Raw genomic sequence first — 72089 nt, 5'->3', positions numbered from 1 at the left:
GTTGATCCAAGTTCAGTGAAACAAGATTAAACCATTGTGTAGTTTCCCATACTATCTCAAGCATTTATGGTCCTATAGACCCTCTCAACACCTTTGAATAGAGCACTAAATTAAAGGCCTTAATGGTAGTCTCATGTTTTTGTCTATTCCTACTGGGATCTGAAAAAACAGGCAGATATCTCTAATTTAAGCTATAAGATAGTATATTTAGCTGTTAAATTTCTATTTTTTACAAGTTGATTATCACCACAATAACCAGACTCAGAAAAGAATTTAAAAAACAAACACATTTCCCTTCTCCAGATAACAGAAAGAATGAGATAAAGAAGTGTGTGTGTGTGTGTGTGTGTGTCTATGTGTGAGAAATGTAATGAGGGAAAGCCAATTCAATGAGCTGAGTTTTGAATGCTGTGATAGTGAGAGTAATTTTTATTTATTCCTGTGGTAAGTTTCATAAGCTTAGTTCTCTCTGTTAGTGAGATTTCCTCTTCTGGTCACAGTTTTGTGATTCCAGTGGAATGTAGCTGTCAGAGTTTATAGCAAGGAGTATATTTAAAATATATAGGGCTCTGAATATCAGGGAATGAAACAATCTACAACATATATTCACTAGGAGACTGAGTGGAATGCAGAGCAGAGAAATGATGTTTTCAGTTCCTTGCAATTTCTACCACTTTGAACTTTCATCATTATTTGCAGTTTCTTTACAAAGAGTGGATTATAATAAACACATCTGGGGATCAGAAACCATCATTGCAACATCTGTGCTCAGGAGACTGAATTATACATTTCTGGAATAGTATGTCCCAAATAATAGTAGAAATTTTGAAGTCATAATCAGAAATCTGCAGTAATATTAAGGAATCTATGATAGCCATATAATATACCTATAAAATACATACAATATATTTTTTAAGGATTCAATAAAAAAAGAGCAAGGCTGCTGAGGTCACAGACACATAAGGGAGAAAGATTTTTTAAGGCTCTGGTTCATCACCATTCCTCTCATCTCTCCATCTCCACCTGACAGGCAACCTTTCCTTCCTCCTCACAATTGCCTTTCCTTTTGTGCCTTGATTCTAATCTAGAGGACCAGAGGAAGAGTCATTTTCATTCAGCATAGTCCAGATTCAGGGATGCAAAGGAGTGAGGGAGTCTGAGAGACCACAGAAGCTACTGGGTGCCTTCAATGGGAGCAGAAATTGGTTTATGCTCAAAAGGCAAAAAAAACCTCCTCGCCTGAAAACGAGTCACTCCAGCCTCAGTTTCTGCCAAGGTCTGAGCTAACAGATCAAATGATTTCTGTGAAACACATGATTTGTTTTGGTGAAAATTAACTACATTTGGCTTTTAATTCCTACAGATTTTTGTAAACTGTTGTAGCTGAAAGACACTGCTTTTGAGCACTGCTGTTTAAGGCAAAAGTCTAAATGTCCCAAGACCTTTGAAGTTTGAAAGACCCTCCAAAATACAAGTGTGAATTCTAGATTTGCAAGATAGGAGGTACTGTATGGAAGATCACATCACTGTATGGAAAAACCAAAGGGAGTCCTTATCTTCTGGGCTTCTACAGTCACACAACATGCTTTACAGCACAGGAGACCAACTCCTCTGTCCAGGAAAACACAAGATCTACTCAAGGGCGTGTGAAAAGACTCAGCACCTCCAAAAGAGGCTTATACTGGGAGATGCGGAATTCAAGGAAGAGTTAAGACACATCCACAGGACATGTTTTATTGTGATACAATTGTAGTTGCTGGTCTCTAAAAACAACCCCAAAAACCTAAGTATGCCACATTGGCATAATGCTCACTATGACACTCAGGGATACTGTCTTTGGTCAAAATCCCTACAGCTACCAGATCCCCACAGCCAAGAAGAAAATGTCCATATTCAATAAACCTACAAAGTCATGGCTGGAGAAGCTGGAGCTGGAGCAAACTCTTTCTTAGTTTAGTAAATGCCAGGTTCTTCATGGGAATGTCCAGTTCTTTATTTTGGAATGCAATCTTTGAGGGTATTTTTTAATTTTTAATTATGAACTTGGAAATACCCACAGAATAAAATACAAGTTGATGCTGAGGTCTCTATAGCAACAAATCAATCAGGATTCAAACAGAAGAAAATGTGAATGTCTGATCAACTTCCTCTCCTGTAGCTTTTTGTCTATAATATTTCCATTAGCTCTTTTCAGCTGCATCTTCTCTATGAATTAACCTAGCTATGTACTTCAAGCAAAACCTTAGAATTCTTTCATGTCTTTGCTGCTGTTTCTTTCTTTTCCTGCCTGCAGTTTTATATTTTGGTGTTTGGGTTCAGGAGGACTATCTCTTTTCATGCTACTTTTTTTATTTTCATTTTCTTCGTGTTTTTACCCAGCTCTTGCTTAGATTTCCATGTTTTTCTTAAACATGTATTTAATTCCCAAAGAAGTAAAACTAATTGATGGAAGTAGAGTTTAAGGAAGAGTTTCAGGGATTATATCAGGATTAATCACCTTCTAGAGGAACACTAAAGGTAGCTCTAAAATTAAGGCACTGGATGGAAACTTTTTAATCACACATCTGTGGATAAGGCATTTATACATACCATGGCCATTCATCTTCTGTCTAATCATGAGGGTACTTAAACTTCATTGTCTCCACTGCAATTTTCCCAAAATGATTAGAGGTGAAAACTCAGGAATCAACAGAATATTTTAATCTAGACTAGATTCAACAGCTTGACAGGCTTGAAACTATGCTGCTTAATATCGAATACTAAAGCCAAAATCTAAGTAGAGAGAGAGCAGAACCCAAGACTCCTCTCCTTCTGGCAAGTGTCCTGATCACTGAACTACATATTTATGTGTCTCTGCTTGCCAGCTTTCTGTGTAATGGTACAGTCACACCAGGAGAGGGACACTGATGCCTAACTGGTTTGGTAGGCACGTTCCCAAGAGGCAGAAATGCCAAATCAAATGTGCTTCACTAGACAGAAAAAATAGGATTGAAGTACTGGAAATTCTGTGAGGATGATGACTTGACTACAAACCTGCTATAAAGAAGAGCTTTTATGGGTGTTTTAAAAGACAGTAATACCTGAAAGTCAGAGAGTGCAATGCATGCCTTCCAGGGAATTTAGCCTTTTACAGTGCATGCCTCAGTACTCATTGTAAATTGAATAATATCATTCTAGACAAATTTAGAATAAAGTCTAAATATGAGTGTGCTCATACACAAGTAACCTAAAAGATGCTGGCACAGCTTACAGGTGCTTCAAACAAACTTGTGTTGAGATTATGATTTGAATTTCAATTAATAAAATCAACTCAACCGACTTCAGATCTCCATATTAGTTGAAGAACAAGAAACATCAGAATTCAACCATCATTCTGTAAGCTGTCCCTACAGTTGCCTAACTACCAATTAGTTAAACAAATATTCAAATACTCAGTTTTGGCCTCTTCTGTAACTTGCTAGGATTTAAAATTCCAGTCAGCATTTCCAACATTTTCCAAAATTTCCTACATTCCAATGGCTTTGTGAATTTCCATTGGCTTAATAACCTTCTTCTTGGTGAATGTCATCTGTTTGGTAAATATCACCAAATGTCATGTGTTTGGTAAATAACATTAACTGTGTGCCTCAGAAAAATAGAGAGGTCAGACTATTTACATGGGTCTTAAATTGTTTATCACTTGTAGTACTGACAAGCCTGACTGTGCCACAATTAAGGAGGAAACATACAGGGTACATGAGTAACAAACAGTTTTGGCCATGAATTAAAGCATAAAGATTCTATAGGATACTGTCATAAGTCTTAAATATATAAAAAGGCTTCAAAGGTAAGTTTTGGCCAGCAGTTCCTGACTGGGAAGTCCAGGATATTAAAAGACGTTTAAAAGTCACTACTTTTGTAACTACTTTTCTTTACTAAAAGTCAGATAACAGCTGTAGTGAAGACTAATTCTTTTGTTTAAGCTGCTTTTTATTGGTAAAGCCAAGTACTCTGTAGGTGCTCGGCCAACAAAATATAGAAAGATATTCAGGTGTCATTGGATGTAATTTTGAAGTTTACACACTTTTTTAGCCTGGCAAGCAAAAATATTTCACCCAGGATATTATGCATGCACAGGGCTGCCAAAAATATGTTTAAATGTTACAGATCTACAGTGCCATCTGGCTCAGCAGCTTTTCAGACACAGTCTAGAAACATAAGAGAGAGAGAGACACTGCTGGATATCTCATAAGAGATACCTATTATATCTATTTCCAAGGAATCAAAGATCTTACCTAAAATATAACAGGCCACCCTCAACAGTAGCCACCATATTTTCCAGGAGAATTAAGGAAAGAAATCATGAAGAGCCTTCAAAGGCTCAATACAATATATTCACACATGCATTATGGATATATACATCAACATACTGACCCCTACTTGCCTTTGGATTGGTCAGGGCTGACATGGTTCTTTACCATTTACAGGACTAACATTAGAACTAACTGCAGAATGCAAAAGGTGAGAAATAAATAACAGCTATTTCTTAAAGGAAAAGATAAAATAAAGGAAACCCCAAATAAACCAGAAATCTGTTTGCTTAATCTATTTCTGATTGATCCTCCTGATACTCGAGATATTTCTAATTGCTCCACCTGTTTTACAGCTACCAGGTAGCATTTTATCAACTTTATAGCTTTACATTTGAGGTCATTCAGTAATACAGCCTGCCTCTAATTTTCTTCTTTCGACAGCATTCATAACCTTTGCAAAAATAATTTTCTAAAAACAGATAATATGTGTTACAAACAAAGAAAGTTTGAAAGGGACAGCTGGCTACTTCCTAATAAAAGCAAATGCTTCATAACAGCAGAAATTAAAAGTATAACTACTACAAACTCATGAAGATTTCATAGAATCATTTAATATTAGAACAGAGGAGGAGAAAAAGACCACAAAACAACCATAGTCAGCAATATACTCAGAACATATAGAGTCTTCTCCTGATTCCAGAGATTGTCAGCAGACCTTGTTTTCACAAATGCATTCATATTTTGTCAATAAATTTTCTAGTTTCATTGCTTTAAAAATAACTAATTTTACTGAAAGCCTGAATTTTATTAAAAGTCTTAATACTCAGCATGAAAAATTCTGAGCAACTAAGGGTTAAGTAGCATCATGCCAGTCTATAAGCAATTTTTTATAATTTTGAACCTTTTTAAAGAACTGTGATTTTAAGTCTTGGGGAAAGGCAAACCTAAAGGACATTCAGTGCTAAAAAGTACCAGGAATTTTTGAATCATTATAATCTTAGCCATGGAGAGAAAAAAAAAAGTTTATGTCATTTTACAAAAACGAGATAGAATACACTAAAATTGACTGGCTAAGGATAGAATTAGTTTTCAAATTAAAGAATAACAGCACAGAATATTATTTTTGGCAATACAAACAGTCCCTTCCCAGATAACAGTCTCCAAAAAGCCTGAATTTTGGGTAAGAAGCACTAAGAACCTTGTATTTTTGCTACATTAGGAATAACGCAGCTTATTAAAATAAATAAAAACCATCCATGTATTCTAACTGTCTGTCACCAGCACAAGCTGATTGAGTAGGTGGGCTTGTTATAAACCTGGGAGGCAGCTCTCCTCCTGTCTGGCTTGCTTGGCTGTGTCTGTGCCAGGGCACCAAAGAATCTGTCACTGAGCAGAGGAAGCAAAGTCTCTCCTGTGTCACACACCTATAAATAGGCATGTATGTATATGTATGGGCATGCCTCCATGGATTTCATTTTCTAGTGCAAATAAACAAGCACATTCAAAATCCACTCCTGAGCATTTCTAACAATTAATTTTTGGCAATTTTCAAACAAGACAAGGGCAGCAGAATGCACAGCCTGTACTCTGTTTGCAAGAATATAAACTGTGTGCATGCCTGGCTGCTCCTCACTCCCTGCCCAACTTACTCCAACAGAGTGAACGGGTTTCACATTTTCCAGGCTTCCACCTTCACTGGTAGAAGCAAAGAATAAACATGCTCACCACATACATATGAAATTATATCTTTATCTATGGATGTCAGTATTGAGTATAAAGCACTAATCTGACACAATTAACAACAAATATTCAAATAAAAGACACAAAAAACCCCAAACCCATAATAAAGAAAGTTAATGCTCCACAAAGTCACTAACCAAAACAAACCTATAAACCAAACAAAAGAATTCAAAATCACTTCTCAGCTTTCTTTTCCACAGATGCAGTAAAAAGAAAAAAATCAATATTGATCCACAAGCCCTCTCTCCTGGCTCACAGGTGGAAAATTCAGCTGCAACAGCCACTTGGGCCTCTACACTTGATGACTCTTCCTCTTTCCTGTAACTATCTTATTAGAAGAATCTTGCCTGCAGCTTTTTTTCAAGGGGTGAAAAAGAAATTTAATGTGATTATACTGGGGGAAACACAGCTCCTGGAACTCTTGTACATCAGCCAGGAAGCTTTTCTGTTGCTTATGGCAGCCTCTCCCTTACTCTGCCAGCAAGAAACACCCTCTGTCAGGCCCCATCAAGAAACAGTAATCCAAGATAAAAACCTTTTATTTCCTGTCAGGATTAATGAGAAACGAAGCTGAAGTATTGTGCTGACAAGGATGAGAAGGCAATATTTAAATCAGAGCAAAACCTAGTACAGAGTGTATGTAATTTGATTAAACAGGAATCTAAGTGATCAGTGTTAACAAGGGTCTGCTTTGTTTTCTGATAAGCAGAGAAACGCGAAACAAACTCTTCCCAATTAAAAATGGGGCCAGGCCAGCTGCTGCTGCCTTCAGCGGGATGAGGGTGGCCTTCCCAGGGGGGTGGCAGCAGCTGGCAGCCGCCCAGCTGTGCCGAGGACGCGCATCCACCGCGCAGCCCGGGACACCGCGGCTGGGGAGCGCTCGGTGCCCAAATCACAAATGCGCTTGCAGGGACAGAGCCTGCCCAGTGCCAGGAAACAGACACAGCCTAGGCAAAGAGCCGGCCCTCAGAAGGGATAAAGCAGCTCCTAGAGGAGAGACAGTGATTAAATAAAGTCCAGCGAATGATGCCAATAAACAAGTTTTCAATTATCAAAGGACACCCAGGCAGCCAAAAAGAGTCTGCTAAAAGCCGTAATCACACCATTCTACCGTACCCACTTCAAAAAGTAGAGAAGCATATAATATATTTTGGCTGGAAAAGAACACATAGAGCAGACTATTTAAGAAAATTGCAACCTGCTACAAAAACAAGCTTGAGTGCCTTCTATTTAAGAGAGTGGGGCTGCATTTCAGATCCTATTTCTTACCTCAGGTGAATTATATCTCTGAATCACCCAGCAGTTATCAGTCTGACAGTTATCACCCAGCAGTTATCAGTTTGACACCATTATATCCTCCTGTCCTTGACCCCATCTGAGACTAACAAGCTCTGGGGACTGCTAATGGGGCAAATTTTTCCATGAATATGTTTGTATTCATAAATTATTTTTCTTGGGCCACACTAATGTAATTTGTATATTTGCTTTCTGATAAAAATTTTTCATTTGGGTTTTGCTGGCTTGAATGTTTACTAAAGTAAATTCCAAGTATGTAGCCAAAGGTATTAGGATTAGAAAGAGGCTTTTAAAGTGTACTGCAGGGTGTGAGTGCATTTATATTTGCACAAGACAAATGATTCTCACTCAACCAGCCAAGGAAGAGAGAGAAAATTTGGAGATTTCTTGGCCAGCCATAATTAACCAATACAGCATGAAGAATAGGTGCTGAAAGCAGAAAATCTGTTGGTAATGAACAAAACCAGTTTCATGTGTTACCAGGTGGTATTCCAACAGCTTTTTCAGACCGGACAGATTCAAAGATGAGATATGGTCATACTGACTGTGCACAGAGTGGAAGTCTCCTAAGACAGGAGCTCAGAATCTGTAAAGCATTTACTTGTCTTGAAAGACAAATCTATATTTGCACAAACACTGTGCTACAGCAGACTTCCTGAAGCATCACAAACCAGCAAAGTTTTTTGTCTGACCTGTTGTCTCATGGTATTGGGTCCTTGGGAAGACCAAATCTGAATGTGGCTTTGAACACAGAGCATAGGGAACTCTGAGCAACTATTTTTTCCAGCTAAAGTACTGTTCAGTTCTCAAATTATTTTGCTTTTAATTCTATGTTCATGCAACAGCAGACTAAGGGTAAATTATCCTATTTGGTTTGCTCTTTTAGTAATTTGCCATATTGAAAAATAAAACGTGCATATCGACTCAACAAATTAAAATCAATTGTGGTTTAATAATTTTCCCTTTAGCCAGGTCTATTAGCATGGCACAATTAAGTAAATGCTAAAAGCTAGGAGCCTGCAAGGCAGAGCTTCCATTCCTGCTGCTGAACAGCAATGGAGGAATTCCTAGGAAACAATGACACCAGTACCTTGCCCTGACTGATCTGACAGAACAGGAGCTTTCTTCTGATGCTCTCACCCAGCCTGACCATGTCCTGCACAAAGCAAATATCTGTCTAGACTATTTTCTGTTTGCAGTATCACAGAAAATGAAACCAGCCTCTTCCTGCATATTAGTAGCCTTTCCTGGACTCCCATGGAATGAGGCCAGGCATCAAAACCAAAAAGCCTTGCAGAAATCAGAAACAGTGTTTTCAGCCAATTTTTTCCAGCATCATAGCTATTTAAAGCATTGAAAGCTGGTATAAATGTGCTTTTTATTACATGATGCTGATTTGAACCTCTGAAGTCTGAAAATTAGTCTGAATTCTTCCAGATCAAGTTTTATTATTACTGCATATGTGAAGGCAAGATGCACAACACTGCAAATTCTCTTATACATATTTAGTATATTTTCCAGGTCATTTGTGAGGAAATGTGAAATTTGTGAAATTTCTTCAGCTTTGAGGAAAGTCTTCAGTTCTTTCTAGATTATTGAAATTGATTTGCACCTCTCTGCTCTCTTAGAGCTTTAGGGACATTAGCATGAGACTCCACCATCACTCCAGGTATTATATGATCTTGATGTAACATGTTGTGATTCCCATAACTTGTGAATTGTATTTAAGAGGACTACAGTGGATTAAGTGACAGGTTAATTTAAGCAGAGCATGTTCTCATTTGAACTACTGGAGAACTAAAATGTGTGTTTAGGCATGGTTAAACTCAAAGCACATACTGATGCTATATCTGGCAACCAGAATAAGCAACAATTTTCCTTGGCATTTTATTTATCAAACACATCTTTACAAGGATTAAGAAAGATCTCAGCAGGCACAAATAATTCTAATTTTTCATGGGGATTTTTGTGCACATTTGGAAAACAGTGTTTTCTTACATCATTTTGCATAAGAGTCCCTCTAAAAGGAAATGCACTCATGTTAAGAAACTTGGACACGATGAGCAAAACATTTTCTGGTGTATAGGCTAAAAACATTGCTGTGACAGGTTAGTGTTGAGCAACTCCAAACTTAGCTTCACCAATGCTGCAAGGATTTCCTCAGCTGTCACATTCTAGAATCAGATTCCTTTCCATGTATTTTGATGTATTCTGACAAATCGACTCAGCTAAGAACTGTATTTTAAAGAACTATGTTAACTATGTAAAGAATTATGTTTAACTACCTTAAAAGTATTATTTTCCCAAAATATGGCCTTTCATAATGGAGAGAGTCAAGCTTCTACCTCTCACTGTTTCATGTGTGTGCTGGGACAAATATCAGTCATGGGAATATCCTTCTGGGGCAATTCCAATGGGAAAATGCTCTCAGGCATTCAAACAGATTCTGGTCCATATTTCTTTGGTCACAAAAATCTAACAACAGGAAATTGATCTGCATGTATTTTCCCTGAATCCCAGCTCTTCCAGGTTTACTGGAAGAGAACAAAACACAGGCAAACAACACAGTATGGCTAAAAACTCTGCTCAAAAAGCCCAGGGTAAGAACTGTACCAAAGCCCTATGGAAAGCCTGCGATATTCATTCCACTCAGTCAGGGCAGTATTTGCTTCCTTCAGCCTCAATTATCATTTTCCTGGAGGCTGAAGGTAAAAGGCCATTCTTTACTTAGTTTGACCCCTAAGTGTTTGTGTTTCAGTAAGTTTGACATCCTGCATAGGCGTAGCAGAGCACAGTTATCTTTTTCTGGGCTAACCAGTGGAAATTTCTAGATCGCAGATTTATTTATATACTGCCATATGATACTGTAGTCTTTAGGATACATGAACAGATTTGTAAAATACATTAGTTACATGTAAAGGAACAAGTGAAAATTCGGGGCCCAAATATATAGCTCTGCAACAGTTTATACTTAATGTATCAAAGCCTAGGAAATTTGAGTGCTGTGCTCTGTATTAAAAAAAAGAGTTTACTGCAGAATTTATAATTTAACCATGGGGTTTTGGTTTTTTTTGTTTGAGTTTTTTGGTGTGGGTGGAGGTTTTTTGGGTGATTTTGGGTTTTTTTTAGTAGAGCAAAACAGATGTAAATTATGATCTTAGAATTTCGTGAGCTTATTGACACATGAGATACTTTAAATATGTAACCATAAATGCTATAACTCCTGAGGGAAATGTGTTAGTACTAGATGACTTTGAAAATCATCTGTCACCTTTGGGAGTCCTAAAATAGGATCTGAATTCACCTGGAAATCCATTTCAGTTGTGTGTACTGGTTACCTGAAAAACTAGAACGTTATTGAAATTTTCTTCTCATATGCTTCACTGCATGATTCATGCATAGAATTACTGTTCATCAGCATGGGCTGTGTCTGCAATGGGATTTCTGCTTGTTATCCAGCTGTGAGAAATGCACAAGCTGTAAAATAAGTTAGGAAAGGAGTGAGAGACTGAAACCAATGTAAACAAACATACTGAAAAAGGAACAGAAGTGTAATATATTTATAAAAGGAAACAGAAAAAGTTGTGGATAATTTAGGGTTAGGATCTAACAATCATGTTCCCTCCAAATCTCTTGACCTCTTGGTGTAGGAGTCACTTTCTCAGTTCTGAAAATTTGATTCTTTTCCAGGGATACTTCTCTGTGAGAAATCTTGCCTGTGTGTTAATAGACAAGTTCTTCCTTTCAGCTTGGAAATTTTGCCATTTTATTCCTTGTACAGAAATAACCTCAAAATTGATGAAAAAATGTTCCAATTCCAATCTCAGTTTATTACAACACTCCCTGTATCTTATGCCTGATATCTCCTTTGAAGAGGATTTATAGTAAGTGTTTATTTAGTTAATGAAATGAAAGTTAGAAATTTCACAGAGTTAAGGAAATTCCCATAGTTTTCTAAATTCCAGTGTTTGCTAAGAAATTACTGTCCCCAAAAGTATCAAATAATCATAGCTATAAACACCAAACTTATATACTGCCAACTGTACTTACACAGAAGCTAAGATACAGCTTTCTGACTTACTCAATACTTGAAACTTTATTATTTATTTTGAGAGAATGTGTGTATGAGTGCACTCTGCAGACTACTTGACAGTAGTTGTTCCCTCCAAACTATAAACATATTATGAATTGTGAAACAGGAAAAGACTGGCTGCTGGCAAACTACCAACTAGTAACTTCTAAGAGGCCAAGATATGATCTCTTCTTACAGGGTAGCAGCTGTTGTGATCATGATTTTTATTTACAGAGAAGAAATTATTTTAAAGATTTATGCTTTAAAAGAAAACACAAGTATGTAAAACAGTGTTAAGATTTAAAGTAAGGATAACTGTCTATCATTTTGTTACCAAGGTTTTAAATCAGTATTGCCTCTCTTCCTGCAAACCTTTGCTTTTAAGTCTATAAAAAGAATTCTTGAAAATCATTAGAAATATTCTACATTCTCAAATACAGTGAAGAATTTCTGTAACTGAGAAATGTTTCCAGCACATTTTCTTCCTTGGAAATTAAAAAACCCTCAACTTTGCCATGTCTTAAATGTTTTAATGCTTCTTTATGGTGTTGGTTGAAAACATTGGCTGCTCAAAAATGCTATTCAGTGAATTGTGAGATGTCTCTAGCCAATAAATAAAATGCAAACAAAAGGGCTTTTATCAGATCATCTTCATACACAGATAAAATAAACAGCGTTAAAGCATTGTGAATTTCAGTTAATTCTCAATACTTCTGTTGCAAAATTTTTCTTTAAAGTTTTTTCTTTGAAGAGAGTTGACAAGTTTTTAGCTTTAAGGGCTTAATGATAATATATTTCTTCCCAACTATAAGATGATGTATAAGATAACATATCAATTGGTAACCTGCCATTCATTAACAGTTGAATGACATTTCTGTGCCCATATACAAGCTTTAGAAAATCCATATAGAAACCCATACATAAGTTTTAGAAATCTGCATTTTAAAGCAACACACTTTTATCTAGAAACAGTGACCCCATCAGGTATACTCTCTTTTGAAAATTTGAGAAAAAAAATTCCATAAACCAAAGTTGTGTATAAGACATTGTAACCATAGATATCATCGTTGATCTCTTAACAATAAAATGTTTTATTTGTCTTGTATTTCTTCGTCTAGTAATAATTAAATATTCCTGTCTAGCAATTGTAATTATTTTGCTTTTCTTTAAGTATGGGGCTCCCTTAAGGTGCAGTCACAAACCCATATGGCTAAACTACTGAGAACAGTTTCCCCAAATAATCACTGATGAATGATCTGCCAGTCTTTGTGTATGTTTGAAATATTTTTGTTAATTACTTGGAAAGCAATACCTTGAGCACTCTTCCTTACTCTCTCCAGATAATTGTACTGAATAATAAGAACCATCATTACTATAAATAAAAATCCACTTTCCCTTGACACCCTTGAATGTCTACATTTCTTTTGTGCTGAAAACTAGGGCGGTGGTAGGCTATGATATTTTTCTTGTTCCAGATCCGAGTCTTATTTTTAGATACGTTATTACTGCTGAGGAAACAGAGAAGCTCTGCAAAGACTGTTTGTGTACCACAGTTACATATTTTTTCCATCTGGGGAAAAAAAAAAGATTTTCCTCAGCCTCCTTTTAACATATGGAGTTTGTCACATCAATCATTGGTGGAGAACATGTAGTGGCATCCATGTCATATGGGTGACAGGGCTGTTTTACATAGTATCAGTATTTTAGATTCATGCTTTCCCAAGCTTCAAAGCACAGACATTCTACTTAGCAATATCATAGTTCTTGCAAAGAAGAGCTGTCTTTTGTCAAGTATTTTCATCAGAGAGATGTAAAAATGTTACAAACGATCCCTAAGTAATAATCTAGGCATTTCAGCATGCAGTCTTTCTTTAGCTTGTATAATAAATTAGAGCTGGGTGCCTCATACATATGGGGATCACACTAGGGGAACCTTTCCCTTGGTGCCTACAGCCATATAGAAACCATGTCTTGCTTTTACGTGTGGCTGTGTAGAGGCCCAGCCAGTAAGACAATATTTCAGAGATGATCAACAAATTTGAGGTCTGTAGTCAGTAGCATTCCTCAGGGGTCTTTACTGGGTCTAGTCCTACTCAACTGGTTTATCAGCAAGCTGAACAAAGTGATGGAATGCACCCTCAGCAAGTTTGAAGCCCATGAAAGAGGAGGAGTGGCTGACACCCCTGAAGGCTGGGCTGCCATTCAGTGGGACCTGGACAGGCTGGAGGGTTGGGTGAGAGAAAGCTAATGAGAGTCAGCAAAGGCAAATTGGGGTCCTGCACTTGGGGAGGAATAATCCCAAGCAGCAGTAAGGGCTGAGGACTGACCTACTGGAGAGCAGCTGTGCTGAGAAGGGCCTGGGAATCTTCATGGTTGGCATGGATGACAACAGCAGTGTCTTTGTGGCCAAGGGAGCCAGTGGGATCCTGGGGTGCATTGGGAAGAGTGTGGGCAGCAGGTGGAGGGAGGTGGTCTTTTGCCTCTGCTTGGCCATGGTGAGGCACATCTGGAGTACAGTGTTTGATTGTGGTCTCCACAGATCAAGAAAGACAAGGAGTGGAGCCACAGAGTAGATGAGGGGTCTGAAACATCTCTGTTATGTGGAGAGACTGTGGGAGCTCGGCCTGCTTAGTCTAGAGAAGAGAAGGATCGAGGATCAATCATACAGATCCTGAGTGAATACAGATCCTCATCAATACAAACAAATATCTCAAAGGCCAAGACTACAGTGCCAGACTCTTTTCAGTTGTGTGCAGTGACAGAACGAGGAGCCATAAACTAAAACTCAAGATGTTCTACCTCAACATGAGGAAGAACTTCTTTACACTGAGGGTGTCAGAGCACTGGGACAGGCTGCCCAGGGAGGTTGTGGAGTCTCCCTGTCTGGAGATATTCAACACCTATCTGAATGAGTTTCTGGGTAACCTGATTTAGCTAACCCTACCTCAGCAAGGGGAATCAGACTAGATGATCTCCAGACATCCCATTCTACACTATTCTGTCAAAGTTTATAAAAAATCTCGCCCCATTTATTTGTCCTTCAATTTTAAAAAGTGACATCTGCATTATATCTCAAGCCCTAAATGTATCAAAGTAGACCTTTTACAGTCTGCCACTTTTCTGTTACTGCTATCACCATTCTTATGGCTCCTTTCCTATACACAAAGGATGGCAGCCCTGAAGTATCCCTGTTCTCTTGTCTTCAGGCACCATAATATTGTCAGCAATTAAAATTTACCCTGGTAAGGCACTTACTGCCTGTTACTGTTCAGTACATTGGCTTCTTGACCTCTCTGCGAATAGCTAGATAACTAATTTAGGGTATAAATGGCTGTGATAATTATAATTCAATTTAATTTCCTTTCAGTAATTCACACACAGATGTTTTGATAGCACAGAAACTATTAGCTGAAGAGACCACACACTGTACAGTGCCTAAAAATTTAGCTCTGTGTCCTAGAGGACTTAGGGAGGATATGAATGCAAACCTGCAGCTTCTGAAGATTATAATTTCTTAGAGTAGAATCCTAAGAAATTCTCAAACCTCATCCCAACAGGAGACTCAGCCTGGAAAACCTGAATTTTCATGTTTAATTTTTCAAAATTAAACAGTGCAAATATTTATAAGGCATAGCACTGCCTAGCATAACATAGTAGCATAACGGGTAAGCAAACCTGTCTTGTTGCCCTCTTGTGAAAAACCTGCCAGGACAATTTCCTGTCTATGTCAACTCTCTGTCCTATTCTAGTCAATGTTTTCTAGGTCAGAGAGCTTTCAAAATATAACACCACCCATGAAATTAGCAGTGTTCATCACTCCCTAAATGCTTTTTAACTATGAATTCAGTGAATAAACCCTTACATTAGGACAATGGGATTTAATGTCCTCTTCCTTGTGAGAATTCAAAAAAAATTATCCTAAGAAATTCCCTGTTCTCAGTGGGCATCCTCCACTATTGAAGCTGCATCTATGAAACATGGGCTTAAATATTCATTCAGGAAGAGAAAAATCTCCTTGCTTTTTATTATAATACTGACAGTGAGGTGCTCCTGGTTCTTTTGGTGAGATGGTCTCTTTGAAACAGGCCTATGTCTGCAAAGCTCTGATGCCTAAATGCAATGCATTTCACAAAATAAGTTCATTTTTGAACTGGTCTCAAGATGTATCATTGCAAATAAACACCCAGCAACAGCAATCCCTACAATAACAAATTCCCAACCAGTCAGCATGAGCAGCAAATTAAGTTTGTCCCACAGAATTCTAAATTCTAAGGGAAAGCAGAAATATAGTTTATCACTCCCAGAGACACAAGCAAAAATTAAGAAGTCATTGTCATTCGTGTCCCTGTTGGGTCTGATGACAACATTTGACAAAGCACATATGTCATTAATGTCCAGGATAAGGAATGTATTCCTGTCACAGGACTTACTGGCATTAATCCCCCTGTAGGGCTCTGCCTAGAAAAGCAAGTTGTCACTGCTGCCTCTGAGTGTCCCTCTCAGAGGAAATGTATCACTTTGCTTTTAGAATGAGACAAATAAAATAAAGCACCAAGCATGACACAGAGAAAACCAAGGAACCTCTAAAGCATGCAGAGTTTCCTGTTCCTTCCATGGGACTTGTACAAAAAAGGATCAAATGACACAGATGTCTGATAAAAAGCAAGGCAAAGCCACTGTGAAGAGCATGCCTATGGCAACCATGACAGGGGAGCACCTTTTGTTCAGTAGCCTGCAAATTTTGTGAGCACACAAGCACATAAACGTAGAAATTTCAAGTCTGTCTACATAATGCATTTGAGATGGTTTTCCCTGCTTGAGGAAATCGTAAGTAAACTGTCTGTAAAGGTGATTTGTATCCCTGGGTATAACTGTTTCATTGGGCTTCTGGCAGCAAGCAATTGTTTGTCAGATGTGATGCTCATAAGACCTTTCACTATAGTGATACTGGCAATTGCCTCTATAATACTTAACACATAAAACAAATTACAACAATATCCTTAAGATTAGCATATAAGTAATAGTGCTATATAAAAACTCATAAAAGCAAAATGTATGGCTACAATAACCATATTAAAACAACCATAGTTCTGCTTTAAATAACCATATGAGCCATGTTTGTAAGATATTATAGTATTTACTGGTTAAGCATAAGAAAAAGGCTATTGCTGTCATCTTGCAGGAAAGAAATTGATTCCAGTTTCTGTCTTTCCTGTAGGTTTTGGAAGGCTAGCTCATGACAAAAGTCCAACAGAACCATCTAAAGAGCTTCAATAATACTTTGGTAGTTTTAAAATAATTAAAACACATTCTTTTTATGCATTCTTTTTCTTTTTTTGGGTGATTTTTTTGGGGGGGTTTCTTTGTTTTCCAAAAGGGTAAAATCATGTGTTATAGACAACAGAAGAATATGAAATCATTAACTGAACAGTTAATAATCTCAGAGGACAGGACAGCAGGACTTCTGAACCACACTGGTGACTTAAAAACTCAAATTGACACTAATGCTAAGAAGTCAAATTTACACTGATGCTGAACTGGCATAGAAAAATAAATCAGGACAATATATGTCTTTTAAACAGTGACAACATTTAGGGCCTGGGAAAAGTAAAATGCAGAAAGTGTTCCTCTGAATGAGCACTAGACGAGACTAAATACTGAGATTTTTCTGTGTGTGGACATGTGAAGAGAAAACCCTTGCTTTGTCACAGTACTGGTGCTTCCAGTCAGTTTTGCAGTTACATTTTTCACTTGGCAGCTGAAGTGCTGAAATCCAGTGAAAATGAAAACCAACAGAAAGATAATGTTTCTGAGACCAATAAATGCTAAAGGAAAGAAGATGATCCCTGGAGGTGGGAAGCAATTAAAAGGCCTTTTGCACCTCCACTGGGGCGTTCAGGGATAGGGCATAGGTGTGTGGAGGAATTGCACAGAAGACCCTTGGGAGCTGTGTCCTGAGCTCCCCTGCCCTTCCCCTGGCGTGGCAGCTGCCCCAGGGCCAGTGCACTCCCAGCTGGGGAGTCTCAGGATATCCTCGAGTCCTGCCTCAGCACAGTGACCCACTAACAGACAGTCAGGCAGAGCAGAGCCAATGAAAGAAACAAGTCATTTTTCATTTGCCTATGGACAGGCAACTTATGATCATACTCTGATGATTACTTTCTATTGAATTAATCACCTTCTGACCCATTCTGCTCAGTCATTTTCATTGTACACTAAATTCCGTTTGCCATGTCAGACCCTCAATTTTATCAGATCCACTAACACAATTTTCCAGAGCAGCAGCATTAGCTCAGCTTCCTCATTTTGTCTCTAGTGCTTTGTAGTTCAATTTGTAGGCGGAAATAAAGACTTGTTGGAGCTTGTCTCCTGCCCCCGAGGGTAATCTTAATCCAAACCCAAGGGCAGAATCTGGGCCCAACCTCCAGGCTTTTCCTCCCACGAGGTGATATATCAGCCAATGATACATATAAGACATATCACTGTCATTGAATAAAAAGCAATTAGCACTATCAAAAGAAGAATTCCAGCATTGAGAGATTCAGATACCTGAAAAAGCAGCATGCTGTTTTTCTTCCTGATAAAAATGGGAGGAGAAAACACAGTCAAAAAGCCTCAAATGAACAGAAAATTACAAACCAGCAAATGAAAACTGAAATATATTTTCATTAAATAATTTCTGAATTCTCCTGTAGATTCATATTTAGCAGCTATATCCGTCTTACAAAATCACAAAATCAATAGCAAACACTAGAACTTTTTTCACAATAAGAGAATGTTATATGAAAGAAAAAATGTGTCAATTTTGTAGAGAAAAGGGGATGCATACATTTTATTCCTCCTACCTCTGTCCCCCCCCCACCCTTAAGATGAAAGTTTTAGATTTGCTAAACACTAAGTAGCCTGTCCCAGCACTGGCACTACTTTAGTCAGAACACTTGCCTCAGCATTGCCTAAAGCAACTTCATTGAGAATTAACCATTTCCAAGGCCTCAGAAATACTTACAGGACAATTTCAAGAAACTAGGAGCTCAGGTCATGACTGTGTCATCAGAATAAGAATGAACATTGCACTCAGTGCACTGGCTTGTCACTTCATTTGCACAGATCGTAAATAACAATGGTCCAAGCATAGATCCCTGAGGTACTTCTGTAATGACATCCATTAAATCTGACATGATGCTGTTTAATAACACAAGCTGTATGTGCCCTCCTAAGTAGCTAGCACCCAGTTAATTACAGATGATTCCATTCCTAATCCACTCAATTTATCCTATAAAGGAATATAATTTATGAAATAGACAATAAAAAACAAATTTAAATGCACTCCATACAGATTCCCTGGAAACAACTTGCATTTCATCTGCAGCATTTAAAAACATCTGATTTTCTCTTCCTAAATTAACCATAAACATTCAAATGTTATTCTGCTCAAGAGTCCCTTATTTTTGCTGTGGCAAATGAATACAGCGTCCAGTCTTCATGCTGCTGAACAGCAGCAAGGGGTGCTCTGTGGGAGCGTGCCCAAATTAGATCACTGGTGCTCAAACTGTGCCTCTTCAAGGCCTGCAGCACAGATCCTGGGTAATCTGCAAGTCTGAGCAGGGCAAGCCTGGCTTTGGCCGAGTCTCACTGGCTCTGGATGCAGTCTGTGCTGCCACACTCCTCTCCAGGGAACAGTGAAAAATGCTGAACGAACATACTGGTGCTAAGAGGGCATCAATGCTTCTTTTGGAGATGAAGAGAAGAAGCTGACGTGATTCCCAGTGACAGCCAGAAAGTGTGAGAGAGGGAAAAAGGTGAGAAAGAGAGGGAGATCGGAGACACTGCTTTGGCTTGCTCTCTCACTTAAGAATGAAGGGAGAGGAGGATGTCTCCATGGCAACCAGCAAAAAGCGTGGAAAAGCAGAGAGCAACAATGATTATAATAAGATTAGAAGAGGTCACACAGATCATCAAATAGTCCCCCAAAATCTCAAGCAATCATATAAAAATAGCTGCTTAGCCTGGAAGTGCTCCATGGAACAAAAGCTCCACATCCACACACATCATAAAATTCTTCATGATTTAGGACTTATTTCTGTAGGTAAAAATAAAATAAAATAAAATGAAAGATATTATAGTCTGAAGTAAAGGAGATTCAGAGAACAGGTATCCTATATCTTTGTGACAGGCAGGAATTTACTGGATCTAGAGGGTGATTTTAGGACAAGCATCTCACTTCCTGCTGTTGAGCAAGGCTGGCACAACAAACTCCACACATCTGACCAGGAGAATTACTTCATGATACCAAAATTAGGAACCATGTCAACCCTCAGGATATAAGCAAAATGCATCACTGAGATTTCTAACACTAAAGGGAGCACCACATCACCCCTTCTGCATGAATCTTGTCTTTGACACTGCATCAGTGTGGGCTGGTACAGAGCGCACACGTTTCTTAAAGGGGTATCTGTGAAACTGATAACAGGCAATTGGACATCCCACACACCAGAATTTAGTGCAATACTCAATTCACTTCCAGAAAGTGGCCAGAAATCACAATGGGGATTAAAATATAGTGCTCCAAGGAGAAGGAATAATTTAGTTCTCTCACTAGTGGGTGGATGAAATTTTTTTAGAAGACAGAGAAGGAACACATTCACATGCTTCACCATTAGGCCAGAGAACAGGAGATAAATCTAGATGCTACTGTCTAGACAGAATAAAATAAAGATACTCAGTCTGAAACTGAATGATGCTCCACACCTTTAGAAATATGCTGAGTCGTGTCATTTGCCTCTGATATTGGAAGGAAACAAGGGAGACAAAATTGTTTGTACTCCAATGCACTTACACTTGTTAGACATCAGTGACTTTAAATTTCCAAATACAGTTTCACGGTTGTATATTGTTTTCAATATCACACTGATTTAAAATCAGACAATGTCTGATTTTATGTCTCCACCAAACTGACGCTGACCTGAGCTGCAGTTCAGGGTGAAAATCTGTAACTGATGCCTGTATGTTCCATGTGACTGGGAATAGGAAATAAAGACACTTTTCTTATCTATGTTCCTATCCATCACACCTTCATAGAAAGGATACTTCATGTTTCAGAACTGCATGTTTCATGAGATCCTGAAGAATTCCGGTGCCCAAATAAATAAACAGAAAATTCAGGTATATTATATATGCATTTGTAGAATAGATTTTGAATTGGCTCTCTTACATTGCATGATGATTTGTGCTGCATTTTGTTGCTGTTGCAATGTTTTTTCAAGAGTAGGTTACGTCTAATTGGGCAATTTGCATACCCTTTGTGCCTGTCACATTTCTACTTGTGACACTTCCTTCAGGAGTAACTTGAAAGTGCAAATTATACTCACATTGCAATTTCTGACTACAGGACACAGAAAGGCAGCTTAGCTGAAAGTCTCAAACCAGTATGCAGAAGATACAGTTTTCCCACTCTTGTGTGAAGTGCAGCTAAACTTTATGGCTGCTTTACTCCAGAATGAGATAATCCACATGGCAGACTCAATTTCAGCTGATTCGCCTTAACCTTCCTAAGTCCCTCTACAGACATGGACTTAATTTGTGTTTTGCCCTTCCTTCCTCTGCAGGTAACTGTCTCAAGCTTTTTCCTATGTTAACTATGTGAATCTCCATTCCTAAAGCTGTTTTCCTTCTACTGATACTTTCTGCAGCTGTGGCAGATTGCATTGTTTTTCCTTTCCTATTGAAGGGCAGGGGGTGATATCCAACATGTTAGCTTCTTTTCAGCACGCCTGGCAGCAAGGCATATGTGCCTCTGCCTCCCACACTATTTTCTCCATCCCCTGTATTACTGTTTGTAACAGATGTTTTCTCTGGCCTTTGCTTCTTCCTGTCTCAGTGCCCCTTGATTCCACTGGGACATTTGTACCCTGTCATTTTGAAGTCTCTGACAGTTTCTTCTGCCAATACTAATGCCATTATATGTGCTAACAAATAAGTCCTACACACGTACAGGCATCTGTGATACGTGTCCCAGCCACTATCATTGCACCAAAGGCTTATGGCTATCCCTGGGTTAGGGCCAGGGAAGTCCAAGGAGAGCATCTTTATCCCATTCATGCTCTATATGAGCATGAGCATTACCCCTGAATGTTCATCTCACTTGACTTCTTAATCACTCCTACAACATTTATTAAGAAGGAACTTTTTCACCTCTTTTCTAATATTTTTTCAGTAAGAAGGAAATTTTTCCAATTCCTCAGTGGCTAAGCAAGTGATAAGTCCACTAATGAGGGGCAAAAGCAGGACACATAGCACGCCTGGATAACGAGAGAAGTGCTATTGCCTTATCTTTCCCTTACTTTAATAATCTCTCTTTAACAGAAAAGCACATAGTTCAATACACAGCCTTGAGCTTTAAACTTCTGCTTGTCCTACAGGGGATTTCCTGCCCTGTCGGGTGAATTCCACTTAATAATACTGAATTCCTCTAACAGAACAATCCCTTCCTGTGGGAATTTAAAGACTTCAAGACTGTTTATTATATTTTAACTGGTGATTTTCCCTGTAGCTTCAATTGTATTTGGTTTAATTGCACAGAAAATGTTTATTCCCTTCTTATATTTTTCTTTCACAGTCTCAGCTCACTTCTACTTTTCCCACAAAGAGAAGCAAAGTTACTTTTAGGTCGTATTATCTAGCCAATATGCACTTAAGGATGCACTTAAACCCCCCCACAGAGAGGTGTTATTTGCAAAATGTATTACCTTTTCTTTTCTTCAAACACTGTGTGTAATCTCTCCCTTGCTCGAGTCTCTCCAGTGTGACATAGGTAAATTTCACAATAACAAAGCAAGTTCAAACACCACCTCACTGTACATTATACGCCCTCTGGGAGACTTTACCTCATATGTGGTTATTTTGGACCCCTCACAAAAAAAGCACCACAACTCTACAGAAATAAATACGTGTACCAGTTAAATAATATTTTGCTTATACCTAGAATAAGAGATCCAGAGGCATTTTAATATTAAATTATTATTTCCATGCAGCCTAAGCAGCAGACCAGGGTTAGCAAACCCCTGTCTCCTTAGCTGTGCTCAATTTACCAGCAGTTCACACAGTCCTAGCTCTCGGATACCTCAGGTAACCAGCAGCAGATCCCAGGAGCTGCTGGATCATGCAACCTCCCAGGATGGGGAAGAAACAATAGCACAAAGAGGAAGTACAGAACTCAGTGCACCTAATTCACCCTGGGGCCACAGTGGCCACCTAGCCCAGTTCCTGACACAGCCATCCCCATCTCTGGCTGCCAGACCCCAGCAGCTCCAGTTTCATGTGCCACCTGTTTTATGGCTGTTGGTTCTGAGACATTTCCAGCTGCTGGCTTGTGCAAGGAGTGCAGGTACCTGGAAGCCAAAGGTTCTCTTTCTGCTGTACAGATTATGGCACACAGAACCTGGAAGCCAAAGGTTCTCTTTCTGCTGTACAGATTATGGCACACAGAACCTGGAAGCCAAAGGTTCTCTTACTGCTGTACAGATTATGGCACACAGAACCTGGAAGCCAAAGGTTCTCTTTCTGCTGTACAGATTATGGCACACAGAACCTGGAAGCCAAAGGTTCTCTTACTGCTGTACAGATTATGGCACACAGAACCTGGAAGCCAAAGGTTCTCTTTCTGCTGTACAGATTATGGCACACAGAACCTGGGCAGGTATAAATCACCCCTGTGGGATCTCACCCTGCTGAGAATGTTACCTCAGATGCTTCTACAGAAGGTTTTGACCTCAGACCATGGCAGGCAGTCAGCTGAGAGGGGATACCTGACCAGGCCACTGTGGGAAAGAGTAGAGTCATGGGAATTAGTTGCATGCTAACAGAACCATCCTATATTTGGTCAAGTTTCCAGTTCTTGTTTCCATTGGCTCCAAGCCTAGTTCAAATAAGGTCACACCCTGAGTGCACGTTGTGACTGGACCTGTGTGAGCAGGAGAGCAGAGCAGAGCAGAGCATGCATGAGGCAAGACAGGATGGGAGTCTCAGGCTGAGGGAGATGCACTGCTGTGTCCTCTGTATTGGACTAGTCCTTAGGGCTGAGATAGTTTGTGGTAGGACAAAGCATGGCCTCATAAGCAGTTCTTACCACCAGGCTTTTTGGACCTGTTATTAATTTAATTTTGGAAATATTTTGTCTTTATAAAAAAATGTGAGTTCAAGGAAAATATTTACATAACATAAAGTAGTGTATTACAAGTGTAATTTTAGTTAGTAGTAGTGCTGTAATGCAAAGTGAGAAAGGTCCTCATTCTCTTTTCCATTCCACATGTAGAAATCTGATTTAAATGAATTAAGTTAGAGAAGTTTCTTTGGCACTGGTGATATTAAAGAGAAGGATTCAACCATATATGACTTACATACCTCCAGAAATATATATGATAAGCACAAGCGTATCACAGTATTAATTTTTAAATTATATTGCACTTAATATTAGAGTTTTCTATTTAAAATACAGTCAGATGATAAAAAAAATCTAGCAAGAAATAAATACGTAGGTTATCTAATGAAACATATTTGAATTTCTGCTGAGACTCTTTAACTTTTAGTTGAGACCTCAATCAAAGCCAAAGATCTAAAAATCCACACAGTTCAAAAGAGATTACTTTATGATACTGATTCTGTAGCCTGGGACCATCTTTGAGGTATGTAACTGAGTTCTCTGATGATATCTGTAAAAATGCTGTTTGTAGCCAAGCATTTGCACAATGCACATAATGAAATGGATTTTCTTTTTTCTTAAATGCATTTTTAAACCCTGGCAGTTTGTTAAAAAGGAAAGAAAATCAAAAGTAAACCTTACTATACTTGATAAACAAATCACAGCAATCTTATAAAAAGGTTATTTTTTTTAACATATATACAAACAGTTTCTATACAATTTACGTATATAACACGTAAATTGTTATAGTACATTTTTTTCTTTTAATCTCAGTGGTAGTACAGAAATAATATGGACCACCTCATTGTTATATAACAGTACCATTTTAAAAGGGAGATGTGCTTGGTGATATAGTAGTTTTACCATCTGTAACCTCTTTCATTCTAATGAAAGCAATAATTTTAATTAAATGTTACAAGCAATAGCACAGTATAACACCTCAAATTGAAGATATAATTTCCAGCATATGGCATAAGCTTTTGTATTTGGTCCAGACCAAGAAAAAAGAAGTGTTTTATTTAATATTTGAGGTTGTAAGACATTTTTATTACCATGTAAAGTTTCAGAAATATTTCTGAACTATGGAAACCAGTTTCAAGTTAACAACTGAGGTTCTGGATCCACTTCAAAGCTAGCAAAAATAAAATAATACTTGAAGTTTAGACCTCTCTGAAGGCTGTGAAAAACCCTTTGATTTTTTTCACTTTGAAAATAGTTCACTTAAAAATTTTAACTACAATAGAGATAACCATCTGATGGCTGCTCAGTGGATCCTATGAAATAAAATCAGCTTCAGTCTGTAACATTTACGTAGTACTCAGGAGCAACATTTGTTAGCAGAAAAACCACAACACTTTTTCTCACTTATGGAAGTGCTCATCTTGATCCGAATGGCTCAGGTTTTGGAAGAATTTCCTTCCCATATTAGTCATGCCTACATGCTTTCCAAATTATCAGCAGTCTAGACTATGCAAACACAGCTTTGCCTTATTTGCATATCCATCCCAGATATTTTAAGATTGCTCCCTTTGTAACTGTATCCTGATGGAAAATGCAGACTTCCTACTTACAGAACAAATAAGAAAACAACAGAGTAGTTGACATCTGCCTGCATGATATCATACAGACTACAGAAAAAATAAATATCCTTGGCAATGAAAATAACATGAGAAACAATAATATTTCATATTCAAAATATTATTGCAATGTTTTTAGCTATCATAAACACAAGCCCTGTAAATCTTTGCTGAACTGTTGGCATTCATGATTGAGTCTTTGCAACCATAAAGGTTGGGAAAGGTTTGAGGACAGAGAAACCAAGCAAAGGGAAATTACCACACAATTTTCCATTTCCAATAGAAGCTAACTTGATTATTTCACATTATAGAGCTAAAGCTTGATTTACTATTCCCAAGTTTCAGCTAATTTCTCCATTATCAAATCTGATGTGATACTGAATGAGTAAGTGAAGGATTCTCTGAGCCTGACACATCTGACAGATGACACAGATAATAAGTTCAGTTCTCCCATCACAAACCAGCCGCAGTTCTTTGGAGACTACACTCACTCTAAATGATCCTGAGTTTAAAAGTCACAAACATTAGGTTTCTAGAAGAAGTCAAGTGAGAGAAAGAAGCAGGGTAAACTTAACAAGAGTTACTTTTCATGCTGAAGATACACTTGTGCATCAGCATGAAAGAAAAGACAGACAAGAGAAGTTGGCAGTAACACCAACTTGTTTTCAAAAAATATATTTTTATCTTTGCCTCTGCAGGAGAAACCTTTTCATCATTCATGTGTTAAGCTTCATTTAGAGTCTAGATGGTTGTGTCCATGTACACTTGCAAATAAAATGTTATTTATGGGCTGATCTAACAAATATTTACTACTGAACATATGGGTGAATGTTCAGCTGGTGTAAATCAGCAGAACCACCAATCTCATTTACATTAGCTGAGGCTACAACATGTTATGTTTATTACATTAGGGAGCCATTCATATGGATAGGATTTACCCTGGTAACCATCTATAGGTTCCTTGATCCAATCTACATATTGATGATGATGGCAGAATCCCTTCCCTACTTATGCTTTATGCAATGCAGAGCCTTAAACCATTGCTTAATGAATATTTTGTTATATATCATACACAAATTAAAGATCAGTGTTGTGTGCCCGATATTTTCATAGAAACCAACTGAAAAGTTACAATATTCATCTGTAAACCCTTATTATAATTTTACAGTCATATGAAGGACACAGCAATGCACACCCCAGACCAAAAAGGTGTGAGCCATAGCATAACCCTGAGCACTTCCTGCAAAGGGCAGGAATACTTTGGCTGCTGTTCAGGACACTCAACACCTCATAGGATTTACTCAGCAAGCCTCAGTGTGGAATCAACAACTTGTCAGAATATTATACCAAAATCAAGTAGGGTTCTGGAGTAAGAGAGACTGAAAGCACTTTTTCCTTACACATCCTCTTTATCAAAAGAGGGAAGTGTTTATGTGAAGAGCTTCTACTGCAACATTCACCGTGATCCATCCCCATATGTCAGTTAGCTTTAGATCATTATTTAAAAAAACCAAACCCACAGGTAATCAGTAATTTAATTTCCCTTTTAGCTCTGGTTGAAAGGCAATGGTAAATCTAAAAATTACTAATGCAATTTGGTACAGAAGTTATGCTACAATAGAAATTTCATATACTTTTGTCACATGTTATATAACCACAGTTAGCAAGTTAGATTTGCCTATCTACTAAACAAAGAGGATAACTACATAGCAGGATAACTGGAGGTAAAACTGAGTTTTCTTCTTTCCACTCCAGCCTCTCTTTTCTCATTTTCTCTTAATTACCATATTTTCCGTATTACTTCCTAAAGCATTTATGGCTTTCATTTTGAACCAAGGATCAAATATTTAAAAAACATATTTCCCTCCTGGTTCTAAACTGCTTTACTCATTCTTTCTTTTTCCAGACAACTATTCAAAGTTGTTGTTCAAGTAAGTAGTAATAAAAGGTAGCAGACAATTGACCTCTGTATTTCTGGAAAAGAAATTAGTGAAACTCTCTGGAGACCCAGAGACATGGGTGATATATTACCACCTGTAAGGGGTTTATAAAGGCATTTTTTACAACACCCACACAGTTATAATCAACTTACATATTTTAATGTAGAAGCATTACAACCAAAATAGAGAGAAATCTGTTTTTTAAGCAACTTATTTCAGTTTCTTTGGACTGATACTCTCTCCTTTAAAACATCTATTATTATAGAACTGATATCACAAAGACAACTGATAGTGGAGGCAGACATAATCAACTAAAGTTTTCAACATTCCTTAGCTCATCCAACAACCAATAACCATCTCCCTGCTAGGGTTTTGCAATAGAAGAAACAATGTAAACTAGGCACTCTCATTTTTCATCCTCTCCTTAGGGGATTTTTGCTTGTCATCATCCCTGCATGCATTTACCCCTTTATAAGTGAGACCTAGAATCTGTCTTCAATAAAACATTTCAGGTAAACAGTTGAAAAGTGTGATTGCCAGCCAGTGATCTCAACTAAGACATCTTATTTCCTCTTTTGAGACTAGAACTAAATCTTAAGTATCATTGAAAACACATTCCTTTCAGTAGTTATACATTTCTAGGACTTCATAATTTACTATTTTCCCCTTTAAAAGGAAAAGATGAGTTTTCATCTCAATGGTCTCATTTTCCATGCTTGAAGTGCTAGATATAGCAGTGCTACATATTACACTTCTAGTGAAATCCTTCCAAAAGACTACAAAAACCAAAATGCCAGAAGGAAATAAATCTACCACACATTACTTTTGCCCACTCAAATGATTTAGTTGGTCATCTGAAAAAAAAAGTAAATAAAGCATGTGCTGATTTTGATTCGGAGAGAATTCATTTTGTTCACAGTAGTTAGTATCAGACTGTGCTTAGATTTGTGATGAAAATTGTTGATAATTTAGGGATGTTTGCATGAATGCACTTCTTTATAGGTACATCCTTTGTAGTGCTCCTGTCAGAGTCTCTGCAGGGGAAAAGAGTGGTTGCATTCTTGCTCCCTTGGTCTATTCCAAGAATGTCTCAAAATGAGAGGTTGCAATTGCCAAACCTTTCTAGTTTCCTGTGTCTGGTGCTAGACATGCTGGTGCATTAACAGGAACATCATGATGCAAACTTCACAGTATTGCTCACTTCCTAGTTTAAGGGCTAGACAGTGTAAGAGGGGAGATGGAGATGCCTGGCATATGTCAAACAAGATTTCATTCAGTGTGTTGTGCTGCTCTCACAGATCCCTGGATCTACACTCAGTGTACTTTTCTAGTGATATACTGCAACAGAACAACTTTTACGAATTTTTGTCTTTATTTTAATCAGAAATGGAGGAAGGAATGCAAGGAAAAAAAAGCACCAGCAATTCAAAGTTCAGTTCCAAAGAAGTAAAAATCAATTTCTGATTGCATGAACACAGGACAAAGCTTGGGAATTGTTCTTGATTAATAATGTTCATGTTATGAATAGACTTACCGGAAGGAGGAATGCAAATCAAAGATTCCATAATGATTTCTAGTAGAAGCCTTCATGACTAGAATCCAGACTGAGATGATTTAGAATTCATACAAAGGTATTGGTCTACTATTTTGAATCTGTGAGGGCTATGGGTTTGCTGGCATCAATTTTTTTTTTTTAATTGAGAACTAAACATGACATTTCCAGAAGCAATATAGCAAGGAAGATTTCTTCATACTGGTGAGAATGTCTGTTTCGAACAAGTTTGAAGTGACATAAGCCAATTTCTGATTCAAAAGGCTTTATAACAAACACAGTACAGTTGAGCTGTTTTATTACATTTCCCAGAATGAAGTGTTAAAAGAGCTATAGAGGTTTGGGATTGGGGCTGACTAGAGCCTTATCACAGAAAAATAAGTCATCTCTAAGGCAAAGGAGCCTTCACTTATTTATGTTTGTCTACTTGACATAGGTAAAAAAAAGCTAAAGTTGGGTTGTAAAAATAGAAATCAAAACCAGATCAGGTGTCAGTGAAATCAAGCTGTTTTCATCAAGATATTAAGCTGGTTAAATGACTGATCATTTGTTTGGTTTTGTATATTTTTTTTTGTTTGGTTTGAGTGGGTTTTTTTGTTTCGTTTAGGTGTTTTTTTTATGTTCTGATTTTTGATGGTGTGGTTTTTTATGGTGTTGAGGTCTTGTTGTTTGTGGTTTTGGAGTTTTTTATGCATGTGATTGCAATTAAATTTGAGTGTGATGATGTTTATAATGATATAGCCTGTTGCGAACTGAAGACCCTCAATAGGACTCTGTGCCTCAGATGTTGCATTTTCTGATTTAGTTGCCTTATAGAGCCATAGAATCATCAAGGTTGGAAGAGACTATCAAGATCATCAACCCAGCACTGCCACTGTAACCCCTAAACCACTCAACAGTGTCACTCAGTGCTAGACCCAGACACTGCTTGAACCCCTCCAGGGATGGTGACTTCACCACCTCTCCCAATTCATGGTAAAATACAACAGAAAAAAGGGGGGAGTTGCCTATGAATCTTCATCCATTTTTAAAGAATAACAAAATTAATTCCCCACTGAGAAATACATTTTATAGAAAGATAGAGTGACCTGATAAGAGAATAGAGCATGTCTGTAGGCAACACAAAAATAAAATCTGGGTCTTTCAGTTCTTAGAGCATGGGTACCCTGTGACTGTATATTTTAAGCATCAGCATAGCCCAGAACCCAGCAAAAGATAAAAGATTCAAGTTAGTTAAGCTTTCACAGTAGAAATTTGATGAGCTTGCAAGCCTGCAATTACAAAGGCACTTTGAGCCCTGTCTCAGTGCATCAATGTCTCTTCATCTGCTTTGTATGCTTCCTAACCTTTCACATCCATAACCCCAATACTCAAAAGTAAGAGTTCAATGACACAGCTGAAAATTTAAAACTCACTTTACATGTGTACATGAATTTCCCACCATGGGCTGATGTTCTCACAACAATTTTGTGCAAATCTATGTTGGAAAACTTGTTATGTAAGATGGTCTCCCCTCAAGTGAGCATGCATCATGCATGCTTTCGCAGGAAGCAGGGCACAAATACATGTATGGAGATATTTTTCACTTCACAAATATTCCCATGTAAAAATGACTCCTTTCTACCAGTGAAAACTGCTCTGAGTTCTTTTTACAAGAACAAAGTGAGAAGAAAAATGTTTTGCTTTTTCATGAAACTAAGAAAATAGGATTTCCCTGTATATCTGAGAAAACATTTCTGTTCAGCTGTCACACTGCTCAACTGAATAACTATAAGCCAAATGAATATTTGGATTGTACATAACTCTTGCTAGTTTTAAATTGGAGACATCTAGGCATAGAATTTGACCTAGTTTTTTTTCCTCAAGAATAGGAAAAGAAACAGAAAGAAGTGGTGAGATCAATTCACAGCTGATTCAAATTTCTGTGGACCACTAAATCTAGAACATGGTCTCATAAACAGTGTCTTGACAATCTCTAGCAAAACAAGCTATCAGAAATGCCAACTATTGTTAGCTAATTCTGGAACTGTAACAGAGTTTTGCTTTGGTTCTATATCTCATAATTTATCATGGATTTGTATATTATTTGCCTAAATAGAATTCCTCCATAATTTTGTCAAACACTGCTAGAAGGAACTGTATGTTACAGTCATTCAAATCAATAGACATATTCAAAGAGCTGAGCATAAAACTAACTTGACTGAATGTGAATTTTGACTCTGGCTGCAGTCAAAAGTTTGGAGCTCTTGTTCTAATTTTTACCAGAGACAGAGCTCAACAGACCCATCTCATCACTCACAGAACAGAACTGCACTGAACCATGTGGTATAAAAGAGATCCGCATTCACTGGCACAGAATAATCTTCTCCATTCACACACACACAGTTTAAGGACTAGCACAAAGTCTGTAGCACTCTTTGATCTTCTAGAGCAAACTACTGCTTGCTGTATCACAGTTTGGTTGAAGCTGCTCTTTTCATTCCACCCATTCTCATGATGGGGCATGCCCTGGGGAGAACATGGAAATGTACCCTGTACCCATTCATGCAGCAGTAAACTGCTGAGGAGAGACTTCAGGATTCAGTTTTTTATTTTATTTGACTGTATTACATTGTTCTTGAACCTCCCACTAGAAGAGCAGAGGAAAACAGAGTAGTAACAAACCTAACTATGGTTTTGAGAGCCCAACTTTATCCTGCACTGCTAAATAGATTGTGAGGCAATTCCTATCAATGTTTCTAATAACAGCTACATTCTTACTGAACAAAAATTTCCTGCTCATCAGGAAATCATTCTTTTTCTCTTACACATGTAGGGGAATTATTTTCACACCTTCTAGCTCTTCACTGCTAACCTGTCTGAAGCTAGCTCTCAAAAAGGCTCAGCAAAGACCCGACTCTTTCCCTATCTCTCTACATCCAAACTCTGGGATCTAATGCATTTAATGCTGGTGTTCTGTCAAAGTTAATAGTCATAATTGTCTAATTATCAGCTTTAGTATGATGGTAAAACCTTTTAACATTTCATTTTTCTCTGAGGAATGTGTATTGCAGTTTCTGGAATGCTGCCTTACCCTTCTTTTGGGAATACTTAGGCAAAGAATTCATTTTGCTCTCAGCTAAATGAACCTTATGCTCTCCCTCTGTAGCCATACTGTCTCTTTGCAGAGCTGTTTTACATGAAGTGCATACATCTACATTGAGATATACAGTAAATTCACCAGCATGTTCTGTTGCCAAATTCCCATCTCAGTTACAGAGATGCAAATCACATTCTGAGTAATTTTGTTGAGCTTATCAGAATTAGCTTAGCCATGCAAAGTCATGATATTTTAAATTCCCTCTGATTTAGTCACTATACGTGCTGAGGTGTTCAAGGTACTGAAGTTAAAGGAGTCCTGTGATGGCTCTAAACTACACCAGAACACACCTTCTAGTCAAAGTGTACTCTGTAGGTAACTGAGTACAGTTCCAAAACATCCAGGCTGGATTCTCCATCAACTTATTCATCCAAAGTACATCAAATCACAGTGAGAGACACCAGGTATAAATAAATGCTGAGAAGAATAACATAGCAATAATTTTTCTTTATGGCAAATGGAAACATATAAAGAGATTCAAGTTAAGGGCATTGGCTACTCTGATGTTCTAATAATAAACCTGAAGTTAGAAGTACATTCAATGAGGATTACATTTTGTAAACCACGGCTTCCTTCCTTACAACTTAATTTTTCATCTTATTGTTTGAAAAGTAGGGACACATTTACAATAAAATCCATAAGAGGCAGCTTTAAATGGCAGAGGGAACAGGATAGCTGGAGCTGCACAGAGCCCTGCACAAAGGAACTTCTTGTTTTATTGATCATCTCATGAGTAACCTGTCTAATGTTGTTTTGCTTGCAATGTTTAAGTCACTTCTAAAGTAGCTCAGATGCTATGGGGTTTGGGCACACAGATATACTGATAATGAGATTCTTTTCCTTCTGTGCCCTAATTGTAAATTTTATTAATAAAATAGTATATTTCTCTTATTGGACGAGTTTCATGCTGTGTCCCCATAATTGTAGAATTCTGCTTCTGCTCCTCCATAATACTTGAAAACTCCACTGCCACTTAACCAGGAAGATGTATAAATTCATTCCCTAGAAGCAGGATATCTGCACTGCACAGTTTAGAGACTTGTCTTACTACCCACATCTTGGAAAAACTGCCTGTCCCAGAAAAGGGCTCCATAAGAAAGAAAAGTGCAGCAAGTGATCACACAAGGATCCCTTTTATTAGGCTAGTAGAAAAATGACCTTGCAGGAGGACATCCTTTCAAAAGTAGCTAAATCTGCTGATGACACAGAGCTGAGAAGTAGTAAATGCAGTGGAACAGAGCAAACAAAGTCATAATGATTTGGATAGAATTAGGCTTATGAGATGCTAAGTAGTTTATGCAGTTCCATGTAAAGAAGTAAAAGGTGATGAGGCTAGGGACCAAAAATAATCACAGAGTCCAAAATCTAAATTAAAGCACAACAGAGAATAGAGACCAGGAAAAAAAAAGTGAGAATGAGATAGTTCAAAGTGTTTTCCACAATCATACATAATATATTGGAGCAATATTTTGCAGTGATTAAAAGGCACACAAAAGTTCAGAGCAAAAAATTGTAAGGTAGAGGGGAAAGAATAAAAAGGGAATTTTTTTTTTCAAAGGAAGACATTCTGGTACCACATGAAAGACTACTGAGGCCACATGTTGAATATTGTGTGCAATTCTGATCACCACATTACACTGCAGAAATGGCAACACTAGGATGAAATAAAGCACTAGACGGACATCAACACATCTTACAGCTTGGGAGGATAGGTTATTCACTGTGAAGAATGATTAGACAGCTTCAGATTAGTCAGCTGTAGATTTTTGAAATGATTTACAAATAATCATAGTGTTATGTCTCATCTTTAGAGGAAGGGCATGGATTGATGACAGTCTGATAGCAAATTCATGCAAAATGTTAAATTAGGTATTAGAAAGCACAAACAGTAATTCAGCTAGACATTGAAATACTTTGCCAAGGCACACTGTAGCAGTTCTGTTTATTTTAGGTTCTCAAAAGCAGGCTGGATTAATTCAGTCTGATTCTGCAATTTTTAACAGGCAAACACCCTATTAACTTAGCAAGAGTTTTGTATGCAAAATACATAGCATTGAGCTCATAATTCATTAGACTTTGAAGGAGTTGAAAAAATTTAGAGATACAGTTCATACTGACATCAAGGACAACTGTGTTGCTAAAATTCCTGCACAAATTATTAGAAATGCTGTTTTGAAAGGCATAACTCTGAGTGAATTATGTAAGTACATGCTTAATTTGATAGCCAGAAGACTTCTGAGACAGTCAGTGAAACCACTAATTTAATTAAAGGTAAGATCCTGTTTAGGTCATGGGTAAACTGTGGGTAAATTCATGAGAGATTTGCAAGAAGGTTTTTTTAGCATGCAGTCTACATTCTTCTCATGTATTCTAAAACCTGTGTAGGCTCACATGCAAAAAGGCAAAATATAAATACCTTAATGTTCTTACATGAAGCTAATTCCAAAGCTGAAATTGAAAGTGGGCCAAAATTTGTGTGACAACTTGACTAGGTCTTTGAAGACTGACTTTTAAGAATTCAAAATATTAATCTAGCACCTACCAAGGATCAAGCATAGAAATTAAAGGTTGTTTAAATACCTAACTAACATTTCAAGAAAAAAAGTAATCATTATTAAAAAAAACCACTTAACTTTAAAAAATGTACCTAATTTCATTTACTTCATGTTATTAGGTATCTTTTAACCTTTGGACACTACAAACTAAAATATTTCAAAAAAAATCTGAAAACACATCTTGATGGTGACATGCTACATATTATATCATTACAAGATACTACATAAAACATTCTGTCTTGCAATATTAATTCCAAATAACTACATACAGAACTTGCTAAAGCAACTTAGATCACACCTTAAATAGATATGAATTAATTTATTTTCAGGGCTTTTAACTAGTTTCCACTCCGGGAATACCAAAATTTGTTGTCAATAATGTCTGGATTAAAAAACTAGCACTGGTTGGGCACTTTGACTGGCAGAAATTCTGTGAGAACAGCAAGACAGAGACATCATAAAAATGCAGGGAAAAAAAATAACCCTCCAAAGCTCATAAAATCAATTAAAAGAAAAAAACCCACCAACCAACAAACCCCTCTAAAAAATAAAGCTGAACTGGAACTGAAATGTATGTAGGACACACAAAGGAACAGAGAATCAAATAAAAGGGATGGCAATGAAAGGGAACAGAATTTTCTAGAGAGATGAAAAGTAGCCTGGGGGAAGCCTCCAGAAAAAGAATTGCATGAAAGTGTTACAAAACAAGAGGAAAGGTGGAAGAAGAAACCAGTGAGTAATGAGAAAGTAGGAATTTCACAAAAGCACAAAAGATGAAAAATAAAAGCACAAAGAGGAAGAAAAGTGCTAAAAACTGTTGAAAACCTCAATTTTTCTTCTCCTTCCATATATATTTGCCCTTTAGGAATCCTTCTTTCATTTATTTTTATTTCTTCAGAAATTGCAAGATAGGACTGCAGTGGAAACAAGGTTAAAATCTGTTTCATTTTCACCCATGTAAAAATTAAAAACCCAAATAGGAGAGATGACTCTGACAAGCTATGAGGCTTTACTTGAATGCTTGAAGCCATAACATCCAAAACTTCCAGTGGGGAATTATACAGGTGTGCAAAGCCCCTGAAAAATCAGCTTCTACATGACAAGACATGTATTTAAAGCTTTTCATTCACACGCACTTCCATCCCTTTGCCTCCCTTTCAGAATTTCCTGCACATGACAGACAGAGCTACATGTAGCACAATCTGCAGAAAGACTTATCACTACTGTTGTAACACCTGATCAAAGCAAAATGAAAGAGAAGTCCTTGATACGGAGGAGACAGTATTGCAAGTGTGAAGAACATGATCTCACCTTTCTGAAATACCTGTTTTCAGAAATGAAGTTGTTTCTCCTCTCTCCCACTCAGAAAGGCCCACTCTACTGATTGCTCTTTCACTTTGGACTTTCAAGTTCTGTAAGACCTATATGTGTATGTAGCAACAGACAGAGTATGATGTTCAAAGTGAGGAGTCCAAGCTGGAGAGAGCAATTTCTGTATTTAAAAGACTTTTTGGAAAGGATTCTAGAGGCACAAAGATTAGTTTTAAGTACTTCTCATTAGAATTTAGGAGGAATATGGTTTTCTTCCACCCTAAAGATTTCCCAAAGCTGTCTATTAAAAATCGAGGGAAATCTCTAATGGAGAATAACACAGCATTTTGGATACTCTTGTGTTCTGTTTCTGACAGAAAACTCTCATCCAATTACCTACATCCCAAAAAAACATATTAACTAGCAAACTGCTATGTAGTCTGGCATGCTGTTTTCCTTTTGGCCATTCGCTAAAAGTCTCCAAGAAAACTTCAGCCAAGCAAATGAATGTAAAGACCTACTAGACACAGTAGGCAATATTTTCTCATGAGAAAATATTGTAGCTATAAAAACCCAAATCAGTAGTCCTTGATGATGTTGTGAGGTTCTCTCATTTCTGTCAGTTTTTGGAAAGTGAATCACTAGCAAAGCTCCTTCTAGGTACTAGCAAAAGATAGACATGAAAAAAGACAGAGATTAGAACAACCACATTAACTTTAAAGAAATGATAGTTCAGTTCAATGTACTTGTTTTGAAAGAAAAAAGTGGAAGTGGTGATACTATACTGAGAAGAATGACAACACGCCCAAAACAGCCCCTTACATTTCCCAGGTATTTTCTCTTAAGGTATTACAGTGTGCTGCTTGGCTTCTAGAAAACTAAGGAATGAATAAATTTGTTTTATTGTTATTGGTGTGTATTGTGCCATCTTGATTGACTTCACAAATATTTATTTCTCCCGTAGAAGGAGAGCCATTTCCTGGAACAGTGTCACAACTAAGTTGTCTAATGCAAGCCAAACGGAGCCACAGTGTTTTCATGGAAGGAAGAAAACTGTCAGAGGGACCAGACTATCCAAGATTTTGCCTAGATTAAGAGTTACTTAGATAGCTAAATTTTAAAAAATAACCAACAAAAAAAACAAAAAACGGCAGGCTGTAAAATTTAAGAACACAAACTAGCTATTTAGACCTGGAGCTCAGGAATTCAGTAAATTTAGTAGAGCTGATGAGGATTTAAATAGTTTCTCTCAATCAGAGTAACAATGTATTCAGTGCCTATATTAAAATAAAATTAAATAGTATGAAGATCACATACTTTTCTTCAGTTTACTTTTCTTCTAGTTTTTCTGAAGACAAAATGGTTTTGTTTGCTGATCTACTCCTGGGAGAAAAATGCACCAAAACTAACAGCACAAAATAGGACTCCATTTCAGCTGCACATTCATCATCTGTATGTGATGTATTCATTAAAGCTGTTCATCACATTGATCTGAATCTCCATGGTTCCAGACATTTTCAGTAAGTCCTATATTGCAGAATGAATATTCAGTATGCTTCCTTCTAAAACTCTAAATTCCAGAGTTTATTTTTATGAGATTTGCAAGCCTGTGACAGGAAAATTGTATTTTGAACACACTTTTAAGATCCCAAGGTTTCTTTAAAAGTGAATGGTCAGTGTCCCAGAAGGATAAAAGAGAACATTTGATGGTGGATGTTCTGTTTATTGTATGAAAAATCTACTCCTCCTTTGAGACTTCACAAGCTGGAAATACATTTTCTCTGCTGTCTGTTACACTTGGGTACTTCTGCTTAAATTATCCATTCCATAGATTCCTTCTTGTCTTAACTTCAGGCTTGTCACATTAAGACATGACGGAACACTAATGCAAGCAGCTTTTATCTAACAGATACAAATGGTATTGACTGCTATCTCCCTAAACTTCTTTTTCTAGTGGCTTAATGCAAACATTTCTAGTTAAAGCATCTAGGAAGTCAAGACATTAAAATACATTTCTAAAGTTAATACACAGGCCATTTTCATTCCCGTATATTAAAAAGAAAAAGGATACTGTAATCTCACAATATTAATGTCTACATAAAATAGGTCTCAGAAATTAATGCAAAAAAGTTTTCATTGGGAGTGTGTGTAGCTCACTTGACTCTTGTTCCCAAATCGGGAATGGGGACCATTAAAGAGATAATGCTAGACAGCAGAGATTGTCAGTAAACAGAAGTAGATCAGCTGCTAAAAATTCATTCAGGTTAGTAAACCAAGCCAGAAATTCCACATTGTTAAAAGCTTTGTCACAGTATAGGACAGCAGCTATGATTAAAAACCCCATGGATGGGAATAAAGACAGATTTTCCTCTTCCAGCTATCATAGAACATGTTCCTCTAGGCAAGTGGGCCTTATGAAGTTTTAAGGCATCTCACTGTGGTGAAAAAACATTCCAGTCTCAAATCTCAGTCTCAAAGATATCCCCAGCTCAGCTATACAGTTTGTCCTCTACATAAACCTCAAGAGAATTTTGTAATCCCAGCCTGAGAGTGACAAAATGGAGGAAAATGATTGCATCAAATGGCATATACATAAAGGTGTTGTCTTTTGACTTACATTTGACGAAATTATCACTATGAAAAGTGCTTTGGTCTAAACACGGTACTATATCTAATCTTCTGCATTTTAAAATCAAGACAAAAAGTAGTGTTGGTGAAAGTGGAATGGAGTAATTAAAAACATGGGGGAAGCACACATTCTTTTTCTTTTGTAAAAGGAATCCCATTATAACAGAATTTTCTTAGTCCTTGTGTTTTAACTAGATTAGGCTTTCCATGTAATTCAGTGTTACCCAGCTGGCCTACTGTTTACTTTATGCTGGTACTACAGGACTTATGTAATATTTCCTTTTAATACAGGACTATTCAATTTCTCTCAAAACCACCGTCTCTTTCACCATTTTCATGCTTATGGTAGGTAAAGAATGGAACTGAAACTTTACAGTGACTATTAGAAATAGAGAGTAAATATATAGAAGTAAACACAGTCAATATCAATTACAAGAGCAGGGTTATATATTAATGACTTCTGTTTTGAAAATTGCTGCAAAATACATTATGCTTTACATTAGAAGAGGGATTATGCTAAAAGTACCACTACATTAATGGTACTTTCCCATCTGGAGAGATGAAAAATTTCAGAAACACCCAGTCAGACAAAAATCTAATTCAGATTTTATTGCTAAAACGGCCAGCCAGCACAAAGTACTTAAAGTTAATATTTATATTTTTAACAATTGTTCTTTTATGAGTAAACAGGTAAAATACTTGCAAGAAACAAGCTGCACAGAATAAAACACTTCTGTGTGACTAGTGTGACTGGCTTTTTACTATGAAAAGATCTGGCACTTTAGCCCTGGCTCAGAAAGCACCATTCTTTATTTTGATATTGGTCCCTTTTTGGCCCTAATTAAAGCAGACAGTGATGTAAAGTGCCTTTCTACTTTGTGCACATCCATTCACTGACATTTGGATGTATAACAGCAGCTTGCGGCTCAACAGCAAGATACCCCAGATTGGAACATGCATACAATTCCAGATATCAAAGTTAGCTTCAGTTTGACTTTGTGAGATTCTAAAAGCAGCTGTGCTTTGTTGCACTTCCTCAGATCCCAATAGTGATTTAGTGCTGAGGATTATATATTTGTCTCTTATGTGTCAAAAGTCTTATCCCAAGTGACATTACAACTCTGTTTTTGTATTTAATGTAAAAACATGATAGCTCCACATTGATGATTGTCAGCAGTTGCTATTTATCATCTGTCAAAACTTTTCCTCATGGGAAGACAGAAAATCAAATGGATTATGGCTGGTTTTTTAGTTGCTTAAAGGAATCTTACATGACACAGGCTAAAGAGAATGGCGAAACTGCTCCTGACAACCACGTTAGCATTCACAGCAATATGCAATTTTATGTTCATAGCAGGAGAACTGTCAGCCTCCTGACAAAGCAGCACATTTGAAAATGCTATGTCGGTTCACTCATCTGACCTCTTGGTTGCAAGATCACCTGATGCCATGGTGTGTATTTACCCAATCCAAAAAGAACAGGAAAAAGCAAGGCTTCGAATAAACACAACAGATGAAACATCTAATAATAGATGCATAAATGTCTAGTACTTGACTTTTGGTTAAGATTTTTAGAACTAAGAAACAATGAGAGACAGAACCTGCAATAGGTCTGTGCCTCAAGTAACTCACTCGCACTTTTTCTATAACTAGAATGTATCCTCTCTTCAAAAAATGAGGAACTTAATCCCATTAAAGGTGTTTTCTCTAACAAGTCTGGAGAAGAAACTAAAGAGAAGATACTCCTTTAGACTTAGGCACTTGCATCTACAAAAACACACAAAAACATTTCATCACAGAGATAGCGATGAATTTTACATAAAACTTGCAAAATTCTTTCTAGCTACCTTCAAAAATGTGAAGCCACAAAAATTGACGGAAGCTTAAAAATTTATCTTTTTTTTTTCTTCTTTAATGCTTTAAAATATGTCAATTTGTATACAGAAGTATGAAATAATTAAATGAAACATACTGTCTGTTATTTACTCCTAATATCTGAAAATATAAGGTATTCAAGAATTGGAGTTAAATCCCCCAGAATCACAGTGAATTTCAGAAAATTGTAAACCCAGGAAATGTGGGAGTTAACTGCATTATGAATAGACTCTTCATTCAGTCTGTATTCTGGAGAAACCATGAACCTGGTTCATATTGCAATGCTGTGAAAAAGGCTATTTTAATGATATATCATTTGGCATACAATCTACAAAAGTGGTTTGCAGGTCCAGCATTCTCCTTAACCATGCTCTCCTTAACCTGCTGCAGATTTGATGTACTTTTATCTTTAATCAACCTACTGAAAGGGATCCACAGATAAATATGCCCCACCTCTAATTTTGATCAGATAACAGGAAGATTAAGGAAAAATTCAGGGAAGCAAGAGGGATTTAAATGAATAAAATAGAATAAAAGATTTAAAATTCAGTCTTTCTAGTTTCACCTTACACTGCCAATAGAGAAATCAGCTTTATTTCAACCTTAATGGCTGCATGGAGATTACTGGTCAAAGTGCAGAGAATACAAAGTCCCTGTTATAGAAGCACTTCTGAAAAACCTGAAGCTTAGATCTGGGCTTCCACCTTCTTTGAAGCTTATTATGAAAACCTGTTCTATGACAAATGTCCAGATAATGATATACTGTAAAAATACCCTGGTTTTCAAGATCCATCTTACAGACTTGTGCTGCACTGTACCACCACTGGAATCACCCTTTAAAAAAAATGTCCTTCTACATCTGCTAAAAAGTGACAGAAGTCTGGGTATCTCTAAAGAATCTGAGTTCAAAAAGAGTATTGCATTCTGTACATAGCCAGAGACAGTACTAATATTAAGTTAGTGAACAACAAAACCCCAGTGATTAACTTAATTAGAAACAAAGGGATGTATATAATCAATTAAAATTTAATTAATAATTTAAAATCATTATAACATCAATAAAATGCCACCAAAAGCCAAAAAACCCCAAACCACACAGATGGGAGGGGTCAAGACTGTTAGGATGTAATACCAGGTCTAAATCGGTTTCAGTGTCAGGCTTCCTTTACATTACACGCACACAATGTGGGAAGAAAAATAGATTTTTATACAAGATAAAAGGATACTTCTCAGAAAAGGCAGCCTTTTTCTCCACTTTAGCATAGATGTTCTGCCTTATTAAGGGATGCATTAATTTTACTTCTCTGTGAAGCTGTAGTAAGTGTATTCTCTTTCTGTGCAGACATATTTTGAGAATCTAGTGGTAATACCTGAGGCATATAAATATTATGGTGATGAGTTTCATGGAGAAATGAAAAAAAAGGTGTTGACTTTATGCCTTGTCTGCATTTACTAACTGAGCTGGAGAAATTTGGTTTCACTGTTAGGTAATCTAATATTTGTGAACAGGAAGGATGAGAAAAGATGCATCTAATCACCTTTGAATCTCTCTGGGTGCAGTGACAGAAGAGCATTTGAGAGGTGAAAACACAGCCAGACCATAAATTTCTAAAAACTTACTAGTTATTTTCTCTGTGTGGATCAAGTTTAGCTATCCATTTAAAATTCTAGAATTGAGTTAGGCCTCTTCTTGACTATCAGAATATACATTAAATTTGCTAGTTGACTACACTGCATTTTCACATTGTTCATATCTGCAGAAGAAACTAAACATGTGTACATGCTTACATACAATGCACAGATTCCCACACGTTGGGGCCCACACTTACAAATTACACTGAAGCTGTGCACAAATGCATAAAATATCATTTCACATAAGGTCACATTCAACACATGGATGGATGAAATCCAGTGATCACCATTTTGACATGTAACTGTTGAAACCCATGGTTGCCTACTTATGCTCAGTACTCATTTGTAGGGTTCACTCAGCTCACATGGTTCTCACAAATAGTGCCTTTCTTTCAGTAAACATACAGGCAAGAGAGGACTTTTCCATCCTTGCCATGGGCTCTCTGCACAGCAATAAAGCTGGGATGAGCACAGTGCAAAAGGCAGTGCCTGTGGGTGCAAGTCTGTGGGAATTAGTCCATTAATAGAGCTACCCGTGGGCAATTTTGTTTTCCAAGCTCTGTTTTTCATACTGAACAGCTCCTTTTAATGAGCACTAATGTCCACTCTGATCAATATCTGTAGCATAAAGTATTACTGTCATTTTCTCTGGTCATATCCAGAGTAAAGGAGAATTTCCATTGGATTTTTTTCATGCAGCACAAGAATACCAGCTAACCACTTCTTGACAATGAAATATGGAGAAGGAGAATGAACATAAACACTCATGGATCTTTCTCGTTGTGATGGCCATTCTTAATTTTATGACAGCCCGGTGATTGATACTGTCAATATCCATGACACAAGACACTTCTCTCCATTTGTCAAACTACAGCAGTGCAGCATCAAATTGCTGGGAACACACATGTTCTTATCTGTAAATACTACTCAGCACAATGGATATTGAAAGCATTTTTGGAGCAACAGACAAAAATGAGGAAGAAAATTTACCCTTAGGCCACTGTTCTTGTATGCTGGCATTTTTCTAGGAATCGGTGCATGATCATCTCCCTTGCTAAAACAATCCCTGATAATTTTCTAGTCCCTGTTTTTTCTCAGAGAGAGGTGTTGAGAGCAGTGGGGTATGATTCCCTGTCATGAAAGAGCAGCTGCCACATGCAGGAAAAGACCACCATAATCCAGAAACTTGGACAATGAAGTAATTTATCCGTCTCTCTTTCAGCATCGCCCTGCCAGTTGTGACAGGCTTCATTGATCACAGCATTGCACTCTTCTAATCCTGCTCCAGTTCTCAAATGTTGACCCTACTGAAGAGAAATGGGCATCTGAAGAGCCGCTAAGGCCAGCTCAGCCCTGCATGAATGAGAGAAGAGAAATACTTCATATGACAACTGAGAACCCAAATCTTCTGCAGAATTCCATTTGTTGATGAAGTTATGTCATGATCCTGCTACTTTCCACACAGCTCATCAATCTCCAAGGCAGGAACTGCTTTCTTGGGAAGTCTCCGACACTCACAATGTAACATTGACCCAAATCAGCGCAACCATAGAGAAAGATCTTACCCTGAAAATCTGCCTCAGATTTATCTAGCCCCCTATTTAGCTAATTTCTCTTCATCTAATTCAGTCCTTAATTTTCTTTAAAGTCTTCAAGTTTCAAGTTCATTTGAATTAAAGAATTAACGATAGAACAGAGAGATGGAGGGTCCTTGAATCTCCTGATTACTTTCAGCAGTGAGGACATGACTTACAAGAAAAGGAGGGAGTATGGAAGCAAACAATATTCCTTTTGCAACTTTTTGACATTTTCAATAAATAAGAAATTAATATCCCAGCTGAATTTGGAGAAAGGGGGGGGGAAAAACCAAGGCCCAAAATCTGGGATAGCAGTCTCAATTCTGACCCAATCTACATGCTTCTATTTGGTGAATTCAAATTTAAAGCATGTCAAAGGTGGCATATTTTATACTTTTGCTTATAAAAAGAAAAGGAGAAATTGAAAATTTAGCAGATATCTTAGCAGTTCCAGAGATCAATAGCATAATCCCATGCAAAATAAAGCATGCAACCATTTTTAGTTACTGAGTAGCTTTAACTCATACAAGTTCTCTATGTTTAGATTCACTTTCCCAATAATAATGACATTCCCACTCTCCTCGCCATCAGTGCAGGCCGGTAAATTTATATGTTAATACTGAACAGTAAATTCATTCACTTGCAAAAGTAAACTTAATTCCAAAATTTGTCATGTGTCCTGTCTGCAAAGAATTTAAATTAATATAGTTTGCATAAATAAATATGAATGTCAAGAATTCTAGGCAAGGCCTGGAATAGTTTTATCTTTTTGCAATACATTTGTACTCATTGCTGCTACACTGAGAATATAGACTGTTTTTCTCTGCTTCATTCAAGATCAGGGGTTTTTTTTTCCTCCATTATCATCCTTACCATCTTCACCTTTTAAAGTGTCTCTCTTGCAATAGCTAGCAGTCTAGCAGGAAAAGCTTGCAGCCTTCTCCAAAGGCTGTTTTCCAGCATTGTTTTGAACAGACAAGAAGCAAACAGACTTTATAATTGTCCCTCCTCTAGCAATCCCTCAAATACCCTTCAAGTAATGCTTGTCCCCCAGCCTTGTTAGCTGCTCTGTTGGTGCTGCAGAGCAGACACACTGCCTGTGCAGCCTAACCTGGTCAGCAGTTCCAGCAGTGCCCCAGACTAGGCTCTCCATCAGCCAGCCAGTCTGGTCTCATGGAATCCCACTGCTGCTTGGTATCATTCAACCATAAATATTTCCAGAAGCACCTCTCACTGTAACAGTCACATCTCTATATCCTGACACAACTTGAAATTACACTGTAAGAATGGCAAAGTTTGGGTGGGAGAGGCAATTACTAGGGCTGGCTTCTGTTAGAAGGTACTTGAAGCTTCCCCTGGGTATGAAAGGAGCAGTGCCAGCTGCCTGCAGGATGGCCCTGCCACTGGCACTGGTGAAGGCCAAGCGCATCAGAGCCTCTGAGATAATGTCTGTGTTAGCTGGGTAAAACTACACAGCTGCAGCTTTGACTGGAAAGAGGACTGACAATATTTCAGAGAAACAACTCTGCACACAGCATGGCCCTGAGGAAGAGAGGGCATGAGATCCTCCACATGCCAGAGCAGAGATTTCTCTGCAGGCAGAGGTGCAGCCCATGGGGAGGCAGCTGTGCCCCTGCAGCCAGTGGAGGCCAATGATGGAACAGAGATCCACCTGCAGCTCATGGAGGAGACCCACACCAGAGCAGGGGGAGAGTGTGGGGAGTCTTCCCACTGAGAAGAAATAAAGTATGACGAAGCAACCGCAGCCCCCAGTCCCCATCTCCCTGCACCACTGTAGGGAGGATGTAGAGTAAATCAAAAGCAAAGTTGACTGGAAAGAAGGGAGGGGTGGGGGAAGGTGTTTTAAGATCTGCAGTTTTCCTCTCTTCACCCTACTCTGATTTAATTAGTCATAAATTAAACTAAATTAATTTTCCCAAGCTGAGTCTGTTTTCCCATGACAGTAACTGCAGAGTGATCTCTCCCTGTCCTTATCTCGACCCATGAGCCTTTCATTTTGTTTTCTCTCTCCTACTCAGATAAGGAGGGCAGTGATAAAGTGGCTTTGTCAGGCAGCTGGCATCCAGACAGAGTGGATTCCCACCACAGGGAATAACTACAGTTATGCTATCCAAACATGACTCCATGCACAGGATGTACTTATGCATTTCCTACTTCAATGTATTTCCATACTAAATTAAGACAGGGACACAAACACCTTAATGTCCGATTTTTAGCCTCAGCTTTGAAGTTGCTAATTCTCTGCCTTCCCAGCCTCTGTAGTTTTACTCAGAGAGATGGCCAATAAGAGAGGTGCCTGCTTTCCAGTTCATATGGAAGCAAATAAGGGAAATCTGAATCCAGTGCCTAATGTAGAAAGAATATCTATAAGCAGAATTAATTCCTCATGTACGTTACTTAGAACAAAGCAAAATAATTCTCAACATGTTTTAAACATACAGTCAGCCAAAAAAACCCAAAACAAACTTGCACAGCACCCGTCAAAACTTCATTATACAGGAAATAGGAGAACTGCAATTTAAGAGCCTGAGATGATGATTTGGTCTCCTAGATGCATTCTGAATCTACCAAAGCTGTTTTCATTAATATTCATTTAAATCACAATATTCTTACTGGTCCTGTGACTTAGCAAATACTTCTAGCCATAACAGTCCCCCCAAGTGAATTTAGATTTGCTTTTTCTGATTCAGTTTGAATAGAGATAACTTTGACAGAAAGTAGGTTACTATTTTCAAAATTGTATTTTTATGGTTATAATTTATTAGAAGCAGTAGGGAATTCAAATTTATGGATCAGTTATATCAAGTATTTAACTAAACCCATGAGAGTACTGAACAGTATACTGTTAATCCCAAGATAAATATTTTAATCTACTTTTCAGCAGTCTTAAAATAACGCTTCTTTCAATATGTATAATTTTATCATTTATTTTTCTCTGAATACAGTTCCATGGATGAATTAGTAAAAAAGCACAGCTTAGAAAGAAAATCAATAGTTCTCAACTGAAGACTACTTACAAAACACAATTGGGTAGTAATTGATTTGTAGAAAAATTTGCTACTTAATTCTAGCCACATGTAACTGGAGTAAAAGCATGCATGAGAGATTATAATTTGTCTGTGTACTAATGCTCCCAAGTGTATCACCTCTGCAGTGATCATAGTATAACTCCTCCAATAAATTAAATAGAATTTGAAATTAGCTCAGAGCTTGCCAAATGCACCTTTTCTTACTGACAGGAAGTTTTGGCTGGGATTTACCACTGCTGTTTATTGGAGAGCCATTCCATAGCATTCACAGAATGAGGGGGAAAAATGATGATATAAATTGGATTCAGAATGTATGTGCACAAAAAATGATAAAAATTTAGAGTTGCCTCAAAAACGAATGGGTTTTATATTACATTATTTTATGTTAGCCATGGATGCAAAGGAGAAATCCACTGTGGTAATTCTAGAGGGAACCAGATCCCATTAAACCAATATTTGAAATTTAAAAAGAAAACACCAGGTAACATTTTATTTGCAAGTTTTTGTTGTAATGTTCACAACAAAAGCACAACACCTAACAAATGGGACTCTTAGAATGAGTTAGATACAAGGTTATCTAGGTGAACCTGCCTTGACAGAGGGGTTGGACTAGGTGACCTCCAGAGGTCCCTTCCAACAGTAATGATTCTGCATTCTGTAAAGTTTAAGGTCACTGTTTTTTAAAAAGGCTTCATTTACCTAAGGTGGTGCAGTATAGAACACACTCCAAAACCCATCCATTAAATGCAGTATTATAGTACATTATAATCTTTTGACCTTATAGCTGCATAGCTTTGATTTACACTTAGTGGCTCAAAAGATGCAGCATATCAGCCTTTAACTCAGATTACTTTTTACAATAAATTAAAAACTGTATTGGCATGACTAATACCACTCCTGTAAATCCTGGAGGAACCAATACTCCTGCATGTTTCACTACGCACTGTTCTTCCTTACATATATTGTTATCAAACACTGTGTGTTACCAATACATTGCTTCTGAAATGACATATCCAAAACCAGGAGATAACAGAAGTAATTTGGATTTAGCTATTTTGTGTTTTATTACTATAGCCCTGCTTTTAATTATCTAAGCAGGATACTTATCTGCTATTTTTATAAGAATTCCTGACTCCATGTTTACCATAATTGAATTTATTTAGAAAAGTGTGCATTCTAAGTTTTTCTTTTCTTCTCTATAGCTCCATGTTAGGACCATAGGCTAGCAAGACCTCATTAATTTATTGTCATCATCAACTTTCTAAGTTCTTCTCATCATTCTAGAATAGAAGCTCTTCTCATTTTCACTTAATGTAATGACAAAGTGAGAGTTAGCACTCCCATTTTATAGTTAGTAAGACAAGGCACAGGGGAATTTATTTTAACATTTTTTCACTCATTATTGAAGTCTGATGTGAAACAGCTAATGCATTTTAGAGGCTGTAGCACAGGGTTTCATGCTACCTCTTTGCAACCCTTCACCTGGACTATTTATAGCTAAGAGTATATGTCACAACACACAGCTCCAGCCAACTAATCATGCCATCATACTTCTGCTCCACTCCTGTTAATTTAAGTTTTAGAATTCCCCTGTATCCAGACCAGTCAATCTCCTTCTCATCAGTCAGAAACTGGAAAGCATGGAAGACAGCTATGGGGTATACAGGTGATTAAATTAAAATCCTTAATAAATTACATGCCATTGGCTGATTGTCACTTCTGTAACTGGTCACCTCCCATTTGCACTGGTAGGAGCACAAACACACACTGGACTGAGTGGTTCAGCTGGTGAATGGTAACTCATCAAACCAAAGGCACTGCACCATCTACTGTCATCCCTACATCACCTGAACTGACTGTTCCTGGTGCCTCCAGAGCCACTGAGAAGGGAGGAGCCAGCTGCTACAATTTGCTGGTTTCACATACTTGAAGCCTGGTACTGACCAGTGTGATTCATACAGATTAACCTTTAAGAAATTTACCTCCAATTCCCTCAAGGACTTTTAAACTGGATTTCTTTTGCTTTTAGCCCAAACAGCTTTGGTATGTGTTTCAGGTGGGCAGCAAAAGATGTATTTGATATCATGAACCATTTTGCCAGTGTGCAAAAACATGGAAGTTCAGAGATTCTTCCAGAAAAAGCTGTAGTTTTTAAATCCTGGAAGCATTTTTCTCTGTAATAATTTCTATCAGAAGAAATTATTTTTGCTGCAATAATAGTTAATAACTATTAAGAGATATCATGAGAGCCACAAAGAGAACCCCAATTTAAATTAGTAAAAAGGATGCTAACATGAAAACACTTGGTGACCTTGACTCCAGCTATAACCAGAAGAAAAAGGCATTAAGAGGACAGTGCTATTAATTTTATGATAATATTATAGTGATGTAACATGATACTTCACCAGAATTTCAAAACACATTAGAAAATGGGTTCAGCTCTGAAAGTGTTTGTCTGACAGCAGAGGAAGAAATACTTCAAAATGGTCTGAGATTTTGGCTTCATCTAACTAATTTAATGTTAACTTCCCCCCAAAAAATGGTCTGCTATATTTTATAGTTAACTACAGACAATCTTCTAGAAGGCACTGTTATTTACTTGAGGCAATGTTAGTACTCAGCCAGTTATGCAAAGAGCTCCTAAGAACACGTAAATAGAGAGAAAAACCTATTTTATGGAGCAAGTGATGTATAATAAAGAATTACTGTACACTAGAAACTTTCCTAATTCTGCATGAATTCTTTCAAGAAATTATACTGAAAACGTTGAGAACACACAAATGTTTTGATCAGCATCAGTGTTAGTGGTTGCTATGATACAGAGTTGATGGCAGCAGTACAGGTTCAGTTTGCAAATAAGGTCTGCCTAGAGGCAGTTTTGATTTAAGTGCCACCCCTGGATATTTGTTCATATTTTCCAAAATGAAGACTATAGTTATAGTAAATAAAAAATGTTCGTCATTTTTACACAGAGACATATATATGTATATATGAAGGGCCAACATTTTTCTCACTTCCAAGCCCATAATACTGCCAAGCTCTCTGGAAGGAGAGACATTTCTTCTACTGAAAAGCTGCTTGTATTTCACCTCACTGCCAGATCTGCCTAGACATGCAACCCATGCACCAAGAGTAATATTCAAAGTTATGAAATGAAAAATAGCATTCACTTCAATACCAAGAGTCTATTCAAGGTTTTACCATAGGTTTCAGACATAGTCAAAGATAATGAAGTTACTTCTTAGAAAGAATACAACCTCTTTGAACAGTCCACATATTTTTACACTCACAGGTTCCCCAGTGATAGAAAGCAATGTTTCACCATGATAAAGGCACTTTATAACAGGGTAAAATGTAAAACATTTTTACATCATCTTACCTCAGGAACACTGTAGCTATAATTAGGGATTTTGCAAGGGGCTCCCTGCACCAGTTCAATAACCCACATAGCCTGTGCTAAAATTCCTTATTCTATGAGGTGAAGAACTAAAGAAGATGTAAGGGTTTTTCAGCCACACAAAAATATGCTCTCACAAACAGTGGTAAAGAGGCTGGGAGGGAAGTGAAGCAACAAGGAGGTAGTTTTAGAAGAATTCAAAAACCAAATTCAGTCAATTTTCTTGAAACATGCTCTTTTATTACAAAACCTACTCTTTTCAATGCATAGAATTTGAAGTGTGTTGCCCAGTGTGCAGGTATATGTGCACAAGTGAGAGCTGACTAATTAAAAGGTAGTTTGGGCTTTTATCCCAGGAACTTAGAAGAGTCAGTGTATTTGTTCCATTTAGTTCAGTGAGCTACATTCTGAAGGCAAAATACATCTCTTCAGACAATCACAGGCAAGGGTGATTTTTATTATATCAAAGGGAGCAGTGACCTCTCCAGAAACAGTCTCCTTTGAGTCTTACAGCAGGCTAACCAAGAAGTTTCCTAAACCACTGAAATCTCATCCAGCATGTCACTGTGAAGCTGTAATCCATTTCTCTGGTGCTTGAAGTCCAAGCTCAGTTTTCAGAATTGCAAATAAGTTCCTATTTAAAGAAACATTCATGTATGAATCCATCCAGGGTGATAATGCTGTTATTACAGCACTCTGTGCAATAACTCAGCTGTCAAATTCACTTGAGGCTGAAATTCAGTCTATATGGTTTCAGCTATCCAGCAATTTCGTTTTTTCATATATAGTATGCTTAAATTGTATCCAGACTGTTATGAGTCAAGAGGTGGCCAATAAAGGGGATGGGGGGGGGGGAGGATTTTTTTTTTTTTAAGAAGAAGAAGAAAAAGGTGTCAGGAAATTTTAAAGAGGGTGTTATCACTTTTTACACCATTAGATGTTACATTAGAAGAACAGCTTTGTGATATCATGTATTTCACTTCTTCCTTCTATTTTCAGCATTGATTTTAGGTCCAAACTTCTTTTCATGAAACATCTGTCTCTGTTACCCTTTCTATTAAGGTAGTTCCTCCCCTAATACAGTATTAGTAAAGCCCACATTCTAGTACGTCCACAGCCAATAGACAAATTGTGACCTCCGTAGATCCTAATAAATACATTGACAGTATTTTGAGACCAAGCCAAAAAAAAAAAAAAAAAGTTTGTTACTTGGAGTCCATAAAAAAATTCTTCAAGTCTGTAGCTATCAAATTTCAATTTAATTTTAATGTATAAGCAAAATACAGTGGAGTCTGGAAGACTCTGTTTGTTACATTCTTCTTTTACCCTGAAATTCCTAAGCAAATATCTACCATGAAGAAGTATTAGTGATTCAACAGAAACACTTCTCCCAAGATACTTTGGTCAGATTCTTCCTTTGCTGTAAGAAAGAGTATGCAACTTTAACATATTTCAAGAAAACAACACAAAAATGCAGAGACTTTAAACAGTATCCAATAGCAGTAGCTGGTTCTTATGCAATGTTATTTCATGTTAAGATCACTGTGAGCTTTACAGAGCACAGTTGATATCTGTGTTGACAGAGAGACCTATACAGTGAATACCATGGCAAAGATAAGGCTAGAACTTCATTAGAGAAGGACAGGAGAAAAATTTTACTCATCAAATCTCATGTAGCTAGAATTTGCCCTGAAATCAAACTTATTGGGTCTCAGCAGTAAGAGAAGTTGCTGGATGAAAATGATGAAACATCCCAGAATGTAATACATTATAAATAATGTATTTAAATTTTTAAATACTTAAATTATTCAAAGTATTAAATAATGAAGAGAAAATTAACAGCTACATCTTACAAAATAAAGGTTAGGAAATAGTCACTGACTGCCCTATGTGACAATACAAACATGGTTGCCCCAAATAGAAATGACTCATAGGTAAAAAAGAAATAGCAAAATGAAGCAGCAAACCACAGCTTCATGGAACTTGGGTCAAAACAAAAAGATTTCAAAGGGATAACACAAAATGGGTGACTTCCTGCTCAAACCAAAGCATTTGAAGTGAAAGATCCAATTTTGATGCCAGTGTCAGACAGCCCATCATATCTGGGTACTTTCAGCAAAGTCCTGTTAAATGTGTGCTGAACATAAGTTTGCCTGGTTTATCAGTTGCGTCTGAGTATTGTTACATCTTCATATTCCAGGCAGAAGAACCCTCAAACTCCTTTTCTTCCCTCCCTATATTAGCATGGAGGAGGCTGATTAAGGCCCACTTGACATCATTCTGGAGCAGCACTGCCTTGTCTGGGTTAATTTTTTCTCATTGCAAGAATGAGATGCTGTATCTTTATGTTGTAAACTCTCCCATTAAATCAGCAAAACTGAGAGCAGCATAAGAGCCAGAACAGCGGACAAGAATGCAACATCATCCATGGCAAGACTGATTGGAATGGCAAGCCAGTTATGGAAGCATATTCTTTATGTTTTACAGTACTGAAATACAGATGCAGGACCCATTATTATTATATGAGAAGAATTACCAAATTTTAGTGGAGTATAGCAGTCCCCACATTTCCTGCAAGATTTTCACAGAAGCTGGCAGTTTTATATAATTTTGCCATGCTACATTAGTCACCTTTAAAATAATTTAAATTTCCCTTTAATATTCAGTGCAGGAATTTTATGGCACCATTAATTACATGTAAGTCACAAGTGCCAATATTTGATGATAATGTTGCTTTACAACTGAGCTGCTTATCTTTTGTCATTCTGAGGGATTTCTAGGCTTGCTCCATGAGCAGAACTGACTCACCAGAAACTACCTGCATTTTGCACCAAGGACAATTCACAGACGACCCCAGAAAACTCGTGAGAGGCCTCAAGCAGGATTAACTACATAAGAATGATAAGTGAAGTTTAAAAGGGAAGAACAAAATCACCTTTGACCCTCTCATGGACTTGTTTCCATACAGCCAAACAGGAAAAAAAATCAATATCTACAGTAACTGGCAGTGCAATTGAAAAGCAAGAATCATGTATTTCAAAAAACAACTTTTATTTATTTTTAAATCAAGAACTCTCCAGTCCTTAGATTAAACCTGTCCTGAATGTGCAGACTGATGAAAGTTCTTTTGAAAGCCAGTTGGAAAGAAAAAAACCTATCGAGATAGATGCTTATAGTTTAGATGTGGGAATTCTAACCAAATGGCAATTCAGTGTCCTTTTTACGTTTACACAGCTTCAGGAGATAAATAACCATACTAATATAATGAGTAGTATAATAAATTGAGATAATCTCCTTCTAAAGTGACTAATGAACAAACCTTTACTGGGTCTACTCCAAATAGCTGGGGTCTATACCATTTAGATATATATTTTATAATTGGATGGTACTTGAGTCTGTTAAAACCATTTAGAAATTTCTGAGAAGATCATCAACACATGACTTTTCCACCAGGGGAAAAACATATTGGCAGTAAATTGAGAAGTCAACAAGAGATTTTAAAACTCTGACTGGAGATTAAAAAGTTGGATTTCCTCTTTGTCACTACCTAAGTTAAAGGAGAGTAATGAGTGTTGAAAAAACCAAACCATACAAATCAATAGCAGTATTCAGATATTAAAATATTATTGAATTTTTGTCTCTGAATTAAGCTTCCATGAAGATTGACATAATGCAGATGGACAAGTAGGCCCTGGTCCAGCTGTCCATTGGAGCCTTTCCACTCACTGCCAGTAATTTCTGAATGTAATAGAAGTAAAAGTATTTAAATATATGCCTGAAAACCCAGCATTATTTTACGTTTCAGTTACTTTCTATACACTTTGATTAATATTTCCAGGTAGTTGGATAAATTTACAGATATATCAATACTAAGTATATATCTATACTTCCTACTGTACCTTTACAAGTATTAGTAAACAGACATGCAAACATAACCAACCAATTTTCTGAGGTTTTCTTCCTTTACTCTTAGAGAAAAAAAAGAACACCCTGCATTCTTGGTTGACATATCAAACACTTCAAAAGCAGAATCAGAGCACACAATAATCAAGAATCTACTGGCCACAAAAAATTCATAAACACAGCCTAACATTTAATGTTCACAAAATTGTTCTAAAAATGTAACCAATAGCTAACAATGTCATAACTCTAGTTAGAAAAAAAAAAAAACTCTTTCTGATGAGCAGCAAAAATTCCTCAAATATAATATCCAAATGCTTTTGGGTTTGGAGTACCAAACTCTAAAACTGATCATGAATTAATTTCAAAGAATTCTTTATGCTAAAACATATGTAAATAAGTAGATTATTCAGGTAATAATTAAATAGGATTTTAGAAAGGCACAATCCTTTTAACATACTATGCTTCTATTTTCCAACTGAAGGGGACTACTTTTAGGCAGCTTTGCAGTAGATATTAACCACTGTCTTCCTTGACCACAACCATCAAACCTCTGCACTGATTTACCTGTATGATATGCAGTTTTTTGTATATTCCACACATCATGGTCTATTATTGCTGAGTATCAATTAAGCTCTCCAACACTTGTATTTGAAATACAGCGCACACTTGAGAGTTTTCATAGTCTTTATAATTGATTGCTTCTGACTTTGTCTTTTTCATTCTTCTATATACATGTCCTTCTATGATCATATTTTTAAAGTACTAAAATCCTCTTAACAATGTCACTTTAAAACAGCCTTTTGTGCTTTATCTCACTAGCTGTAATCAATCAGGAATATTAAAGCTGTGTCTTGTGCTACTGAGCAAAATGAGCTACTATTGTGCATGAACAGAAAACCGGTGTAGTGAGAGCTCCAAAGTATGTAAGAGGTTACACAGCCTGTCATCTTCAGTTCTGAGGTTAATGCCAGTGAGCAAGAAACTGTACTTTCAGATCTGACATGTAATGTCATGAGATAGATGAGGTAATCATAAAGTGCAGTTACCAAGACTAGGCTAGTCTGAGTATGGCAGCATGTAAGAACTTAATGCATCTCTCAGTGAGACTGTTAGTGCTGAAGTACGAGCTCCTGTTGTAAAGCCAGCAGGTGATCTGTTCATAAAGTGAAAGGTGGCCCGCAAAGTACACATTTAACAAGATTTGTTTTTCCCTCAGAGTATGGGAGGAATTGCAGAAGGATGTTGCTAGTGGGGTAAAAAGAAGAAAATAGAATGCTGTGCCTTTCCTTAATTTCTTTGGTAACCAAGAAACAGCCAGTATAAGGAAACCAGTAGTCGAGAACATCAGTGCAAAAAATAAATGAAAAAATGGAAAGCTATTGAAACACTAGAGCTATCTGACAATTTAATCATATGGTAAAAGAACTCATTGCCTTAATGTACAAGGGAAGACAAGAAAGAAAACCAGAGCCAGAGTTGTTCACAGATTCACAAGCAATCCAGGAAAAAACAGGTTACACACCTTCCTGTTATAAAAGCATGTATTGGGTTTGCATGGACAGATTTTGGTAGCAGGGGGGAGTACAGGGGCAGCTTCTGTGAGAAGCTGCCAAAAGCCTCCCTGATATCTGGCAGAGCCAATGCCAGGCAGCTCCAGGACAGGCACACCAAGGCCAAGGCCAAGCTAATGTGAAATGGTGGCAACACCTCTGTGATAACATATTTGAGAAGGAAATATAAAAAAGCTGTTGTGCAGATATAATTGTGACCAGAGAAAAGCAGGCTGAGGAGAGCAACAGCTCTGCAGAGACCAAGGTCAGTGGAGAAGGAGGGGCAGAAGGAGCTCCAGGCATTGCAGCCCGTGGTGAGGCATGGAGGAGCACAGGGATGCAGAGATCCCCCTGCAGCCCACAGAAGGCCCCACACAGGAGCAGGTGGAGGCCTGAGAGGAGGCTGTGAACCTGTGGGAAACCTGTGCCGGAGCAGGGCCTTGGCAGGGAGCTGAGGAGCCATGGAGAGAGGAGCCCACACTGAGCAGGTTTCCAGGCAGGATCTGTGGCCTGCTGGAAGCCCCCATGAGGCCAGGCCGTGCCTCAAGTACTGCACCTCGTGCAAGAGTGACCCAGGCGGCCACAGCTGCGGAGAACTGAGGCTGTGGGAAGGACTCACCAGGAGGAGTTCATGGAGAACTGTCTCCCATGGGAGGGGCCCCACGCTGGAGCAGGGGGAGAACAGCAGAGCAGCAGCAGAAAATACAACCTGGGATGAACTGACCCTGACCCATTCCCAGTTTCCCCGTGCTGCTGGGAGGGGAGGAGGTACAACACAGGAAGGAAACATTTCTCAGAAGATGAAAAATTGTTGAATAAACAATTATTCCTAGGACTAGAGAGAAGGCCACAATTAATTGCTTTAGATCTCTGTTCTTAGAGCACTGAGGAAAATAGTAATATGAGTTGGTTATATACTTGCTTAACAGGCTGCTGCAAAAGAACATTTGAACCAGATGCAGTCAAACTACAATTGAGAAAGTTCTTCTGTAATGTATTTATTGACAACATTTAAAAACACTATCTCAAAAAAATGTGTTGGGATACATTGGTAGAGAAGTAAAATATGCCTTAGGTTAGGAGGATACAAAGTTAGTAGAGTAATTGTGCATAATCCCTGTTCACTCATCCATTTCATTAACGTAATTATACTGTATTTTTCCAGATAAGGAGTATTTTGGTTTTGTATGGTCAAAGTCACTCAAATTGTACAGAATTTGTTCTACAGTGAGCAAAAACAATTTGGAGAATAACAGGGTCTCCACATTGCAACCAATCATTTAAATAGATTGTCACCACATTAGTTGGGCCCTGCTAATGTAATGTGGCAAAAGAAAATGTGTTTGCACAATAATTGAATCCTTTAATTTGAGGATACCAAAGGAGTCCATCTGGCCATTTAAAAACACTGCTAGGTGTAGATGCTTTCTAAGGCCTACTGGTTTCAAAACATTCATTCTGACAGTTAACTGTATGAACTACATCGTTATGGAAATATTTGAATTGTAAATATTGAAAATCAGCTACTGTTCATGCATTGCAACTTTTCATATATTTTAATATGCATATTAACACCATGAAGGCTCCATAGTCATAAAACTGATCTTGACAGATAATAATAATTGTTGAATATAATTGATAATACTACTTATTGAAAGTGACCAACCATTTAATAGTTTCTCTCTTTTTCACTTGCTTTAATTCTGGAGAAACATGATGATATTAAATGTTCAGTATGGTAAGTTCAAGATTAATAATTCAACTATCATTAAGCACAGATTGAAACAATAGTATTGCCTTGCCTTACAAAGTCAAGAGATTTAGCAAATCATTTAATAATGTCAGTATTCTTCTCGTACATGGATTGTCTGGGTTGACAATACCATGCAATGGTTTCTAAACTAACATTTTGCCACAGCTAAAAAGAAGCTGTTAACCAAGATGTTTTACAGCTACTTCAGTGGGGAATTTTTTTCAATATATAAATACAGACACTTCCTCAGTATTAAAAAAAATGGGCCAAATTCACAGGATAGGGATGAATTCTCCCAGGGGAAGGAAGTTGCTTTATTGACTCACAGTAGAGACACTGCCTTGGTATGAACACCAGCTCCTGGCAAAGAATGTGTGTCAGACAGGAGGCACTAGTTTGTAGCTGTGCAGCAGCTCACCTCTCTCCCTGCTGAGCCTTTGCCATGGGTCTCATGCAAACCAACTCATTTTGCCTCACAGTAAAATGAATTAAATGATCTCTCTGTTTTCTTTGATTAAACCAGCATAAGGCAGTGAACAGGAGCCATCTCTTAATGTCATTATGGTCAAATTTCAGTAAGGATTAAATTTTCATATTAAAAGGGACAACAGCAGACTGAAGGATCATCTGAGTTTCCTGAGGAGTTTCCTCAAGTTGAAATTGCTCATCTTTCCCTCCTCTGTGAAGCCTGGCTCTCAGACATGTGGTCTTAACACAGCTTAGGTGGACTTTTCAGCTTTTGATCTTGCCAGTCTCTTCTTTACTAGCATAAATGATCAGACAGCATGCACAAACATTGCCAGTTGCATATCTTTTGAAAATATGGAAGTCAAAACCTGGGATCCTGCCTCTTGCTTTTGATCTGAATCTATTCTTTATTTTTTCCTCAGATTCATAAATGTGAAAGCATCTCTTGAGCCGTACATATGATGTCTCATATATATTTACAATTTTCATAGCAAATGGTTTGCAATTGTTTATTTTCAATTGAGGGATTTTAAAAAACCTCCACTTTTTTATTATTAGACTGATCACTACTTCCTCTCTTAATCTGTTTAAATAAACTTTTTTGGAAGAAATACAAAATCAGATACAAATTTTCCAAAAACTACTGAATATACACATTTTTAAATAAACCCAGAAACATAACATCTGAACTCTACCATATACTTATTCATAAAGCACATCTTGCCAGAAAGTAACAATTAAGGATATAACTGATAACAAGGACAGCAAAAGTGATAAGTATTTAATACCAACTCCTTAATTCTCTGCAAAGAGAATATGTAGCACAGATTACAAATTTTCAATATAATGAGCTCAAATTTCATAATTCAATTAACATTAAATGTAATTTATGTCAAAACACTGTTTTAGCTGAATGGCAAGTTAATGTTACCTGATTCTGCATCATGAGGACAAGATGCATTGATCTCATTATGGAAAAGGAAATATCAATAAAGCAGCAGGTTTTCAGTAAACAAATACATTTGTCAGGATAAACTGTCCATTACACAGTCAGTAGTGAAATAATTGGGATTGCACTTTTGACTCCTACCCCATTTCCTGTCAACCTTATCGAGCTTTGATAGGAGACCCCCTTTGTGTGTTTGCAGTGCCCAGGAGACCTGGAGAGAAATTTCTGCTTCCTCTTTACATGTTTGGGTTGTCCTACACATTGGAAAATTATTACACTCATCAAAAGGGCAAGGGAACGAGTTTTTTTTCACAAGAGATTATAATGGTTTCAAGAAAATTGCCTAATCTCAGTTGAGTGGTACTTATAATGCACTGTGAAGATAAATTCTTCCTCTATAAGACTGTATACCTATACATTAAACTGAAAGATTTCTTTCACCTTTGAGCAGAGCCAATACCTGCCACCTGTGTCCCCTGACAGACTGCAAGTTGCTCCAAATTTCAGAAGACAAGAGAAGTGAACACTTATAGAGTTCCAGAGCAATATACATAATCCTTCCTCCACTGCTATGTAATATTTATTCTTTGTAAAACCTTTTTTTTTTTAACCACAACATTGTGTTTAGGTTTAAATTGTCCAGATTTTGTAATTTGAGGAAAAGAGGTAGCTAAATGCAACTCACATCCTAGAACTCCTATATACTAAGGCAGAGCAACAGAGCACACTCAAGACAAAGATGACTCAATAAGGATGTAGGAGTAATTTCCCTGTCATTGCTGATCATGTATAGGTAACAACTACACTGTTAAGTGCAGAACAGAAAGACTCCGTGCCTCATAGGAAGTAATAGGATTAAACCATACAGTAACCATTTATGACAACAGTGTTGGAGCTTCTTCCTATTTCTTTCCCCAGAGAAAGGGGCTGAAACCCAGAACTGCAGCACTTTCATGGGCAGTACCTCTGAGCTTCCATACCCACTGCTCCTAATAGCAACACCTTAGTGCAGGGAATTGAAGACCAAGAACTTTACTCAAATAGTTACTGTAAATGACAGCAGGAGCTGAGCACTAGTGTAAAGCAATCTCACTGCAGAATGACATTATGCATTAGTTTCTATTTCTAAATGATCTCAGGCTGTAGCCACATGCAAAACACATTAGAGCAATCTTGTTTCAAGGGAGGAAAATGTGGCTAAATGTGGCAACATTTGTACTGGAAAGATCTTCTCACCAGCTCTGGTAAAAGAGTGAACTCCCGGCCAACACTGTGGGCTGCACATCTGGATGTAGCTTAAGATGAAGCAATTACTTATCCTACAAAAGCTCTGATTCTTCAAGATGATCTACTCCATGTGTCTCCTATTGTGTGAGTCTGTGGAGCACATGTACTTAACACATGTTTTCCTAGCAGTACCAACATTCAGCATTGCTCTGCTTGTACCTTCTGCTCCTTGTGTTCCCATATGGGAGGACATTAAAGCTTGGCTAACCATGCCCAATTATCCTTGCAGGGTTAACCCTATACTACTAAAATCTCTACGCCTACTAGAAAAACTTTGCTAACAGCAACTCTAACGGTAGTAAACAAGAGTTGTGTGGGAAAACAAACAAGCAAACAAATATACCCCCTCAAATTAAAAAAACAAAACAAAAAACAAACAAACAAAAAACCCCAAACAAAACAAACCCCACCAAAAAACTGTTTTAAATGGAGACCTCTACTTTTTATAGATGCCCAGTGGTACAGAGGCTCAGGATGTACACCAAGTGGAGTGCTCCTTGCCATTGCCTGGTAGCTCTCACTGACTGGTAACTCAATCTTGCACTGGTAACTCAACTGGCTCCTCATCCTGCACCCCAGCTGAGCACAGCCCCTGGGGACAGCCCTGAGCTCAGGGCTGAGCACACACCTGCATCCAGGGACACCCACCCGTGACAGCCCTGAGCTCAGGGCTGAGCACACACCTCCCTCCATCCAGGGACACCCACCCGTGCCATGCCTGAGCTCAGGACTGAGCACACACCTCCCTCCATCCAGGGACACCCACCCGTGACAGCCCTGAGCTCAGGACTGAGCACACACCTCCATCCATCCAGGGACACCCACCCGTGCCATGCCTGAGCTCAGGGCTGAGCACACACCTCCATCCATCCAGGGACACCCACCCGTGCCATGCCTGAGCTCAGGGCTGAGCACACACCTGCATCCAGGGACACCCACCCGTGCCATGCCTGAGCTCAGGGCTGAGCACACACCTCCATCCATCCAGGGACACCCACCCGTGCCATGCCTGAGCTCAGGGCTGAGCACACACCTCCATCCATCCAGGGACACCCACCCGTGACAGCCCCGAGCTCAGGGCTGAGCACACACCTCCATCCAGGGACACCCACCCGTGCCATGCCTGAGCTCAGGGCTGAGCACACACCTCCCTCCATCCAGGGACACCCACCCGTGACAGCCCTGAGCTCAGGGCTGAGCACACACCTCCATCCCTCCATCCAGGGACACCCACCCGTGACATCCCCGAGCTCAGGGCTGAGCACACACCTCCCTCCATCCAGGGACACCCACCCGTGCCATGCCTGAGCTCAGGGCTGAGCACACACCTCCCTCCATCCAGGGACACCCACCCGTGACAGCCCTGAGCTCAGGGCTGAGCACACACCTCCCTCCATCCAGGGACACCCACCCGTGCCATGCCTGAGCTCAGGGCTGAGCACACACCTCCATCCATCCAGGGACACCCACCCGTGCCATGCCTGAGCTCAGGGCTGAGCACACACCTCCCTCCATCCAGGGACACCCACCCGTGACGCCGCAGGGACTGGGACATTCCCGGGGCCCACGTGCAGGGATGTTTGGGGGTGTGCACCACCCTGGCACAGCCACAGGAACGTGCACACCCCACACTCTGCAGACAGACTGACCTGGGTACGTGTGAGCAACACACAGACAGACATACAGACACACACGGACAGACATACGGACACAGATTGACACATGGACACAGCCATGCACACACACACACACTCACACTCTTGCACACCCACTCACACTCATGCATACTCTTTGCCTCTTTTTGTTTTGCCTCACCAGTTCCCTGTATTTTAGGATGCTAATTCTTTATTGGGGGTCTGGTTTTGTGTTTTTGTTGCTATAGGGTGAAGTAGGAAGCAAAGACAGTCTCTGCCAGCCAACAACACTCTGACATTTGGAGGAGAAAGAAGTCCCAGCCTACCAGCCAAGCAAATGGAGATACCCTACATAATCTAATTCAAGAATATTTATGCTGAAGCAATTTGCCTTTGAAATATAGTACCCAAAATACCAAAAGCACTCCTGAAATGTTTATTTCCTGCTAATGTAGTAGAATAAAACTCAGGAGTTTTAGAATAAAACTCCTGAGTCAAAAAATTCTTTTCTAGGACTGAATCTGGATAAAATCTAGTAACTTAGGACAGACTATTTTCAAACGCTAAATGAAGTGATACCCTTCAGTTAGGAGCCAGGCAAGAAACAAGTGTGAAAAAAGTCTTAAGTCTGATATTGAGGACAAACTGTATCATAAGACAAAACAGTTGATGCCCAGCACAGTGGGTGGTATTAACCACACAGTCTAGATTCTGTTTGGCCTTTGCAGTCAATATAAAAAATAATTTCCTCACTGACTTTTTTGGGTCACTTGGTGCTTTATATGAGAATTTACTGAAGTGGTAGGGATTGTTCGTATTTTGCTTTATTTTCACAGACCTCTCCATAAAGCAGAGGTTAGTATTTCATTCTGATCTGGGGAAAGATGTAGCCCATCTTAAACCTAGCAAGCTAAAAGAAATAGTCTATTAAAACTAGCTTTCCAGCCCCAGCAGGTGTTATAATTATTTCACTCCACCACTGCTACAATGTCAGACTCTGAAGAACTGGAAAAATAGTTACAAAGATGAAGTTTCCCAGAAGTGTATATATTAGTAGGGCTCTATTTTTCTCAGAACATACTCTTTTTATTTCACTAGGTATTTATGTATTTTAGTATCTTAGCACCCAATTTAAACTCAAGGAGGGTAGCTTGTTTTCCTGACCTTCACATGGCCCAAATTTAGCATTTTAATCTGCTGACCAACTGAAGCTGGAAATAGCAGAACAGAAGGTCACAACTGCCTTGCAGTGCAGGATCCTCAGTACAGGATAAATCACATATTTCCTCTGCTATACAGCTCCTCTGAGGATTACTGGGGAAGTTTGCATGCTTGAAGGAGGGTGTTGGCAGAGCAACCTGTGCTATCCCAATCAACCAATTTGACTAAAATCAGTCATAAAAACCTAAGCGATTCAGAGGAATGAGACTGTGAGCCATTTCCTACTTTGTTTTTGCTGCAGTTACTCAAAAATCCAAATAACTGTTAATCTACCCAGTTTTTAAAGTCAACACTATCAGTCCAGCAGTTATGTACATGTTATCTTTTAAATTGCAAAGCAAACAATTTCATTAAAAGGCTTACACTTCATACCAAAATCTGTGTGATTCCCATACAAGTTGTTTGGGATTGCACAGTGCAAAACCCTCTTTCCAGGTTGAAATATGTCTGCCTGGAAGGTCAAAGGAGAAAAATTCTTGAGGTCAATCCCCAGTTTGATCTCCTGCAAGGGAAGCTGTACAACTATCAGCTGAGCAGTCTTTGTGCTGACCCAGAAACTGCAAATGTCTTCATGTATATTCCTTTTAGATAAAGAAACTTTTCTGCTTCCTCTTAAGCTTTTTAGAGGGGGGAAAAAAAGGCAACCAACATCTTTTTTAGCTCTATTTTTCTTTTGTGTTCTCTGTCCTTTGTAATCTACTTTGAGTCACTGACAATACATGACTTTCTGTACTCTCACTTTATCTTTTAATCAGAAGAAAAAAAAAAAAAACAACAAAAAACCCCCACACCACCCCAAAACCCTCTGACTGTCCATCCCTCATGATTAAAAACTGTCTCCTTTATCTAGTGGTCTGGGGAGGAAGAGGAGGAGCCACCACAGCAAACCTTTTTCTTTCATTGGCCTCTGCCCCAGCAATATTTCTTTTACTCCCAGTTCTTTTTTGTGTTGTGTCTTCACTGAGTGTAATTGTCAGATATGTCTGATGGGCAGCCAGGCACACATGCAAGAGTGGTGACATTCCCTTCATGTGTATTTTAAAGCAGCTGTTGAATAAAGAGTCTGTCTTTGGTCACACACATTTCCATGATTGAGATCTCTGCATTTCTGAATCTGTTCTGTGTGCTTTGATTCTTAAATTTGATGAAACCAGATTTACCAATGTGATAGTGAGTTGTTTGGTTTTTTTTGTTTTATTTTTTTAAGGGGCTAAAATAATAATTGCATGTTTCTTAAATGTGAGGCTTAAATGTCCATGCTGTGACAATGGCTGTGTTATCTGTGGATTATAGTAGTGCTTTATTTGTGTATAGCCTGAAAAAATAGACACTGCAATTACTGTAGAACAAACAGTGTAGCTTATCAAGGGCTTTTGTCCAGGCTCTTCAATGACACCCACACTGTGATTTGCTTTGACTGCCTACAGATCTGTGAATGCACTGCAAGATTTTGCTTGGTTGTTATATAGACCCTCAAGTCGCATCAGACTTGGGAGAAGGCACAACTGCCCTGTTTGTCATCCCACCAGGATTTTTTAGGCATGTTCTTGCTGAATGTGAGTAGGTGGCTAAATCTTGTATACAACCTGTATTTGAAAGTCTTTGTGCTATTTAACTCCCAAGGAAGATTCAAGACTCTTGCCACCTTCAAGCAGTCAAGTACATAGGAAGCCATGAAGCTAATTGCAAGGTTTCTTTTTAAAACACTGATGAAAGTTCTCTTTTGTTTATAAGCTCCTCTACCCCCCCTTAAATTCTCACACCCATATGTCTTAGATGCTGGGGTTTTTTACTAAAACCACAGAAGTCACAGTAAACAGGCAGTGATTAACTTTCAAAATACAGGCTGGTGTTTCTGTCTTTACATTGTGCTCATTATTACAATGTCAGGGATGATAATGTGTTTTTCCAAGAAGGAAAAACAAAAGAGTTTAATTTCATTTGTGACCTGCCATATGTAGCTCAATATTTTGGGGGTTTTTTGAACACACTGAAATAGGTTATACCTTAAAACATGTTAAGAATTGCCATTTACAAAGCTCTCATTTTGGAAGGATTATCTTTGGGAGCAGTGTCTTCTAGCTTCTCCATAAACCTGCCCTGTGACTGATCAGCCACTGACTTCTAAAGTTGAACCACACTATATCAAAGTCCAGATTCATTATCTGTGAAATGGCTATAACGACACTCACTATTCTGGCTGATTAGTATTGGAGGTGATAAATGCCACACAGCCATCTCTGGTAAATCATGACATTGCACACATTGAATGTACAGCTGTTTTTTTAAAATGCTTTTTTAACATTTTTACTGACAGCAGTAAAAAAATTCTGATCCTATTGTAAGAGGTTCCTTCTGATGTTCTGTGTATAGCTAAAAGATGTGAGACATTTTGTGAACTCTTTATGTGAAATTACAGATGAGACAGTGTTAACATGAAGATCTATTTAACATATCTTAGTCATGAACATACCCTGATGGTAGAACTGTCACTTCCGTGCATTGCTGCTCTCTAATCAACAAAATGAAAGGAATACTGTGGGGGACACTTCTCCAATGCCAGAATATAATTTATATTATGAGCATTTTTCCCAACCAACGCCAGAGACGAAGGATGCAACTCTCATCATCTTTCTTTGGAAGCAAAATTAAATTATCAGTCTTTAATTTAGTTAGTGATAATCTCTGCTTAAACATTCCCTCATGGCTTCCACTAAATATACCATTAAAATCTCCATTCTTTCTGGGCTACCAAGTACTCTCTCTATATTAGAATGCTAATTCAACTTTGAACTGGGTTCCCACTGACGGCTGGGCAAGCAGCTCTTTGTTCCAAAATGAGTTTTTACATATCACTGCGTGGCAGAAAAGTGCAAATTGGTCATCTTGTGTCATCCTACTAGGAACCAAAAATTATAAGTCAAATACAGCTGTAGCCATAGTGGGGGTGGGAAAAAAAGGAAATCCTCTGTTAAATCCTTTTATCACTACAGAAAACATTATCAGTTTTGCAGAAAAACAAGAGCAATTTCCTGGGTTGTATTTCAAGAGAAAGAACATATTTGAGTATCACTCAAAGACAAGGACAGCATAGGCAGCCATACAACAATTCCTATCTGTGGGAGAGTTCCTTCCCTTGTTCTTTTCGTTAGAGACACACATGGTACCAGTTTGGAACAGGAGGATGTTCCTGGATGACAGCACAAAGTAATCCTCCAAACATGAGTGCAAGAATGTAAATTACATGCAGGGATAAAGTGTAAATTACTAGGGAATCTAAGGGCAGATTGGAGCTCAAGCAAAGTTTAAATCAATGAGTTTGAGGGTTCACAGAGGTAAGAAAAGATGAAAGACAGAAGTAAACATCTGTACAGGTACCAGAAGCGTGAGAGTGATCCCTGCTTATGCTCACAGAAAACCCAGTCCACCTCTTAGTTAAAAATAGTAGTTCTGATTCTCCATCACATTACCCTATCAGTACAATGCAGATACATGTGGAAAAGGAAGAGACATTTGACTACAGAACAAAGAAATTAGTTTCAGATTCAAATTATGCCAGTAGAAAAGTCCTCTTCACACATTTTTGAGGCAAATGTGTAAAAATTGAAAAATAATATCAGTTGGTATTTTGATACTTCCAATTTTCATTTGCAATAAGAAGCCAGATTTGAAACCACATGATCAAGAGAACCTGGGCAGTCCGCCTTGGAAGTGATGGAAGACATTCCATCACTATGACCAACTCAAGAATAAACCCAAAAAGCACCACTATCTTAATGGTGTACAGAAATGATGGGAAAAGATGACAGTGGAGTACCATAGAGTAGTTACTCCATATTTGGAGCTCTGAGCCTCAGACTTTTCAGCAAACAAATTATTTCTTTTCTGGCACTGTGACATTTATCATGCACCCAGGCAAATTACCAAACTGCCCCCCAAATTACTGTCCAGGAGAGCAAGAGCTAAATCAACTTAATCTCTCCCTTTTCAGCGAATTCTCTCCATAAGAAAAGAACTTTTACTGGTAAAGAAAGACAATACAATAAGATTTTAGATACTGAGCAGGAGCATAGCACAGGTCTTCCTTCTCTTGCTCCAAATGAGTTCTGGTCAAGAGTGCAGAAGATCAAGTGATAATCTGGAGTCTAAAAAACCACAATCTTAAATCTTCCAGGACAGAGCTGGCTCAAGGCTTCTCTGCACAAAACCATGACTGAGGCTGGGCTATTGTCTCCCAGAAAAGGAAGGGATGGAAATGGGAGAGAGTGTCTCTTTCCTGCTATTGTTAGAGAAGTGGTACAGTGTAGTGCAGAGTGGGAAGGAAAGGCAGCCCCTCCTACCCTTCCTTGCCCCATCTCTCTTGCAGCAGTAATTAGCCCAGCTCTAGCAGAGAGTGAGCCATGAGCTGCAGATATTTGGTCATATCCTACCTGGTGTCCTGGACAGGCAGTTTGACTTGCCTTCAGCAGCCTTGTCCCAGGAAATGCCTTAACTGATTTGCTTTCTGTCCATCCCCCAAGAGCAGATGTCTAATCCCAAGTAAAGTAGTCTCATGATACTTTGCAAAATAGGAGTCCTGAGCCTCACACTGTGGTAAATTAATATATATACACACACATATATTAAGAAAAACACTTAGAATCTATGTAGCCACTCTACATACAAGAATTTTGATAATAAGACTTTTGTTCAACACCATGGTGCTAGGCAGATATAATATTTTTCCATCTGATTGCACAGTTTCACCAAGCCCTCACCTTTTTTTCCTAATTCCTCTGACCAGCATATATGCTACCCTTTAAAATAAAAAATAAAAAACACTCAGTACTATAGACAAGTGGTCTCTAACCCAGATGATATGATGATGCAGTGCAGATTGTTGCACTGCTGAACTCAGTGCCCCTCTCGACACAGAATGAGTTGCTGAGGCCACTAACTGTGGCTGCAAAACTCATCAGACAGAGCAGAAGTCTGAAACAAAGGTTACAGATGTTAGCCCACAAATAATGGGAGTTATGGTCATATGCCAGCTCCTGACTGTTTAGTGTTTCTCAGACACCAAGATGATGTGAGCTTTTTCTTGTTCCAGTTCCTTAATGTGGAAAAACCAAGGGTAACTACAGGTGCCAAATATAAAAAAGTAAAATAAAAGATTAACATATCTACCAGTCTACCTAACTTAAAACATTCATTTGTAGTTCTGCTGTACATTTTTCCCTACTCAATCAGAAAAGCAGCTTGTTTTCCAATGCATTAGGCATAATTATTCTTTGCATTCTAATACTCACACACACCCCCCCTCCTGCCATGTTAATGTAGAAATTGGTGTTAACAAAATTTTTAAGAAGCATAGCCAAACAAACCAGAACCCAAACCTATTAAGCTCTTGAGTTTAATTATACATCATGAGATCATTATCTACCATGCAGAAAAAGTATACTTTTTTAAACACTGGTATTTATTTTTAAAACATGTTCTTTTAACATTGGAATAAACAAACATGAGCAAACAGTGTATCAAGTCATCAGTCATACTCCCAGCTTGCACAAACCTCTACCATGTATCTTCTCATTCATTTTCTTCCTGAACTATTACTTTTTCTCTTTTTCTTTTATTGTGTCCTGTCTAGAAGTAAATCCAGGCCCTTAATCACTTTCATTGCCATTTTGGACCAGTTTTTTCATTGTCTCTTTCTCCTCCCCAAAAAATATTTCAGTGTTAGATAGATAATATAAAAGTGCCTTTTCAGTAATTTAACTTTCCTCACCTACATTTCTCACCATGTTTCAAATTGATACATCAATAATAAAATGTAATGATATTCATCACAACTGCCTCTGCCTGCTGACTTCAATACCCACAAATTCAGTAACTGTACGTGTGCTGAAAAGTCATCAGAGCAGCATCCTTAATAGAGGGTGGAGACAGGCTGATTGTTACCCAGATGTTTTATTGTGGTTTGAACTAAACATAAAACAAAAGGCATTGACTACAGATACTGCTCTTGACAGAAGATATTTCTGCCTATATAATGTTTAATTAATTAATGTTTAATTAATTAATTAATTAAGGTAGAGGTCCTTTTCAGAGATGCCTAAATACAGATACTTAGATATGTAATTTTAGATAGACTAAATATTTGACTTATGATTTTAGGATGCTTGTGTTTTCTCCAGCTAAATTTCTGCTTTGTGTTCTTTTCTGGTTATTGTTAAAAAAATATAGGACATCAATCAGAAAATTCCTTTCTCTGGATGCAGTAAATATTCAAGAGAAAGATGCAAATTTGAATTGGCAACAGTTAACATAAACAGGTCTGGTATCAGTAGATATGTATTTCTAGGCTCTGGTACCCTACTCATTATCAAATAATTTATAATAAATAGCAGAGGTTTGATTGTTTTTAAATCAGTTTACCCCAAAATGGTATATCCTCTCCTATAATTCCTCAGCTATTTAAATTCTAATTCTGGATAAAGTTACTCTTGGCAACCACTTGTATGCAATAGTTGCCCATACTAAAGGTGTCACAAAAACTGTGTAACAACTACCTGGACAACTATCGAAGTATCAAATCTATTTTTATGGCTGTAAGTAATAATAAATACCAAAAATTTTGAACAAACAAAATCAGCAAAAACAAAACAAAAGACTCCCAAAAATACTTGGCCAGCAAAGGAAGAAAGCAGGTTTCCATATCTGCAATATCTGCTTCTCCATTAGAGATTGCAACAGCACTATATAAATGTAAAGGCTTTTAGCTACAAAACACATCAGCTTGAAAATAACACATTTTTGCCTGAAAGATTTATCATCTGCCTTTTTTATCATGATGGTTGATGTATCAAGGATGGTTACTTTTGTACCAATACTGAAATCAACAATATTGAATCATATTCAGCATAAGGAAATAAAAACCAAAGTCTCACAAGTATTAACTACAGGTAAATTGAGGCAAACTGTTCACAACAGAGAGCTTTTTAAGAAGGTTATTAAACATAATTCCAAACTGCTAGATAAATAATTTGATCAAATATATTATAATGTACTCAGATTTAATAATCTTCCTGTAAGTATTTATCATAATATTTAATACAATATTTAGGAAACATGATCAAACCCAGTGTTTCTTCTTCCTGACTGAGTATCCAAACTTTTATAAAATGGAAGGAAGGAAGTCTGTCACACTGAACTCCAATTCTGATTTACATTAATATAATTTATGTCAACACATTGAGATTAAAATAGCAATTCTTGTAATTGTTCCTGAAAACATATTTGAAAGAGCAATGAATATCTGAGCAGCATCAAAATTAGTAAAAACACTCCATCCTTTATCCTTAGCACTTTGACTAAGACAAAACATTGTGATGAAAAGCACACTTCACACCTCTCACAGAGCCACTGCTTTAACTCAGACAACTCTTGTGGACTTGGACAATACATCAGTTACTACTTCATTCTGCATGACAAGTTAGCACTGCCAGTTGCTTGCTGCCACAAATGTTAAGGACGTTTTACTTTAAATTATAAGTTAGATGTTATGACTTAATTCAAAAGAATCTGCACAAAATTTAGGGAGCATGACATGCAGAATAGAAGAGGACTTGCATGTTATGTTCAAATGGGTGCTCTGTTCACTGCATACCCAAAGTAAATCTACAGTCTCTCCACCTTATATTACAGTTATTTCAGTATGTTACTTACAGTAGTTTATAGATACCTGAAGTATGGATGCTGCTACTCTTTCTGAAGTTACCAAAACTTGCACCCATTAAATCTCATTTAAATCTCACATGTCCTTGCAGACTTAAATATATGAGTAGAGACAAAACAAAGATTTAAAGGCAGCTTGTCTTGAAAAGGAGGAGCCTACTGTTCATCAGTCCTAACAGTGAGCATTTTTGAACAGCTCCAAGATGACTTGAAGTTAACAGTCACTAGACAGTCAGGATATTTGAAAGTTTAATCCAGTGTTTTACCAATATCTTTCCCTCTGGAAGTAGCATAAGGATTCAAGAGATGTGCAAAAGTCACTTTTTCCCTTCAGTGCCCATGTTCTACATACAAAAGCAGCTATCCCATTTTCCAGGATTTTCTAATCTGTCCCATGGCACCTACAAATGGCATACTGCAAATCTTTCCTACTACTCACATCCTTCCCCCTCCATAAAAGCAATGCCAACTACACCCCATCCTCAGCAAGCAATGCCTGCACATCTACCCCACCAAATGACTGCTACTGAGGGTATGCACCAAAACATGTCCCTGAAATTTAATGACTGCTTAAAGAGAGTAGAAATGAGCTACCAGAACTCCTGAAGTACATACACTGAAACCTGCATTTCAGCTGATTACAACAGGGTAGTGGGGGGGAAACAACTCCAAAATCCAATATCTATATATTGGGGTTTATATTTGTCTTTTGCAGCTTTGTCCTTACTTGTTGAATTTTGCTATTATCTCTTGCAAAGCTTCAGTGACAGAAAGGAATATATTAACTCAAGAGAAGAAAAAGCATTAAAAAAAAAAAAAGGCAAAGCAAAAAAGCCCCAAAAGACACCAAAAAACCTGCAGCCCTCCCCAGGTGTGACAGATCCCCACGCTGATTCCAGAAAAGCATGTCTGCACACAAATGGCAGAGCCGCAGTACAAAGCTCAGTGATGTGTGTCAGCACAGCAGCAGCCGCCTTTCTGCCAAACAGGAACATAATGGACAAGCTGCAGGAGCTTACACATTTGGAGGGGAGCTGCTAGACAGAGCTCAGAACTCTGGTGAACATCTCACTGCTGCTCTGCTGAACATCTGTTCTCGCAGGGTGCAAGCCACTGACAGGAATCTTTTTTGAAGAGCACTATTTCCATGTCATGTTGCCTCATTAAATACCCCGAAAAAGTCTCCATTATATTCCAAATAGGACTGTTTGTTTCAAGCTGTGTTCAGACTCAGCTGTGAAATAATTGTAGAAAGTAGGCGAGGGGAAGGGGAGCTGAGTTTGAGAAGGTCTGTGTTCTGTCCCCAATTTTATCTGTGCCTCACTGCAAGGAATATTCTATGGTTCACTGAATTAATCAATGACTTTCTCACAGATGAAAAGTGGGATTAAAAATGGCAACTTGCTTTTATAAAGTACTGTCTATAAAAGAAATTTGAAATAAAGCAAAAATAGTTGGGAAAAAAAAAACAGGAGTGGTTTTGGTTTTGTGAAGAGTGAGTAGCAAGACTGGTTCTGGAAAACCACGTGCCTACCTGTAATTTGTAAGGAGAAATAAAAAATATATAGTAAAATATATTAAGGAGATGCTGAAAATGTTTTATATTACTTGTACTCTTTTGTTGTATATTATTTGTATTCTTTGATACATGATGCTGGTTTTTTTCTATGAATTCCTTGCTACTGTTTCAATGCTTTCCTGTTGCATCATCTTAACCCTGAATCCTAAAGTACATCTTGTCTCCTGACAACACATTTTATGGTCAGTTTTTCAGTAAGG

This window comes from Agelaius tricolor, unplaced genomic scaffold (genome assembly GCF_023055355.1).
Source record: "Agelaius tricolor isolate 1412-34295 unplaced genomic scaffold, bAgeTri1.0.p SCAF_11, whole genome shotgun sequence".
NCBI lineage: Eukaryota > Metazoa > Chordata > Aves > Passeriformes > Icteridae > Agelaius > Agelaius tricolor.
This window is presented reverse-complemented; position numbering follows the sequence as displayed.